General features: G+C 41.9%; 4 protein-coding genes across 11 annotated transcripts in view; all 4 read right to left on the bottom strand.

The window, feature by feature from the left end:
• The window catches only part of LOC129854529 (sesquipedalian-1-like), a 12,330-nt gene extending 3,057 nt beyond the window's left edge, over nt 1-9,273 (bottom strand). Inside the window, exons 1-2 of one of the 3 annotated variants that reach the window (XM_055921720.1) lie at nt 8,749-9,273; nt 5,966-6,086 (exon numbers count right to left, since the gene is read on the bottom strand). In XM_055921720.1, the coding sequence (XP_055777695.1) occupies nt 5,966-6,046 (81 nt within the window). In that variant the 5' untranslated portion in view covers nt 6,047-6,086; nt 8,749-9,273. Of the gene's footprint in view, nt 1-5,965; nt 6,087-6,269; nt 6,325-6,590; nt 6,882-8,748 lie in introns of those variants that run through there. The other 2 variants (XM_055921704.1, XM_055921712.1) reach the window with 2 other exon arrangements.
• Nucleotides 9,274-9,361: 88 nt separating this feature from the next.
• Nucleotides 9,362-13,240, bottom strand: LOC129854525 (zinc finger protein 250-like). Of its 2 annotated transcripts, XM_055921686.1 has the most exons (3): nt 12,820-13,239; nt 10,861-11,051; nt 9,362-10,748 (listed from the first exon to the last, which is right to left on the bottom strand). In XM_055921686.1, the coding sequence occupies exons 2-3, from the start codon at nt 11,048-11,050 to the stop codon at nt 9,805-9,807; spliced, it is 1,134 nt and encodes a 377-aa protein (XP_055777661.1). In that variant the 5' UTR covers nt 11,051; nt 12,820-13,239; the 3' UTR covers nt 9,362-9,804. The 2 variants fall into 2 exon arrangements, with proteins under 2 accessions (XP_055777661.1, XP_055777672.1); XM_055921697.1 differs by having other exon boundaries at nt 10,861-13,240.
• A 12,911-nt stretch (nt 13,241-26,151) lies between these two features.
• On the bottom strand, nt 26,152-36,568 carry LOC129854516 (zinc finger protein 90-like). 4 transcript variants are annotated; one of them, XM_055921659.1, is made up of 4 exons: nt 36,295-36,568; nt 35,115-35,321; nt 28,367-30,485; nt 26,152-28,056 (listed from the first exon to the last, which is right to left on the bottom strand). In XM_055921659.1, the coding sequence occupies exons 3-4, from the start codon at nt 28,554-28,556 to the stop codon at nt 27,098-27,100; spliced, it is 1,149 nt and encodes a 382-aa protein (XP_055777634.1). In that variant the 5' UTR covers nt 28,557-30,485; nt 35,115-35,321; nt 36,295-36,568; the 3' UTR covers nt 26,152-27,097. The 4 variants fall into 4 exon arrangements, with proteins under 4 accessions (XP_055777634.1, XP_055777645.1, XP_055777615.1 ...); XM_055921670.1 differs by having other exon boundaries at nt 26,152-28,029; XM_055921640.1 differs by lacking the exon at nt 26,152-28,056 and having other exon boundaries at nt 29,008-30,485; nt 35,115-35,324; nt 36,295-36,515.
• Nucleotides 36,569-59,384: 22,816 nt separating this feature from the next.
• Nucleotides 59,385-71,712, bottom strand: pkmyt1 (protein kinase, membrane associated tyrosine/threonine 1). Of its 2 annotated transcripts, XR_008759308.1 has the most exons (9): nt 71,442-71,712; nt 70,596-71,078; nt 70,208-70,445; nt 69,626-69,911; nt 69,372-69,478; nt 68,082-68,254; nt 65,969-66,189; nt 63,302-63,503; nt 60,086-60,174 (listed from the first exon to the last, which is right to left on the bottom strand). XR_008759308.1 is itself a non-coding variant. In XM_055921625.1 (8 exons), the coding sequence occupies exons 2-8, from the start codon at nt 70,965-70,967 to the stop codon at nt 59,769-59,771; spliced, it is 1,803 nt and encodes a 600-aa protein (XP_055777600.1). In that variant the 5' UTR covers nt 70,968-71,078; nt 71,442-71,712; the 3' UTR covers nt 59,385-59,768. The 2 variants fall into 2 exon arrangements, 1 of the variants encoding a protein (XP_055777600.1); XM_055921625.1 differs by lacking the exon at nt 63,302-63,503 and having other exon boundaries at nt 59,385-60,174.
• Nucleotides 71,713-71,917: the final 205 nt, after the last annotated feature.

The raw sequence follows: 71,917 nt of genomic DNA, 5'->3' as shown, positions 1-71,917 counted from the left end.
TTGGAATATGTTCCGGGATTCATCCAATTGAAATTCATCCAATGGAAACCAATGGAATATGTTCCGGGATTCATCCAATGGCATATACACCATATCAGTCACTGGCTTCAACGACGTCGTCCCCACAATGACCGTAGGTACAGATCCAAACCAGAAGCCATGGATTACAGGAAAAATCTTAGCTAAAGTCAAAGAGCTGCCGCTTTCAAGAAGCGGGACACTAATCCGGACACTTATAAGAAATCCTGCTATTCCCTCAGATGAACCATCAAACAGTCAATGCGTCAATACATGACTAAGATTGAAACCTACTACACCGGCTCTGACACTCGTCAGATATGACAAACTATTACGGACTACAAAGGGAAACCCAGCCATGAGCTGCCCAGGGACGCGAGCCTACTAGACGAGCTAAATGCCTTTAATGCTCACTTTGAGGCAAGCAAGACTGAAGCATGCATGAGAGCACCAGCTGTGCCGGACGACTGTGTGATCACGCTGTCCATAGCCGTTGTGAGCAAGACCTTTAAACAGGTCAACATTCACAAGACCGATGGGCCAGACAGCTTACCAGGACATGTACTCAGAGCATGTGCGGACCAACTGGCATATGTCTTCACTGACATTTTCAACCTCTCCCTGACCGAATCTGTAATACCTACATGTTTCAAGCAGACCACCATAGTCCCTGTGCCCAAGAAAGCGAAGGTAACCTGACTAAATGACTACGCCCCGTAGCACTCACGTCGGTGACCATAATGTGCTCTGAAAGGTTGGTCATGGCTCACATTACCATCATCCCAGAAACCCTATACCCACTCCAATTCGCATACCACCCCAACAGATGATGCAATCTCAATCACATTCCACACTGCCCTTTCCCACCTGGACAAAAGGAGCAACTATGTGAGAATGCTGTTCATTGACTACAGCTCAGAATTCAACACCATAATGCCCTCAAAGCTCATCACTAAGCTAAGAACCCTGAGATTAAATAACTCCCTCTGCAACTGGATCCTGGACTTGATGACTGGCCTCCCCCAGGTGGTATGGGTAGGCAACAACACATCTGCCACACTGATCCTCAACACGGGGGCCCCTCGGGGGTGCGTACTTAGTCCCCTCCTGTACTCCCTGTTCACCCACGACTGCGTGTCCAAACACGACTCCAACACTATCATTACGTTTGCTGACGACACAACAGTGGTAGGCCTGATCACCGACAACGATGAGACAGCCTATAGGGAGGTGGTCAGAGAACTGGCAGTGTGATGCCAGGACAACAACCCCTCCCTCAATGTGTGCAAGACAAAGGAGCTGATCGTGGACTACAGGAAAAGGAGGACCAAACACACCCCCATTCACATCGACAGGGCTGTAGTGGAACGAGACGAGAGTTTCAAGTTCCTTGGTGTCCACATCACCAACAAACTATTATGGTCCAAACACACCAAGAGAGTCGTGAAGAGGGCACAACACCTTGTCCCCCTCAGTAGACTGAAAAGATTTAGCATGGGTCCCCAGATCCTCAAAAAGTTCTACAGCTGCACCATCGAGAGCATCCTGACCGGTTGCATCACTGCCTGGTATGGGAACTGCTCGGCATCAGACTGTAAGGCGCTACAGAGGGTAGTGCGTATGGTGCGTATATCACCAACTACTTCTCAGATAGAGATCAGTGTGTCAAATCGGAGGGCCTGTTGTCCGGACCTCTGGCAGTCTCTATGGGGGAGCCACAGGGCTCAATTCTCGGGCCGACTCTTTTCTCTGTATATATCAATGATGTCGCTCTTGCTGCTGGTGATTCTCTAATCTACCTCTACGCAGACGACACCATTCTGTATACATCTGGCCCTTCTTTGGACACTGTGCTAACAAACCTCCAAACGAGCTTCAATGCCATACAACACTCCTTCCGAGGCCTCCAACTGCTTTAAAATGCAAGTAAAACTAAGTGCATGCTCTTCAACCGATTGCTGCCCGCACCCTCCCGCCTGACAAGTATCACTACTCTGGACGGTTCTGACTTAGAATATGTGGACAACTACAAATACCTAGGTGTCTGGTTAGACTGTAAACACTCCTTCCAGACTCACATTAAGCATCACCAATCCAAAATTAAATCTAGAATCGGCTTCCTATTTCACAACAAAGCCTCCTTCACTCATGCTGCCAAACATACCCTCCGTAAAACTGACTATCCTACCAATCCTTGACTTTGGCTGGTCCTCACTACATACTCGTCGCCAAACCCACCGGCTCCAGGTCATCTATAAGTCTATGCTAAGTAAAGCCCCACCTTACCTCAGCTCACTGGTACAAATAGCAACACCCACACGTAGCACACGGTCCAGCAGGTATATTTCACTGGTCATCCCCAAAGCCAACACTGCCTTTCCTTCCAGTTCTCTGCTGCCAATGACTGGAACGGATTGCAAAAATCACTGAAGCTGGAGTCTTATATCTCCCTCTCTAACTTTAAGCATCAGCTGTCAAAGCAGCTTACCGATCACTGCACTTGTACACAGCCAATCTGTAAATAGCACACCCAACTACGTCATCCCCATATTGTTATCTATACTCTTGCTCTTTGGCACCCCAGTATCTCTACTTGCACATCATCATCTGCACATTGATCACTCAATTGTAATTATTTCGCCTCTATGGCCTATTTATTGGCTTACCTCCCTACTCTTCTACATCTGCACACACTGTACATAGATTTTTCTATTGTGTTATTGACTGTGCATTTGTTTATGTGTAACTCTGTGTTGTTGTCGCACTGCTTTGCTTTATCTTAGCCAGGTCGCAGTTGTAAATGAGAACTTGTTCTCAACTGGCCTACCTGGTTAAATAAAGGTGAATAAAGGCCACTAACAATGAAAAGAAATGTCTTTAAAAATGGAAGGCAGTTGAGAGGAGGCAAGATCAGGTGGGACCATTCTAGCCAATGAGAGGGCAGACACGCATGTGAACAACAGGCACAACGGTTTCCACTAGTTACCACAGCCACAAAGTCAAATTGGCTATTTCGTTTAAAAAAATTATATAAACAAAAATGTGCTTTTTGGTTTCAATTTAAGGTTAGGGTTTGGCATAACACATTTTAAGATGTTAAGTTGTAGAAATAGGTGGACTTTATGACTGTGGCAACTAGTGACGACCAGGCACAACTCCAGTATAAAGTAATTTTTCTCAAAGTTACCAGGATGTCACGTGTCCGACTTACATCAATAGACTCTTAACAACCTAATCATTACGAAACTTCTATTCGATCAAATAAGCCATATATAATTCGACAATCTGACAAAAATTCCTCGCTTTATGAAAAAAAGCCACCTGCTGGAGAAGACAGATTTTGGGCACAGTTATCACCTCTCGCTTCGCATCTTCCTCTCTGGCATCACTGCTTGTGACTGCGTCTCATGTAACTCCTTCCCTGATAAATATTTTAGTCCCAGGAACCAATCTGCCGCATCCACAATAATGACCATCTTCTTGGACTTTCCCTCCACTTTAGCCGTCCCAATGATCACTGTTACCATTAAAAAAAAAAATCACAAAGTCCCCCTTTACATGTAACATCCTTGGATCCTGCTGGTAGAAGCCAACTCTGCAGTCTGCATTGAAGGCTTACCCAACACCATGGAGTCCTTAGGAGTACCTTTAGTTCCCTCCACCCCTTTGACAGCCTCTGCATATGAAATGCTCTGGACGACCCTGACAACTTCCTTATTTTTCGACCTCGTCAGGCACTCCAAAAATTTGCTACATGCTTTCCACCACAGTTGCAACACTTTACAGCTTCTTCAACAAAAAAAAAAAAATCACCATGAGCTTCTTTTCCACAACTTCTACATCTTGGATTCCTCCACCTGCAGACACTCTCTACATGTCCAAACATTCTACACAGTTTACACTGCAACTGCCTCAAAATAAAAGCTCTTACAGTAAAGTGCACATAGCCCAGCTTCATTCGGGTCAGGAGGGACTCCACATCAAAAAACAAGAATAGACCAGCTCTTCTCTTTCTTGCCATTGAGCCAACAATTCATCCTCCATGCATCAACCACTCCAAGAACACTCATCAGCTCCTCAATGCCCACTCCCTCCGAGACTCCAGCAATTACTCCCTTGACAGTTTATCTTCTCCTTAGCTCTGCATGGCCATCAATTCACCCGATACCCAATACACGCTTCCTCTGTTCAGCAGAAACACAAAAAAGCAAGACCAGCCCACTCCTCGTGACCCCTACCCCCACCGACTCCACACCTCTCTCTACCATCTTAAATACTTCTAACGGATTTGACAATTCAGTCCCCAATTCTCCTAGGATCCAGACTCACAACAGATATGAGGTATTCTCAACATTAGGAGTCTTCTTTCCAACCCTAACTTTGCTTCTTTTCCCATTATTTTGGACAGAGGTCCATTCTTCCTTATTTCCACTGCTATCCGATTCATATTCCACATCCCCCTCTGCCATCCTTCCTTAATCAGTGTGCCCTCATCTTCTCCTGATGTGCTATCATATTCCATTGTTTCCCATCTCTGAGCACACCTGCCCTAATATTTCATCATGCTTAGGGTCATGTATAGAAATGCAGGGCAGGCCATTATTTTGGCTACCATGGCTATGCTCCCATAGGATGAAAATGCACCTATCCACAGGGCTTGAGTGGTCACTGAAAGGTTTGATGATCATGAAAGCGATGTAAACCATATGCCATGGTCGTCTCTGTCACCAGATCTCAACCCAATTGAACACTTATGGGAGATCCTAGAGTGGCGCCTGAGACGCGGTTTCCACCACCATCAACAAAACACCAAATGTAAGAGTAAGAGTTGGAGACACTTGTGGAATCTATACCAAGGTGCATTGAAGATTTTCTGGCTCGTGCTGGCCCAATGCCCTATTAAGTCATGTTGGTGTTTCCTTTATTTTTGGCAGCTGCCTAAAGTTAAATCTAGACTTGGTTTCCTCTATCACCCCAGCTGCCAAACTAACATGATCATCCTACCCATGCTAGATTACGGAGACATCATTTATAGATGGGCAGGTAAGGGTGCTCTCGAGCAGCTAGATGTTCTTTACCATTCGGCCATCAGATTTGCCACCAATGCTCCTTATAGGACACATCACTGCACTCTATACTCCTCTGTAAACTGGTCATCTCTGTATACCCGTCGCAAGAACCACTGGTTGATGCTTATTTATAAAACCGTCTTATGCATCACTCCCCCCTATTTGAGATAGCTACTGCAGTCCTCATCCTCTACATACACCCGTTCTGCCAGTCACATTCTGTTAAAAGTCCCCAAAACACACAGATCCCTGGGTCGCTCCTCTTTTCAGTTTGCTGCAGCTGCGACTGGAACTGGAGTTTTATCTCAATCTCTTCATTCAAAGACTCAATCATGGACACTTTTACTGACAGTTGTGGCTGCTTTGTGTGATGTATTGTTGTCTCTACCTTCTTGGTCTTTGTGCTGTTGTCTGTGCCCAGTAATGTTTGTACCATGTTATGTTGCTACCATGTTGTTGTTTTGTGTTGCTGCCTTGCTATGTTGTTGTCTTAGGTCTCTCTTTATGTAGTGTTGTCTCTCTTGTTGTAATGTGTGTTTTGTCCTATATTTATATTGTATTTATTTATTTTTTCTAATCCCAGGCCCCGTCGCTGCAGGAGGCCTTTTGCCTTTTGGTAGGCAGTCATTGTAAATAAGAATTTGTTCTTAACTGACTTGCCTAGTTAAATAAAGGTCAAATAAAATTAAATTAAATTTAAAAAGTCACTTCGTTTTGCCCTGACTTCACCATTGGCTTTGAATGGGCATTTGATACACCTAATTTAGTCAATCTGCAATTAAAAAGCAAGGTTAACAAGCAAAGGATTGTGTTAGCTGAAATGATAGAATATACAAGTTAGTCTGTAAGACATGCAGAAAGGCGTGTTATCGGGTTACCTTTTTATACAGGTATCCTTCTTTGTCGACGGGTGAGCTGCACGACTGAAAGTGAGTGAGGATCTTCCCAGTAATCTTCATCTCAACACCATACTTTTACCATAGGAGTAGCTGAGTTGGGCTACATAAAAACAAGGAAGTTAGTAGGGCACCCACCACATCACTGCAGCACATTCTCTCACTGCGGACTTTAACTTGGCAAAAAAATATTCAAATGTTTTTGAATTATCGATTTTTTTTGTTGTCTAATGATTTAACGCCATTTGCGTTTGAACTTTGAGATTGTATTACAAAGTTCGCATACTTCATTGCTGTGATGGTGAATTGACGCATCTTTACGAATATTAGTCTTATTCAATATGCACAATCCGTAATTATTATATACAATTATAATGCTTTGTTGCAGCTATGGGGATGCGTAAAACAAAAACGCATAGGCTACTGTAGCGTTCATCATGAGAAATCCCCTTTACGTATTCTGCTTCCGCATTTTTAAAATAAAGGCAAATGGAAGTTTTGTAATATTATTGGGCTAAGAAGTCGAAGGCTACTTCTCTTCATCGAGAGGAACTCAGATGAGTATGCCTAGTAAAAGAGCATAGGGTAAATGGGGTTGCTTACTCACCTCTCTGTAGAATAACGTGTAAAGGCTCACCAGGTATTGGCTAGATGGGATACAGTTGTTGTCAAATTGACGTAAAAATAAAATGTTGCATTTTAGCTAACCCTAACCCTTTTCATAACCTTAACCTAATTCTCATAATCTGTTATGTTAATTATCCTAACCTGCTACAAAAAGTCCATTGTGACATAAACTGTATCCATTCTAGACAAAACCGTCCTACCAGCTCCTTGGGTGTTGTCAAACACTTCCTGGTAACTAAGGTGAGCGCTCAACTGAGCACATCGTCCAGGTCAGCGCCTCATAGGTAACATGGGCCACGCCCCTCAACTGTATGCTGATAAAGCCAGGGGTGTAAAGTCTTTAATAAGTAAAAATACTTTGAAGTACTTCTTAAGTCGTTTTTTGGGGTACCTATACTTTACTATATATATTTTTTACAACTTTTACTCCACTACATTGCTAAAGAAAATATATACTTTTTACTCCCATATTATTTTCCCCGACACCCAAAAGTACCTCTTACATTTGGAATGCTCTGGCAGGACAGCAATATGGACCAATTCACACACCTATCAATATAATGCGTTGTCATCTCTACTGCCCCAGATCTGGCTCAATCACTAAACACAAATATTGGGCTTGTAAATTATGTGTGTTGGAAGTGTGTCCTTGTCTGTCTGTAAAAAATAAAATGTTGCAATCTGGTTTGCTTAAATTTGATGTATTACTTTTACTCAAGTGTGACAATTGAGTACTTTTTCCACCACCATACATAAGTACATTTTAAAACCAGATACGTTTACTCAAGTAGTATTTTACTGGGTGACTCACTTTTACTTGAGTCATTTTCTTTTAAGGCATCTTTACTTTCACTCAAGTATGACCATTGGGTAATTTTTTTCACCACTGAAGCCAGCATTGGATTGAATGAACTCTATTCACAATGTCAGGTCACACTAGATCTGAGGTCATGTTGATAAGGGACTCCTTTGTCATGGGGATGTATACCCCATTGTCTTCTCTGTTGGTTTATGCAAATCTCATCAACCCCCATACAATATTGTTGTAGCCTATGAAATCATACTAGGTGTTTATCCTTTGAACTGTACAATTAGTTAATGATTTGTGATAGTTTCTGAATGTGTTGCAATTGCCTCAAATGCACACATAATGGAAATTACTTAGATGAAACTGCTTATGTTAATGTTGATTGCGGAAACAGTCATGGGAATGAATTCCATAGTGTTAAATGCCATGTACTATCCTCATGGGTTTGTAATAAAGTAAAGGCACATGCTTATCATGTGTCCATGTCATTGTCTGAGTAGTGACTGACCACCAAACACTATAAGGCTGTGTTTACACAGGCAGTCCAATGCTGATTTTTTTTTCTCACTATTTGAGCAAAAGCTGCCTGTGTAAACACAGCCTAAGAGTTGCACAATTCCCCACTCTAAAACTAGTGCTATTTTGTAACATGAGGTAGGCCTATCTTTATGCCGATTATAACGTTAGAGCATGACATTCTGAGATGAACACTAAAATAACCCTGTTCCTGTTTTGTCCCAACTAGCCACCAGACCAACTAAGCTAATTGATCAGTTCAATGATTGACTAAACTCAACACACCTGAGCCCTATACTAGCCTGCTCCGGGTCAGGCGAACGCCATTTATCCTGAAAGGTTGCGTCATCATCCGCTTCATTTGAGGAAAATGACGGATTAAATATTTTAATCCAATGTTTGTGTTAAATGGTAATGTTAATACCTATCAAATTTAGTAATGACAGAAAGCATTTGAAATTTCACGAGGTAAAACATTTTGTATGAATTAATACAATTATTGTATTGATAGGAGGGGGAAAAGGTGCTCATGCATTAATACGCACACCAAAACCGGCATTAACGATAATAAAATAAAGACCGCACTTCTAAAATACTTTTCACACCACAGCCTGCTGAATTTGCAAGCTGACCTTCATTTAATTTTGAAAATGAACAAATGAAAATGTGTCTGTTTCAGCATTCTCAACGAAGATTTCGACATGCACACGCAGTTATAAACCGTCTAGTAGGCAGGCGATCAATATCCACCGTCATTACGGAAACCATCTAGCGTAAGAACCAAACAGAAGCAAACAAACGGGGCGGGACCTACCTGAATTTGTCCAATAGAAAGTCTTGAGTTTTCCGTTTTCAAAACAGAAACAGCGTAATGATTACAGCCCTGGCTAGCTTTAGAAAACCATGAGTAGATCCAGCTTCATTCGTAGTATATCCGAAGAGGAAGAGAGGCCGAACTCGGAGGAAAATCTGTCTCTCTCTAGCAGGAGTTGGTTTTTCATTGTTTTGCCTACCAAGCAAGAAGTTTCATAATAATGACATTTTTTTATCATGCATATTCATGTCATGAGGCTAGTAGCATAGCATCTCTCTCCATTTAATACTGGCCGTTGATGTCAACAAACCACATCGAATATTAAGAAATAGATTACAATAATGAGCTGTATCCACCAAATCAAAGAAAGGATAGGCAGGAGCTAGACAGACCGTGCTGCTTCGTGAACGACGACTTCCATTGTTAGGGTAGAAAGACATGTCAGTATCTCCATACTCTTTGGTATACCAGGTAGGTTAAAAGAAAAATATTACATGCCTGAGTCACTACAGGACCTAGGTTGCCTACTCCTCTGCATTAGAGGTTGCAAGCCTGTTCAATTCATTCTATTTCTATGTTCTGACAGGTAGAAAGAGAGTCTTGCCCCAAGTCCTCAGTTTGCTCACTTCTCTCTTTAATCATCATGAACACAATGTTGTAATGCTAGATATTTGTCACACAACATCCAAGCCTTTCCTGTATGTGTACAGAGGAGATAAATGTTTCAGTGTACAAAACATTATTTTGTTGCTCACACCGTACTCTCTTATTCAAAAGCCAGTGATAAGAGGTTTGCCTATTGAATAATGAACACTCCAGTGGATCAAAGGTATGCCATCCACTAATGGTCAAAATACATGTTACCCATTGACTAAATCGATAACTTGAATAAACCAGCCAATCCACCCACGAGTATGACCCAATCACTTTACTTTTTCAGCACTGCAGATCTTATGTTAATTTCAGTACCACGCACTGCATGTGCATTCATATAGTCATTCATATGCACTGTATGTGCATTTATATAGTTTTTTCTCAAAAGATTGCTTTGAACGCCTAGTTCGACTGTTGATCTCTCCATGCCTGCTGCAGGTGTAAGGTCTCTCCGATGTGGATCTTCTGATGCCTCTTTAGGTTCTCCCCACGGCTGAAGCTCTTGCCGCACTGGCCGCAATAGTATGGCTTCTCCCCTGTGTGGACCCTTTTGTGCTTTTTGAGGTCCCCGGCCTGACTGAAACACCGACCGCACTGAAGGCAGCAGTAGGGTTTCTCGCCCGTGTGACAGCGCTGGTGGATACGCAGGTTCCCCACCCGGCTGAACGTCTTGCCGCACACAAAGCAGCTGTGCGGCTCATCCCTCCTGAAGTGTTGCCTATGGTGTTTCCTCCCGTCCCTGCTGTTTTTCCCAAACCCAAACCTCCTCCCGACGCTGTTGTGACTCGAGTGGACGAATACGAGTTCGTTATATGGTCCAGTGCTCACATGAGACTTGTGAGCATTCGTTGTTGGGTCGTAGCGTGTGGAATTGCAGCTTAAATCGACACAATCAAAGGTCTCCGGGATAGTCAACGGTTCGGGTGCTGAGCACTCGGTGGGCTCGGGTTCCGTCTTGATAACAGTCAGATTGATGCCAAGCTGGGTGTTTCCCTGTGAAGTGCTATCAAAGTCTGAGTGCGAGTCATTTTTCACACCCTGAGGCACGTGGACCAAAATGGCTTCATCTGATTGCTGTGCCACCCCCTCGTGATGCCCGGGTAAGGTTAAGGTAAAGTTACACTCTGTCTCATAGTGTGCTGTTTGATCCAGCTCCAGTGCATTGTACTCCTCCTCCTCCTGCCTTAGTCTCACAGTCTGTTCGAAGGTGAGCGCTGGTTTCTCATCTACCTGTGTGGGCTCTGGGCTGTCCTGCCCTAGACTAGGGCTCCAACCCTGCTCTGACAGTTTCTCGATGGCCGCTCTTCCATGGCCACCAGTTGCAGGAAATGTTGCAAGTTTAGCAGCTGCAAAACAAAACGATGAAAGGGTGAACTTGAGCAAGCAGCAGAAAATGCCATCTTGTTGATGTGATTATGTTGGCCAGCCACCCACCACCGAGACACTATCCTGACTCACCTGTGTTCTCTCTCTTCATCTTGTCCTGCATTTCCTGCAGTCTTCTCCTCAGACTCTCATTCTCTCTCTGAGTTCTGGCTGTTTTCTCTTGGTACTCTGACACAGTCTCTTTCACCACCTCCAGAACTTCATGCACTGCCACCGTCAGCAGCTTCGCCACACGGGCATTCAGACGCTCAATTTTGGACATCCTGAAAGGAACATAAACAGAGGAGTCTGCTGGTCTGGACCAAAAACTATTGCATTACTTTCATTTGATGATAAGCAAACAGTGCAGTGTCAATTCACCTGCCACTAGATATTGATAGGAGGGATTGACTGTTATTGAATGACATATTGAACAGCTTATTCAATTTGAACAGAAAGCTCAACCAATGAGAATGCTCATTGGTTGGTCACCCTCTTTGGTTGTACCTCTGTAGTGTAGTGTTGCACGGTATACTGAAACTTCGATACTAGAACATGAAAAATGGTTCGGTACTAGAATTTGTTGCTTTCTGTACTTCTGTCAAATGTGTCTCACGTCGTATAATGATTGAGAGGATGAAGTCTATCAGCGCAGCCGATGTCCCCTTCTGCAGTGAACGCACCGTTCATGCCTCTTACCTGCTCCATTTACTCATTGCTAGCTCCCCACTCATGTTGCACAGAAGTTACCACACTTGAATAATGCAACACGGCATGTAGAAACTGTTCACAAAACAATGTCCATACAGGCTAGAAACCTTCTACAATGCAAGAAAATACCGGTAGTTACCAGTTGTAATTGTAGGTTAACTTTCATTGCTAGCTTACAGCTGAAGCTAACATCAAACAATTCACAACCCTAGTACTTTGTGATATAATGCAAATCATTATGCAAAATATGCTGAATTCAAAGCGGTGTCACCAAAAACTTTATTAATCCACTTAATCGTCTCTGCATCACATCCAAAGATACTTTCCCACCATCTGTAACGTCTTCCTCAACTGACTATATGGGCATATTTTTTATTTAATTTCACCTTTATTTAACCAGGTAGGCCAGTTGAGAACAAGTTCTCATTTACAACTGCGACCTGGCCAAGATAAAGCAAAGCAGTGCGACACAAACAGAGTTACACATGGAATAAACAAACGTACAGTCAATAACAATAGAAAAAAAACTCTATATACAGTGTGTGCAAATGAGGTAAGATTAGGGAGGTAAGCAATAAATAGGCCATAGTGGCGAAGTAATTACAATTTACAGATTACCTATATGTCTCGTCATGAATGACTTCATTAATGGTTTTGATAAAATAAGAGATTGTAAATGTTTATCAGTACAATAAAATAAGTCACAAATGGGAGGGAAACAGATTGTCATCTGTAGCCACATTAAATAATTGTAAAAGTATTTTCTTAAAACTGCATTATTGGTTAAGGGCTTGTAAGTAAGCATTTCACTGTAAGGTCTACACCTGTTGTATTCGGCACATGTGACAAATACAATTGGATTTGAATAGTGAAAACAAGCACAATAACTCAATGTATGCACTTACTCATTGAATATGCTTTCACCTGTATTGTGAATAGGCCCTAGGCCATCTTGATTTACCATGTTTACCAATAGAGATTTACCATTCAAATACATGATTACCGTTATGTAGTTACATTGGTAAAAACAGTCAAATTAATTATGATTGTACAATTTATTAATTGATGCATACATGGCTGTCTCTGAAAAATGTTGACATCAAATTTAAAATGTAATGATATTGAACTCAAAAAGATATCCAACGATAAAACAGAGCAGTAACGTTAGCAGAGTTATCCGTCTGGATCAAGTGCCATGGTATCGAGTTACTAAACCTGGAATCGAAAGAAATTCTGGTATCGTGACAACACACTCTAGTGGTGGAAACCCAGTCAGTGAGTAGGATACACTTTGTGTATGACACTCAAGTTTACACAAAAAAAAATTCAAACAATAGATACCTCTCTTTGTTGACCCTTATCCGCCGACTAGGTGTCCAAAACAACAGACAAGTTTGTATGGGGAATGGGCTAGCCAGCTAACGTTAACGCGTTAGTTAGCACAATATAACACAGTCGCCAGGAAAACAACGTGTCCAACCTTTGGCTTACAACTTTTTAAAGTAATATTGATAAAATGTACATTGTAAACGAAATAATCTTCGTATGAATACAGGTTAACTAATTGAACTAAGGTTCATGTTTTGATAGAAAAAAAACACGCAGCAGCAGCCTCCAAGTATGACGCCCGCTATGAAGCAGGTAGGAATAAGGAAGTACTTCCAGGTCACGGATATTTTTCGATGAGGTTTATAAGCGGTTGGCATCCCAAAAAGGTTGCATTACCACCACCTACTAGACTGGAGTACAACTTCCTTAAACTTTGTTTAAAAATGTTTTTAAATAATAAAATAAACAAATAGTCTACACTTACTAAAACCCACTCCACTATTTAAAACCTGAAAGGATGGAAGCCTGAAAGGATGGAACACTACCACACAACACACCCTGTAACTCTTCTGACATCAAGTTTCGCACACCCAAATACCTCTCTGCAGCTGCCACCACCATTTTTCTGTGACTTACATTCCATTCCTGCAGTACAGTTGATAACCATTGCTATAAATGAAAAAAATGGAATCTTACTGAAACATATAACTCTTTTGGCCTATCACTTTGTACTGGTACAGCTCTACTACTCACACCACCCCTCTCAGGATCTCTCCCCTTGACTCATCTTCCTCTACTTTCTTCACTGGCTCAGCATACGACAACTTCTGCAGTACTCTAACCCTGGAAACCTCAACCTGCCTCTCTCGCACCGGACATTTCTGATCCCCAGCCCCATGGGCACCCCTACAATTAAAATATACCACTACTTTCCCCAATGCTACACATTCTTTTGTCTCATGCCCTTCTGCACACTTCTCACACCTAGGAACCTCCCTCCTACAGACTGCTGCCACATGCCTATGAGCTTAACACCTGTAACAACGTAATGTATTCGGCACAAAAGCTTGTACGAGATAACTTATATATCCTAACATCACTTTGTTGGTCAAAGACTCAACATCAAAACTCAAAAGGACAGACAATGACTCTTTTGTTTCACCACTCACACCACCCTGTCTGCGTCGCACCAAATGATGAGTGTCACAAAAACAGGTCACAGATTTTCTTCTTCTTTAAATTTGTATTGGTGGATCGCAACTAACTGAAAGGTGCATACACCACCACCTACTGTACGGGAGTGTGAGGATGATCACAGACTCCCAATGTAACAGGGTTGGTTATGTTTCCACTTGCCTCTAAAGAAATGTGTATTTAATGTTCAAGCATTCTTATTGGTTAGTTCAACTCTGATGACAATAAGGTGTGTTGTGATTGGCCCCGCTTGCAGATAGGGGGAGATCGCGAACGTCAGGTCTTCCCAGTAGGAAATGTGATGCAAGGGGTAGGTCACGTTCTGAATACTGTTTTCTATTTTCTATTTTACAATGTGTACAAGTTTGCTGTACGTTACTGATTTATACATGTGTGGGTATATGGTACCTGTTAGGGATTGAGGGGCTTTCTGGGATGTGCATTGGCATATGATTGCTGTAAATAAGTGTGTTAGCTAGCATACACCGATGTCATTGTCACATAAGCCACTGCTAACACAGTTGTCTTCATGCTACAGATTTTGCCATCGACATCCATCAATACTGTTAAGCCCTGCACAACTAACGTGCTGTTTCCTATTTAACAACAGGTATTTACACGTTATATTTTGTATTGTATTTTTGTATTTTGTTCGCCCAGTAGGAAAATGTGATGCAAGGGATTTTGCCATCGACAGCCATCAATACTGTTAAGCCCTGCACAACTAACGTGCTGTTTCCCATTTAACAACAGAAATAAATGATGCTCAACTGGGACCACTGGCCGAAGTGATCTATTTTGAGAAAACACAACGCATGGAGAGTACATTATACATCTGTTACACTGCTGCCGTGACTCGTCTTCTTGTCTTCGCCGGACGTCACGTGGAGGGATCGGAGACCCGGCTTCAAGAAGTAATGTGGTTGCTGATGCACGCCAGAGGCCTAGGTTTTGCATTCTGCAATTCATCTGTTTCGTCTACTGTTCTGGAAAGTGAATTCATTACACTTTGTGACACAAAAAGGGAAGGGAAGAAAAATTACCCTACCATCTAACCTTACAACCAATAAAACCTCACCACTATTCCACTACCTGACCCTATCTGATCCTACACCAGGCTGGCATACTGGGAGGACGGGACATTATCGTTCAACACACCTTGTAACTCCTCTGCAGTAAAATATCATACACCCAAGTACTTCTCTGCTGCTGCCACAACAACATCTATTTCTGTTATTTACATGCCATTTCTGCGGTACAGTTGATAACCATGGCTATGAACGCTAAGAAGCCAACCATACTGAAGCACATGTTATTTCGATCATTCCCCATTGGCCTCAGCCTACTCACAGAGAACCTCTTACATGCTGCCCAGACCGGACGTGTCGCGTGCGCGAGCATAGCAAAATAAGTGTACACATACATGTTATTCAATCATTGCACCCACGCTGCTCGCACGCGTGGTCAGGCGCTAAAATAGAACTTGGTTCTATTTGTGACGCTCAGCAAGTCCTGCCTCTCCCATCTCCTCATTGGTTTTTAGGAGCAAATACCCACGTGCCATCTTCTCATTGGTTTTTAGGAGCATATACCCACGTGGGTGATTGAAAGATGAACTGAGGTCCACACTCCAGTCGGTTGTGGTAATGCACCTTTTAAAGTTGGTTGCCAACCGCCACATAAATTCCAAAGAAGAAGAAGCCTGAAGGAGGAAAGATGACTAGAAACAAACGTTTACCCTTTTATCTGTGGATTAATTGTTGGAGTAGAGGACTTTGAGCATTTCAGGTAAAATAACAACCCAATGTTTATATCCCAGGTTAAATTAGCTAGCAACAGCTAGCTAGCTAAATGCCCATAAATGTTTAATGCTTTTCAACCTGTCCCCAAATTAATATAATTGGTTCAGAGTTTCTTTAGATATTTCAACCTGCGTGTCCTGATCGGTTTTGGTGTGGGGGGACAAAATCAACATGCGTGCGATGGAGCGTGTGTTCTACTTCTTCACTGTTTCCAGAAGGGTTTAACATTTAAAAAAAAATCTAAACATACACATACAAACGACAACATTACTAAATAAACTAAAGTTTAAAAAAAGTAACACAATAAAATAACAATAACGAGGCTATATACAGGGGCTACCAGTACCGAGTCAATGTGCAGGGGTACAGGCTAGTCGAGGTAATGGAAATAATTTGTACATGTAGGTAGGGGTAAAGTGACTATACATATATAATAAACAGCGAGTAGCAGCAGTGTAAAAACAAAGGGGGGTGGGGGGGCTAGAAGCTGTTGTTCAGCAGTCTTATGGCTTGGGGTTAGAAGCGGCTAAGGAGCCTTTTGGGACTAGACTTGGCGCTCCGGAACCGCTTGCCATGCGGTAGCAGAGAGAACAGTCTATGACTTGGGTGACTGGAGTCATTAACAATTTTTGTGGCCTTCCTCCGACACCGCCTAATATAGAGGTCCTGGATGGCAGGAAGATTGCCCCCATTGATGTACTGGGCCGTACGCACTACCCTCTGTAGCACTTTACGGTCAGATGCCGAAAAGTTACCATACCAGGTGGTGATGCAACCGGTCAGGATGCTCTGACGGTGTAACTGTAGAACTTTTTGAGGATCTAGGGACCCATGACAAATCTTTTCAGTCTCCTGAGGGGGAATAGGCTTTGTCGTGACTTCTTCGCAACTGCATTGTTGTGTTTGGACCATGATAGTTTGTTGGTGATGTGGACACTAATGAACATGAAGCTCTCAACCCGCTCCACTGCAGCCCCGTCGATTTGAATGGGGGTGTGTTTGTCCCTCATTTTCCTATAGTCCAAGATCAGCTCCTTTGTCTTGCTCACGTTGATGGAGAGGTTATTGTCCTGGCACCACACTGCCAGGTCTCTGACCTCCTCCTTATAGGCTGTCTCATCGTTGTCGATGATCAGGCCAACCACTGTTGTGTCGTCAGCAAACTTAATGATGGTGTTGGAGTCGTGCTTGACCATACAGTCATGGGTGAACAGGGAGTACAGGAGGGGAATAAGCACTCACACCTGAGGGGCCCCCGTTTTGAGGATCAGCATGGCAGATGTGTTGTTGCCTACCCTTACCATCTGGGGGGCAGCCAATCAGGAAGTCCAGGATCCAGTTGCAGAGGGTGGGGTTTAGTCCCAGGGTCCTTAGCTTAGTGATGAGCTTTGTGTTTACTATGGTGTTGGACGCTGACTACAGTCAATTAATTTTATTTATTTTCTTAACCTTTATTTCACTAGGCAAGTCAGTTAAGAATAAATTCTTATTTACAATGACAGTCTACAGCGAGCACACCCAGACAATGCTGGGCCAATTGTGCGCTGCCCTATGGGACTCCCAATCACAGCTGCTTGTGATACAGCCTGGATTCGAACCAGGGTGTCTGTAGTGACGCCTCTAGCACTGAGATGCAGTGCCTTAGACTGCTACGCCACTCGGGAGCCCAACCATATAGGTGTTCCTTTTGTCCAGGTGGGAAAGGGCAGTGTGGAGTGCAATTGAGATTCTGTCATCTGTGGATCTGTTCAGGCGGTATGCGAATTGGAGTGGGTCTAGGGTTTCCGGGATGTTGTTGATGTGAGCCATGACCAGCCTTTCAAAGCACTTCATGGCTACTGACGTGACTGCTACGGGTCGGTAGTCATTTAGGCAGGTTACCTTCAGATTCTTGAGCATAGGGACTATGGTGGTCTGCCTGAAACATGTAGGTATTACAGACTCGGGCAGATAAAGGTTGAAAATGTCAGTGAAGACACTTGCCAGTTGGTTCGCGCATGCTTCGAGTACATGTCTTGGTAATCCGTCTGGCCCAGCGGCCTTGTGAATTTTGACCTGTTTAAAGCTCTTGCTCACATCGGCTACGGAGAACGTGATCACACAGTTATCTGGAACAGCTGGTGCTCTCATGTATGCTTCAGTGTTGCTTGCCTCGCAGCGAGCATTAAAGGCATTTAGCCCATCTGGTAGGCTTGCGTCACTGGGCAGATCACGGCTGGGTTTCCCTTTGTAGTCCATAATAGTTTGCAAGCCCTGCCACATCCGACGAGCGTCAGAGCCAGTGTAGTAGGATTCAACCTTAGTCCTGTATTGATGCTTGCCTGTTTGATGGTTCGTCTGAGGGCATAGCAGAATTTAAGTGTCCGGGGTAGTGTCCCGCTCCTTGAAAGTGGCAGCTCTAGCCTTTAGCTCGGTGTGGATGTTGCCTGTAATCCATGGCTTCTGGTTTGGATCTGTACGTACGGTCACTTTGGGGACTTGAGGAAGCTGGTGACTGAGGTGGTATACTCCACAATGCCATTGGATGAATCCTGGAACACACTTGTTTTCTCAATCTAAGTAATATCGATGTATGTATAAGCATACAGTATATTTCCATTCACAAGGATACATTGTGTAGTGATGAACATTTTAGGCAAAACAATGCACCAGAGTTACTGCAGGAGCTAGAATGCTTTTTAGACCACCACTACCATGCCCCGTTGGACATGAAACATGTCAAAGGCAGCAACTGCGCTTGCTCTGTCATATGCCCACCGCGCAAAAAGTAACAACCGTGGCCTTTGTCATCCAAAACCACTGGCGAAGGAGAGTCTTTCAGCACGGAGGCTATGGACGTGCCAGGGACTGATGGAGCATATCAACAAAATCCTGGCTTAACTGGAGATGCTAGAGACAACCCAACAGAGAATCGCAGAACTGACACCTCGTTTGGAGTTCAGCCAAAAGGAAATAGACTGAAGAAGGAGAACGAATCTTTGAAAGGTGCTGTACATAACATTCAGAATGCAGTTGAGACAATTCATTGGGTGAATAGAACACTGAAGGAGTCACTGCTTGATGTACAATCTCAAGGAATGTTTCGTGGATTCCTGAGACAGACAATATCTAACCAGATGATAATGTGAAGGAATTTATGACTGAAAAGCTGAAACTGCCCTCCAGTGTCGTGGAGAAAATCACCTTCTCCAGGGTGCATAGAATGGGGAAACCATTCAGAGCCATACCTCACGCAATTATTGTGCTCTTTAAACATATCAAACAGAAGGGAATGGTCCAAACCAGGGGCAGAGAATTAAAAGGAACTAACTATGGGATGAATGACCACTTTCCCCATGACATAAACCAGAGACGCAATGTACTCTATCCTGTCATGCGAAAACACAGGGGGCCGGAGTGACAGAGTTGCAATGGTTGTGGATAAACTGTACATACAGTTGAAGTCAGAAGTTTATATACACCTTAGCCAAATACATTTAAACTCAGTTTTTCACAATTCCTGACATTTAATCCTAGTAAAACTTCCGTCTTAGGTCAGTTAGGATCACCACTTTATTTTAAGAATGTGAAATGTCAGAATAATAGTAGAGAGAATGATTAATTTCAGCTTTTATTTATTTCATCACATACCTAGTGGATCAGAAGTTTACATACACTGAATTAGTATTTGGTAGCATTGCCTTTAAATTGTTTAATTTGGGTCAAACATTTTGGGTAGCCTTCCACAAGCTTCCCACAATAAGTTGGGTGAATTTTGGCCCATTCCTCCTGACAGAGCTGGTGTAACTGAGTCAGGTTTGTAGGCCTCCTTGCTCGCACACACCTTTTCAGTTCTGCACACATAGGCTTGAGGTCAGGGCTTTGTGATGGCCACTCCAATAGCTTGACTTTGCTGTCCTTAAGCCATTTTGCCACAACTTTGGAAGTATGCTTGGGGTCATTGTCCATTTGGAAGACCCATTTGCGACCAAACTTTAACTTCCTGACTGATGTCTTGAGATGTTGCTTCAATATATCCACATAATTTTCTTGCCTCATGATGCCATCTATTTTGTGAAGTGTACCAGTCCCTCCTGCAGCAAAGCACCCCCACAACATGATGCTGCCACCCCCGTACTTCACGGTTGGGATGGTGATCTTTAGCTTGCAAGCCTCCCCCTTTTTCCTCCAAACATAACGATGGTCATTATGGCCAAACAGTTGTTTTTATAAATCATCAGACCAGAGGACATTTCTCCTAAAAGTACGATCTTTGTCCCCATGTGCAGTTTCAAACCGTAGTCTGGCTTTTTTATGGCGGTTTTGGAGCAGCGGCTTCTTCCTTGCTGAGCGGCCTATTAGGTTATGTCGATATAGGACATGTTTTACTGTGGATATAGCTACTTTTGTACCTGTTTTCTCTTCATCTTCACAAGGTCCTTTGCTGTTCTGGGATTGATTTGCACTTTTCACACCAAAGTACGTTCATCTCTAGGAGACAGAACGTTTCTCCTTCCTGAACAGTATGACGGCTGTGTGGTCCCATGGTGTTTATACTTGCATACTATTGTTTGTACAGATGAACGTGGTATCTTCAGGCGTTTGGAAATTGCTCCCAATGATGAGCCAGACTTGTGGAGGTCTACAATTGCTTTTCTGTGGTCTTGGCTGATTTCTTTTGATTTTCCCATGATGTCAAGCAAAGAGGCACTGAGTTTGAAGGTAGGCCTTGAAATACATTCACAGGTACACCTCCAATTGACTCAAATGGTGTCCAATAGCCAATTAGAAGCTTCTAAAGCCATGACATCATTTTCTGGAATTTTCCAAGCTGTTTAAAAGGCACAGTCAACTTAGTGCACGTAAACTTCTGACCTACGGGAATTGTGATACAGTGAATATTAAGTGAAATAATCTGTCTGTAAACAATTGTTGGAAAAATTACTTTTGTTATGCATAAAGTAGTAGATATCCTAACTGACTTGCCAAAACTATAGTTTGTTAACAAGAAATTGTGGAGTGGTTGAAAAACGAGTTTTAATGACTCCAACCTAAGTGTATGTAAACTTCCGACTTCAACTGTATGCACGCACCACTTTTCCGTTTATTATTTTTTTGTTTTTTGAAACAAGTAATTTTTTCCATTTCACTTCACCAATTTAAACTATTTTGTGTATGTCCAGTACATTAAATCCAAATAAAAATATATTTAAATTACAGGTTGTAATGCAACAAAATAGGAAAAAATGCCAAGGGGGATGAATACTTTTGCAACATGTGCCACAATAGTAATAATTTTACTTGTATTTTTTTTTAGACGAGCACCTTATAAACTGCATATGCCCCCAAAAAACTGTTGTTTTGACAAAAACAAAATCACTCATAATGGGGAAAATCAGGTTGTATGCGCTGTTGAAACTAACACAATTAAAAAATCACATGGAAACTGGAGGACAACCTACTTTAGACAACTAGCTACATTTTGGACTGATGCATTTTGATTTGGGGGTTTGCTAAAACGAAAAGAGAAACACAACACTTATTTGTCAATCACTCATATTGATATCACGTTGGAATCAATAACATTAGGGGGGGTCGGGTTACACATCCTGTTAAAACTAACCTTATAAAAAAAAAACACAGAATCTGGGAATAATTTGTATATCACTGGTTAGAGGACAACCTGTAGAAGACAGCCAGCTACAGTTTGGATTGTTGCATTTTGTTTCAAGTGGGTCACCAATGTGGAAAGGTCAACGCAACACTATTTTGTTAATCACTCATATCGATATCAATTTGAAATCAGTAGCGCACGGGCAAACGTTAAGAGGTGTATGCACTGTTTAAACAAACACTATTCAAAGGCTACAATGAATCTGAGAATAATTTACATATCAGTGGTTAGAAGAGAATTTGCTAGAAGACAGTCATCAAAATTCTAGAACAGTGGTTTCAAACTCATTCCAAGGAGGGCCAAGTGTCTGCGGGTTTTTGGTTTTTCCTTTCAATTAAGACCAAGACAACCAGGTGAGAGGAGTTCCTTAATAATTAGTTCTTTACTAACCCGCAGACTCTCGGCCTTAAGTGGAATGAGCTTGACACGTGTTCTAGAATGTCGGATGGAAGTTTTGGAAGGCTGCCAAAACAGGGAAAGAAACAAATCAGTTGCTTTGTTATTTAACTTCAACAAATCACGACCCGCCATAGGATATCAACAGTGACAAGGGTTGGTTGTTATTTGAGTGATAGTTTAACTCTCAAATCCATGAATTGGTGTGAGGCCAGCGTCTTTTATACAGGGAGCTTTCAAATTTTCCACGACATTTGAGTTAGAAAATAAAAGTAGACCACCAGTGCATACCATAAAATCAACAGTGCAAAACCAATGATATTGCTCTGTTTTAAGCAATCGATTTTGTGTCATTGTGTTGACTTTAAATGTGTATACTAACATCACTAATGAGGTAAAAAGGATGTGCAAATACCCTCAAATCAATGTGGTCAAAACGTGAGGTTGTGTAATGTAGTAAAACATTCTGTCAAAGTACAGGAAATTAGAGTAACAGGGTTGGTTATGTTTTCACTTGACACTGCAGAAATATGTATTAGATGTTTATGTATTCCCATTGGTTGGTTGAATTTACATATTCATATTATGACATTGGTCATACTTGCAGATAGGGGGGAGATCGCAAACTTAAATTCTTCCCAGTCTGATATTGACATTCAAGCGGTAGGTCAGGTACTTCCTGACCTACAGTACTTCCTGAAATACTGTATTCTACTTTTCATATTTACAATGTGTGCGAGTTCACTATGTACATGTCCTGATATACACTACTGTTCAAAAGTTTGGGGTCACTTAGAAATTTCCTTTTTTTCCATGAAAACATACATGAAATGAGTTGCAAAATGAATAGGAAATATAGTCAAGACGTTGACAAGGTTATCAATAATGATTTTTAATGGAAATAATAATTGTGTCCTTCAAACTTTGCTTTTGTCAAAGAATACTCCATTTGCAGCAATTACAGCCTTGCAGACCTTTGGCATTCTAGTTGTCAATTTGTTAAGGTAATCTGAAGAGATTTTACCCCAATGCTTCCTGAAGCACCTCCCACAAATTGAATTGGCTTGATGGGCACTTCTTAAGTACCATACGGTCAAGCTGCTCCCACAACAGCTCAATAGGGTTGAGATCCGGTGACTGTGCTGGCCACTCCATTAGACAGAATACCAGCTGACTGCTTCTTCCCTAATTAGTTCTTGCACAGTTTGGAGCTGTGCTTTGGGTCATTGTCCTGTTATAGGAGGAAATTGGCTCCAGTTAAGCGCCGTCCACAGGGTATGGCATGACGTGGCAAAATGGAGTGATAGCCTTCCTTCCTCAAGATCCCTTTTACCCTGTACAAATCTCCCACTTTACCACCACCAAAGCACCAGCAGACCATCACATTGCCTCCACCATGCTTGACAGATGGTGTCAAGCACTCCACTTATTTGTTTCTGCGTCTCACAAATGTTCTTCTTTATGATCCGAACACCTCAAACTTAGATTTGTCTGTCCATAACACTTTTTCCCAACCTTCCTCTGTCCAGTGTCTGTGTTCTTTTGCCCATCTTGATCTTTTCTTTTTTATTGGCCAATCTGAGACATGGCTTTTTCTTTGCAACTCTGCCTAGAAGGCCAGCATCCTGGAGTCGCCTCCACTATTGACGTTGAGACTGGTGTTTTGCAGGTACTGTTTAATAAAGCTGCCAGTTGAGGACTTGTGAGGCGTCTGTTTCTCAAACTAGACACTAATGTACTTGTTCTCTTGCTCAGTTGTACAACAGGGCCTCCCACTCCTCTTCTATTCTGGTTAGAGCCAGTTTGCGCTGTTCTTTGAAGGGAGTAGTACACAGTTTTGTAAGAGATTTTCCATTTCTTGGCAATTTCTCGCATGGAAGAGCCTTCATTTCTCAGAACAAGAATAGACTGACGAGTTTCAGAAGAAAGTTCTTTGTTACTGGCCATTTTGAGCCTGTAATTGAACCCACAAATGCTGATGCTTCAGACACTCAACTAGTCTAAAGAAGGACAGTTTTATTGCTTCTTTAATCAACACAACAGTTTTCAGCTGCGCTAACATAATCGCAAAAGGGTTTTCTAATGATCAATTAGCCTTTCAAAATTACAAACTTGGATTAGCTAACACAATGTGCCATTGGAACACAGGAGTGATGGATGATGATAATGGGCCTCTGTACACCTATGTAGATATTCAATTTTTATTTTATTTTTATCTGCAGTTTCCAGCACAATGTCATTTACAACATTAACAATTCTGATCAATTTTATGTTATTTTAAAAATGGACAAATAATGTGCTTTTCTTTCAAAAACAAGGACATTTCTAAGTGACCACAAACTTTTGAACAGTACCTGTTAGATATTTGATGCATCCTGGGATGTGTTTTGTATGTTATTGCTGTAAGAGCGCGTTAGCGAGCATGCTCTAATTGTAATGGTCACATTAGCTCCCAGTTATTCCCATGTTAAAACAGACGAATCACGAACCTACAGCCATCAACATACTGCACATCTATTGTGCTTCCTTGTGTCTATCGTCAGGTACTTACATTTATTGTACTATTTTTTGTCATTGTTATAAACATTTAAATTTAGGCTGATAGTGTTCATACACTGAGCATACAAAACATTAAGAACACTTGCTCTTTCCACGACAGACTAACCAGGTGAAAGCTATGATCACAATATTTACATTCAGCTTTTTGATACCTTCTAATCTGGGAGCATGTAGCCCTTCACACTCATACCTGTATATATGGGTTGAAAATGGCATATTGGACACCAATAAGCACCGAAATTGGAACGTAGTGTACAGCAACATGCTATACATGATGGCAATTCACAGCATTGTGTGTTTTGACAGACAGACGTTCTGAACTTGAGCACCGCACGCAACAAGAAGTTGCCCCCATCCCTCCCGATAATTGGGTAACTTCTGCAATTTTTTGGTTGTCTGTTATGTCATCATACACTGGGTTGTTCTGAACACAATGAGCCTGTTCGTTTATTGGGAAGAAGATTTGCTGTGGCACACGCACCTGAATGTACTCATGACTCCTTTCTATGTGAACAAAAATTACAATCGGTTTCTCTGAATTGCCTTGTGAAAGCCTAACACTGTCAGATCATATAGGTAAAAAAAAAAATCATAAAAGTGCATTGAAATTGATTAGGATCTGTATACACTTGAGAGGTGTGTGGTCACTGACCTGGAGACCAGTTAGTCCTCTCACCCTTGTCATTTTTGTCTTCCACAATTTTCCAGCAATAGTCTTATGTTACTGAATGCATCCAGAGTAGTTTCTGATTTCGTTATCAACAAATGCGGTGAAAAGTACAGTAAATGTAAAATACACATTTAAAATCAGTGTAATGTTTGGATTAAGACTTGTGTCTGGTGAACTGTTGTGTACTCACCTTTGGTCTAATAATATCCCCATTAACTCCAAAATCCTGGTTATGCATCTGCTTTTCGTATTTTTCTGTAACAAACATGTACATTTAGCCCTATCCATGTAGACCATTTCCCACATGTGAAGGGTTTGCATGAATTAAGATGGGCTTCAATGCATTCTTACTTTAGCTGCTTCAATGATAACTATTTTTAAACTGTAAGCATTTAAAGATATTGTTTTTTAAATTATTATTAACCTTTATTTAACTAGGCAAGTCAGTTAAGAACAAATTCTTATTTTCAATGACAGCCTAATGGGTTAACTGCCTTGTTCAGAGGCAGAACAACAGATTTTTACCTTGTCAGCTCGGGGATTCGATCTTGCAACCTTTTGGTTACTAGTCCAACGCTCTAACCACTAGGCTACCTGCCACCCACATCTTTTCTTGGAAGATATCTCACTATGTTAACCTCTTCCACTACTATTAATAATAATACTTTCAGCCAGCTGAGCAAGCGCACAAAGTTTCTACTAAAACGTCCTTTTCTAGTTGACATTAGCTGTGTCCAATCAATCAATGTCTGGTTGTGTGGGGAGTGTTTGGCTGTGGGATCGCCTAAGCCAGTGGAAGCATAGCTCTACAAAACTTAATTGTACAAAGCCTATTATTTGGTAGGGAATACTATGATCTACTATGTAGATCAGTGATTCTACACCTCACTTTGGTCAAGCTGATCCACTCCAATGGACTCAGAATTTGTCAAACTTTTTAAAATTAGGGGCATTTTAAGGGGAGAATCAATTAAACAAACCACAGGACATTATGCTTACAGGGTAAGGAAACCAATCTGTGATTTTGTAATTTGGGTGAACTATCCAATGAAAGTAAGTATCAAATGCTGTCACACAACCAATTATACATTTATTTGAACAGCTTATCTATGAAACACATGCTGCATACACACTGTCAGTCCATATAGCGTGTATTGATCCATGCTTGATTATGTCAATTAAGATAACTCACATTGTAATGATCTAACCTTACCCTTGGTAAGCGTTTTACAAACACTTCCATGAGTTGACTATTGGGAATGCAGTTAGTGTAGTCACGTTGTTGGCTCTACAGGCCAGTTGCTGGTTTGATCCCAGTGTAACCGATGTGAAATGGCTAGCTAGTTAGCGGTGCGCGCTAGTAGACATCACCCGCTCGGAGACTTTGAAGTAGATGTTTCCCTTGCTCTGCAAAAGCTGGAGCTTTTATGGAGTGACCAGCGGTAACAATGCTTTGTGGGTGACAGTTGTTGGTGTGTTCAGAGGGTCCCTGGTTCAAGCAAGGAGAGGGACGGAAGCAACACTGTTACATTAATGCTGTTGACCCGGATCACTCAGTTGGGCTTTGTCCGGAGGAGGTCAAAGTGGGTTGAGTACAGCCAATGTAAAATTTGGCTAGCTAGTTAGCGGCGTGCACCAGTAGCGTTCAAATCGGTGAGGTCAGCTGCTCTGAGACCTTGAAGTAGTTGTTTCCCATGCTTTGCAAGGTCTGCAGCTTTTGTGGAACAATAGTTAATGATACTTTGGAGGCAGTTGTTGATGTGTTCAGAGGGTCCCTGGTTTGAGCCCAAGTTTGGGCATGGAGAGGGACAGACAACACTGTTACACAAACTAGTCCCAATTTCACTCACAAAAAGTGTGGTCTACATTATACCTTGTGACCATGTAGTAAGTAAGTGCCACACTACGCTTTGGTGGTGCAGCACAAATCACCCCAACATCCATACAAACAGGCCAAAGTTCAACAATTGCACTTCACTTTTGATTCAAGGACAATTAATCTGAAAGTCTGAAACTTTATTCAACACTAAGATGCCTAACAACGTGAATTCTCTGATGCTTCTTAAGGTGACTGGACTGACTGAAAGTCTTGCCGCACTGTTGGCAGCCATACGGTCTTTCCCCAGTGTGGACCCTCTTGTGTTTCTGCAGGTTCCCAGCGTGACTGAAGCGTCTCCCACAGTGCAGGCAGCAGTAGGGTTTCTCCCCTGTGTGACAACGCTGGTGGATTCGAAGATTCCCGATCCGGCTGAACGTCTTCCCGCACAGGATGCAGCTGTGGCTCTCCTCACGCCTAAGCAGAGGCCTGTTTTGTCGCCTGGCGTCCTGGACCAACTCTGGGTGACATGTGAAGGGAAACGTGTCCACAAAGGTATTTAGACCTTCTGCGTTGATGTAGTGCACTATGCCGTGCATTTCCGGGTTGTTCTGCATGGGTTCCGGGGCACTGTGATTATGTGTTGCGCTACTATTCGAGTCATCGCACTCAAAAAATGGGTTCTGGTCTGGGGTCTCTTGGGGGGCAGAGGAATAATCCAAGTGCTCAGGTTCAGTTTTGATTTCACCCGAGAACAGACCTGGGTGAGGAGGAGAGCTGGGATGGCTTAGGGGTAATATGTTGGAGGACATATGTCCTGTGTGCATGGAGTCTAGGTCGGCGTCACACAGAGAATGAGGCATGTATACAGTCAGGGCTGCCTCTGTCACCTGTGACAACCTCTCGGGAGGCGCTCCGCTACGCTCAGCTAACGTTAGTGTGACATTACACTCAGTCTCGGAGTCCTCCAAGTGGTCTAGCTCCAGTGAGTTGTTGTACTCTATCTCCAGTCTCCTCCACGGTTTCTGGGCGAGCAATGGTTTGTCCTCGTGCTGTGTAGACTCTGGGTCCTGCTGCCTCGGCCAGGGGCTGCCCTCGCCTCCCTCATCCTGCTCGGCTTTACCTGAAATGGCTGTGGGAGCAGTGGCAGACTGTTGAGCTGCCAAAGACAAAGATGGTATCATAAAACCACAACAAACTCCACAGAGGGTAACAATTGTTGATTGTGTTCATTTGATCAGGCATATCTCAACAATGTTTCTCATCTGTCCCCACAGGACAAAGGACTATCTAAACATCAGAATTAGACCTAGTTTCTGCTGCATGTGCTTGAGGAAAACTACCCCCAACAACTTGATAGCAGTCTCATCTGAGCAACCCAACAAAATAGACTCAGAGCAGAAAGAGTCAGGCCCTCGTTTTTACAGTCAACTAGGTCTACTACTTCAACAACAAGCATTGAATCTCACCTGTGTTCTCTCTCTTCATCTTGTCCTGGAGTTCCTGTAGTCTCCTCCTCAGACTCAAGTTCTCTCTCTGAGTTCTGGCTGTTTTCTCCTGGTACTCAGACACAGTCTCTTTCACCACCTCCAAAACCTCATGCACCGCAACCGTCAGCAGCTTCGCCACACGGGCGTTCAGACGCTCAATTTTCGACATGATTTACAAATTAGGTTACAGGACTACAAAGTACAGTGAATGATTCTGAGAACGTCCAAGTTTGTCATGTAAAAAGGCAGGGCAGGGCTTACTTTGAAGCCATCGATGACCGTCCAATGGTGGCTGTTGTAAGCTAACTAGCTGCTAAGGTTACAGATCTTAACACGCAGATGCTCTGACATGCTAACGTTAGCTTCCAACTACATCAATGCCTGTTTTGGCTCCGATGTTTCTTCTTCGTCGTCGTCTGAGCGATCAACATGCAAGTTCGACATAAAATGTCTCACCTGTCTCCATTTGTGGATAACTGCTGAACTGTTTTGATGTAGCACAGGGCTCGTCACTTCCGCAAGTCACGTAAAGGGGCGGTTGCCAGAACGGACGCGCCCTCAAGTTCGTATTTCACTTTGACAGTCATTTTCATTTACATTTACATTACATGTAGCCCCAACAGTGGAATATATTTTATTAACACATACATGTAATAGTACGTACATTTTGTTTTGGAGAAAAATATTTGTTTATTCAAAATGACAAGAATTACACACATTCTAATCAAATGTAGAGGTTTACTTGTAGTAAATACCAAATAGGAAGATTCCCAGACCCACACCACCATTGTCAGGAATAATACAGTCATTTGTGGTCTTGGGCATTAATTCTACCAGTGAGATTTGACATTTTCAGCACCAATACCAGCTTTTCACAATATTGTCCACATCAGAAAACCCTAACAAAGATTATGAATTATTTCATAAACATAGTAAGCAATTCTCTCCTGTTAGATATTATCCTTTCACTTTCCTGAACATTTTCCCCATACACTTAATCTGACCAACTCTAAATGAACAGAATGTCATAGTTCTCAGTCAAAGATCCCTTATATTCTCATACATTATGGCACTGATCCTAGGTGAGTGAGCTGGTGCTTCTTGAAATTACTAGAATGACTGAAGCGTTTCCCACACTGGGTACAGCCATACGGTCGCTCTCCAGTGTGGTACCGTTGGTGTATTTTTAGGTAGCCTGACTGACTGAAACGCTTTCCGCACACAGAACAACAGTATGGCTTCTCACCAGTGTGGACCCTCTTGTGTTTTTTAAAATCACCAGCGTGACTGAAGCACCGGCCACACAGAGGACAGCAGTAGCGCTTTTCACTACCGAGATGTCGCTGGAGTATTCTCAACCCTCCTGCTCCACCAAAAGATTTCCTAAACGGGAGGGTATTGTGCTGTTCCTCAAATCGGTCCAATGCCGATTCAGCATTGTTTCCCAATGCAAATGGTTCCCCTGAGCAATTTTGGTTTGGCTGGAAGTACACAAGTTCATAAGACTCTGAGTTAGGTTGAAGAGGGTCACGATTGAGTTGGGTCTGGGGTAAAATGTGGCTTGAGCCTGCACAGTCATAAAAATGCTTTGGTGTTGAATATGTGACATACGCTTCCACTTCAGGTTCTGGTTTGATCTCCTCAAAAGTCAGCAGTGGTTGAGAGGCCTGAGGGGAATCGTTTGGGAAAAGTGAGTTTGAAACGGTGTGAGTAGAGTTCATGGGACTCAATAGTGTTTCTGACAGCGCAGTATCAGTCACCAGAGTGTGGTGTTCCTTTACATGTGTATCATGTCCTATCTCAGATTTAAGATCCAACTCTCTGATCTGTGTGGTCGCTTCTGGTCGTTCCTCGGGCAGCAAGCTCCTTGGGCCACACGCTGAGTGGAACGACCTGTTCTTCTTTTTCAAACTGATAGGAGGAAAGCCAAATGTTTGGGCTCCAAAGGGTTTTTCGCTGGTAAGTTCATCATGTGGCTCTGGAGAGAGAATCTCTGTCAACTCCTCTTCAGACGGGAAGAGTTCAGTGTCCTCCCCCAGGGAAAGTTCCTGCTTACAATTCTGCAGCTCAAGTTGGACAGTCACAGTCTGCACAGCACCTGTGAACATGAACAAGATGCATATTGGCTTATAGCAAGGTAATAGACAATTGACTGGGGGAGGGTAGCTGATGGTCATAAGCAATACCATTTTATTTGTCCATTGTGAAATGTAAACGTGTCTTTCTGTATTTAGTTTGTTCTCAATCTCCTGGAGACCAAACAAGAGGCTAGCCCCTGGAGCTTGTTAGGGTTGGGTCATTCCATGCCATTTCAGCAAGAGATTGTAATAACTGGCCTGCACAAAATACCCCATAATGTCAAAGTGTAATTATGTTTTTAGACATTTTTACAAATTCATAAAAAATGAAAAGCTGAAATCTTGAGTCAATTAGTATTCAACCCCTTTGTTATGGCAAGCCTAAATACATTCAGGAATATACAATTTGCTTAACAAGTAACATAAGTTGCTTGGACTCACTGTGTGCAATAATAGTCTTTAACATGATTTTTGAAAGACTACCTCATCTCTGTACCCCACACATACAGATAATTGTAAGGTCCCTTAGTCAATCAGTGAATTTCTAACACAGATTCAACCACAAAGAGCTGGGAGTTTTTCCAATGCCTCACAAAGAAAGGTACCTATTGGTAGATGGTTAAAAATAAAAAAAAGTAGACATTGAATATCCCTTTGAACATGGTGAAGTTATTAATCACACTTTGGGATGGGCGTATCAATACAACCAGTTACTACAAAGACACAGGCGTCCTTCATAATTCAGATGCCGGAGAGGAATGAAACCGCTGAGTGATATCACCATGAGGCCAATGGTGATTTTAAAACAGTTACAGAGACTAATGGCTATGATGGGACAAAATTGAGGATGGTTCAACAACATTGTAGTCACTCCACAATACTAACCTAAATGACAGAGTGAAAAGAAGGAAGCCTGTTCAGATTTTTTTATTCTTATTCCAAAACATGCATCCTGTTTGCAATAAGGCACTAAAGTAGTACTACAAAACAAAAGTGTGCAAAAAAATACCCAGAATACAAAAAGTGTTATGTTTCGGGCAAATCCAACACAAAACATCACAGAGTACCACTCTTCATATTTTCAAGCATGGTGGTGGCTAAATCATCAAATCAAATCCCAAATCAAATCATGTTATTTGTATGCTTGTCATTGGCAAGGACTAGGGAGTTTTTTGGGGGATAAAAAGAAACGGAATAAAAGCTAAGCACAGGCAAAATCCTAGAGGAAAACCTGGTTCAGTCTGCTTTCCAACAGACACTGGGAGACAAATTCAAACTTCAGCAGGACAATAACCTAAACACATGGCCAAATATATACTGGAGTTGCTTAACAAGACGACATTGAATGTTCCTGAGTGGCCTAGTTAATTTTTAAAAGAACAATGTGCAAATATTGTGCAATCCAGGTGTGCAAAGCTCTTAGACTTACACAGAAAGACTTAGAATCACCTTTGGCAGCAATTACAGCTCTAACATGTATTCACTCAGGGGTGTGAACACTTATCTAAATGAAATATTTCTGTATTTAATTTTGAAATAAATGTGCAAAATTTTTCTGAAAACATGCTTTCAAAAAAAGCATTTAATCCATTTTGAATTCAAGCTGTAACACAATGACTAGGTATCCCCCTTTTCCCAATGTGTAATAAGTCAAGGAGTGTGTGAATTCTTTCTGAAGGCACTGTAAAAAGTCAATAAATATAGTACCTAACATCCTATTTGGACCCAACTTTCTTCTAACAATGAGTAAGACATGAGGAATGCAAAGAAATGGTCAAAAGCCACCCACGGTCACACCACACTAATCACACCCCAAAAACAGATCTACAGTATCAGTTCTCTATGGCTGACAAATAGTATGGAGCTGCAGCTCGGAGTATTGTTTCTTCATTCTATGTAATGTATTCTCAGTGAAGTTGGTGATGTTTTTTCCCCAATTCAGATAAATTAGTAATTGAAATTGTTAGGTTTATGTCCCATCCTACGTCCTGATATTTCCAGATTCTAACCACTAGATAGTGCTGTTTCTGCTATTATGTGATTTTTGTTAAATGGATAGTTTACCCAAATTACATATTGGTTTTATAACAGTATGACAGCAACCCTTGCTTTGGTTGTTTACCTGGCCACCATTTCAAATGCTAACTTGTTTGCATTTGTGGCACAAATCCAATGCAAGTAAATGGTACCAAAAGTTGAAGTCGGACATTTACATACACCTTAGCCAAATACATTTAAACTCAGTTTTTCACAATTCCTGACATTTAAGCCTAGTAAAAATTCCCTGTCTTAGGTCAGTTAGGATCACCACCTTATTTTAAGAATGTGAAATGTCAGAATAATAGTAGAGAGAATGATTTACTTCAGCTTTTATTTATTTCATCACATTCCCAGTGGGTCAGAAGTTTACATACACTCAATTAGTATTTGGTAGCATTGCCTATAAATTGTTTAACTGGGTCAAACGTTTCAGGTATCCTTCCACAAGCTTCCCATAATAAGTTGGGTGAATTTTGGCCCATTCCTCCCGACAGAGCTGGTGTAACTGAGTCAGGTTTGGAGGCCTCCTTGCTCACACACGCTTTATCAGTTCTGCCCACAAATTTTCTAAAGGGTTGAGGTCAGGGCTTTGTGATGGCCACTCCAATACCTTGCCTTTGTTGTCCTTAAGCCATTTTGCAACATCTTTTGAAGTATGCTTGGGGTCATTGTTTATTTGGAAGACCCATTTGCGACCAAGCTTTAACTTCCTGACTGATGTCTTGAGATGTTGCTTCAATGTATCCACATAATTTTCCTACCTTATGATACCATCTATTTTGTTAAGTGCACCAGTCCCTCTTGCAGCAAAGCACCCCCACAACATGATGCTGCCAGCTCCGTGCTTCACGGTTGGGATGGTGTTCTTCGGCTTGCAAGCATCCCCCTTTTTCCTCCAAACATAACGATGGTCATTATGGCCAAACAGTTACATTTTTGTTACATCAGACCAAAAAGTACAATAAAAAAAAAAGTACAATCTTTGTCCCCATGTGCAGTTGCAAACCGTAGTCTGGCTTTTTTAATGGTGGTTTTGGAGCAGTGGCTTCTTCCTTGCTGAGCGGCCTTTCAGGTTATGTCGATATAGGACTCGTTTTACTGTGGATATAGATACTTTTGTACCAGTTTCCTCCAGCATCTTCACAAGGTCTTTTGCTGTTGTTCTGGGATTGATTTGCACTTTCCGCACCAAAGTACGTTCATTTCTAGGAGACAAAACGTGTCTCCTTCCTGAGCGGTATGACGGCTGTGTGGTCCCATGGTGTTTATACTTGCGTACTATTGCTTGTACAGATGAACGTGGTACCTTCAGGCGTTTGGAAATTGCTCCCAATGATGAGCCAGACTTGTGGAGGTCTACAATTGCTTTTCTGAAGTCTTGGCTGATTTCTTTTGATTTTCCCATGATGTCAAGCAAAGAGGCACTGAGTTTGAAGGTAGGCCTTGAAATACATCCACAGGTACACCTCTAATTGACTCAAATGATGTCAAATAGCCAATTAGAAGCTTCTAAAGCCATGACATCATTTTCTGGAATTTTCCAAGCTGTTTAAAAGGCACAGTCAACTTAGTGCACGTAAACTTCTGACCTACGGGAATTGTGATACAGTGAATATTAAGTGAAATAATCTGTCTGTAAACAATTGTTGGAAAAATTACTTTTGTTATGCACAAAGTAGTAATGTCCTAACTGACTTGCCAAAACGATAGTTTGTTAACAAGAAATTGTGGAGTGGTTGAAAAACGAGTTTTAATGACTCCAACATAAGCGTATGTAAACTTCCGACTTCAACTGTATATTCGCATTTTCACACTTCATATCCAAATCATCTATAACTAACATCATTGAGTTACACAATCAAATTGTAGATACTTTTTTATAATGATTAGGGTGTTAAGCGTAAAAATGCTAATATTAGGTACCATTGACTTGCATTAGATGAGCCACAAATGCTAAAAAGTTAGCATTTGAAACGTTTGACAACAAAACCAAAGCATGGATTTCTGTCACACATTGTCCATAGACTGCTTACAGGTTAAGGAAACCAACATCATTTTGAAATTTGGTGTAACTATCCCTTTAACATTGGGGGGGGGGGGGGGGGGGGGTCACAGCTATCACCTAATTGCACCTAGTGGTCAGAACCTTGTAATATCAGGATGTAGGACATGACATAAACCTAACAACTTCATACTATGTCAGACAGAGAGAACTGATACAATATACTAGTTCTTGGGGTGGGATTGGTGTGAGGTGTTGAGGGTCCGTGGGTGACTTTTGACAATTTCTTTGGATTCTTACTCATTGTAAAATAAAAAAGTCAAAATCAGATGCTAGGTATTATATTTATTGAATATTATATGAATCCTATAAATTTAAATTAACAATTTGGGTGCCATCAATTTGCTTAATTTCTAAGAGCTCAAAAGTATATTTAAACAAAATAATGTTGCAGGAATGCTAATATCTGTTTAACAACAGAAACTATTTCATAATCTGAGATGGTGGGTGTCAAAATCCTCTTGTGGCTTTGAGGTGGAAGACCTAGTTTAGAGTACAGTGCGCAAGGGAACATCGCCTAGCATAGACTTTTACTACTCGGACTCACCTGTGTTCTCTCTCTTCATTTTATCCTGGAGTTCCTGCAGAATTTTCCTCAGACTCTCATTCTCTCTTTGAGTTCTGGCCGTGTTCTCCTGGTACTCTGACACAGTCTCTTTAACCACCTGCAGAACCTCATGCACCGCCACCGTCAGTAGCTTCGCCACACGGGCATTCAGACGCTCAATTTTAGACATCTTTCGAAGGCTTCCATCTGCTTAATAGATGAGGTGCAAAACTCTTACAAATCAGCACTAGAAATACACAGTTAAAACGTGGTGTAAAATGTATCACATGAATGAAACAATGCAACTGCTACATATGTTCTGTTCAAGCAACAATGTTGCAATAAATGGAGTGCAAGACTTCCAAGGCTAGGTTTTCATGCGAATATTCTAGAACGCGCATAAAGAAAATATGCCCATTTTCCCACCAAATGGATTTATTGCGGATTTTTTAAAATCAGTGCGTGATGACGTATTACACACAACATTTACATGTACCGAATAAATATCTAAAGTTCAATGTGTTTCAATCGCATTTTCAACTCTACCGATAGTTTTGTCACAATAGCAAATGTGCCTACTCTGGTCTTGGCACTTGCGCTCTATAGCCAACAGCTCGCAAATACAATGTGGGTAGGCTGTGCGGATTGTCTAGTCTACATGATGAGTTATTATGGATAAGAGCGATACTATTTGTATTTGTCAAGCATCGATCATCATGTCCCCAGACTAATAACCTCTTTATTAATTGAAAAGCAGCATCAAGCTCAACACCGTGCACTTTCACCACCATGTGAAGTTCATCGTAACTTATTTCATATGTATCTTAATAAACTGTATGGTTTCCCGAGTCGTACTAGTGCGAGGACCACACACCATATCATCGCGTGACTCCAAATGTACTTCGATATCATGGTTATATCAACATTTGCGCATAAAGGCGTTTCCACCGCCATTTCCATCATAATGAATTTTACCGACACAAAAAGATACAATGTCAAAAAAACAAAATATCTGTCGGCATTTATAACATTACACGAAAACTTCCACAGCGTTTTTTTTATACTAAGGGACTTTCCTCGCATAAAAACTGTGGATCGAAACGTGGTTAATGACAGATATTTACATTACATTTTCACGACGGATAACGTACAAGGATAAATACGATTCATGGAACCTTACCCATTTGATTTCTCCTCTCACTCCTTCGAGCATGGAATCCGCCTGAAATGCAAGTTAATCAGAAACCGACTATTGTGCTAGGGTGTCCGCCAGATTCTTGATTCGATATCTCTAGACGGGGACATTTAACAACATATTAGAGAAAGATTGGATATAAACAACATTTGTCAGATCATCGTCTCGTCAGCAGCACAAATGAAATACTTCCGGGTCATAAAATATAAAAATAAAAGTCCCTTTCGACATTCAAATCAAAATGTATTTCTCAAACGCGCCGAATACAACATTTCACCTGACAGTGAAATGCTTACTTTACAGGCCCTTAACCAACAATGCAGTTAAGAAAAAGTAAAAAATAACAAATAATTAAATAGCAGCAGTAAAATAACAGTAGCGAACAGAGTCAATGTGTGGGGGCACAGGTTAGTCAAGGTAATTGAGGTAACATGTACATGTAGGTAGAGTTAAAAAGACTACAGTATGCATAGATAATAAACAGAGAGTAGCAGCAGAGTAAAGGGGGGGGGGGTGGGGGACAATGCAAATAGTATGGGTAGCCATCTGATTAGATGTTCAGGAGTCTTATGGCTTGTGGGTAGAAACTGTTAAGAAGCCTTTTGGACCTAGACTTGGCGCTCCAGTACCACTTGCCGTGCAAGAGCAGATAGAACAGTCTATGACTAGGGTGGCTGGAGTCTTTAACAATTGACAATCTGACAATCTGACACCGCTTGGTATAGAGGTCCTGGATGACAGGAAGCTTGGCCCCAGTGATGTACTGGGCCGTACGCACCACCCTCTGTAGTGCCTTGTGGTCGGAGGCCGAGCAGTTGCCAAACCAGGCAGTGATGCAACCAGTTAGGCAGCTGTAGAACCTTTTGAGGATCTGAGGACCCATGCCAAATATTTTCAGTCTCCTGCACTCTTCACGACTGTCTTGGTGTGTTTGGACCATGATAGTTTGTTGGTGATGTAGACACCAAGGAATTTAACGCTCTAAACCTGCTCCACTACAGCCCCGTCGATGAGAATGGTGCTCGGGCCTGTAGTCCACAATCATCTCCTTTGTCTTGATCATGTTGAGGGAGAGGTTGTTGTCCTGGCACCACACAGACAGGTCTCTGACCTCCTCCCTATAGGCTGTCTCATCGTTGTCGGTGATCAGGCCTGCCACTGTTGTGTCATCTGCAAACTTAATGATGGTGTTGGAGTCGTGCCTGACCATGCAGTCATGAGTGCACAGGGAGTACAGGAGGGGACAGGGCACGCACCCGAGGGGCCCCCGTGTCGAGGATCAGCGTGGCGGATGTGTTGTTACCTACCCTTACCACCTGGGGGCGGCCCGTCAGGAAGTCCAGGATCCAGTTGCAGAGGGAGGTGTTTAGTCCCAGGGTCCTTAGCTTTGTGATGAGTTTTGAGGGCACTATGGTGTTGAACGCTGAGCTGTAGCATTCTCACTTAGGTGTTCCTTCTGTCCAGGTGGGAAATGGCAGTGTGGAGTGCAACAGAGATTGCAGCATCTGTGGATCTGTTAGGGCGGTATGCAAATTGGAATGGGTCTAGGGTTTCTTTCAAAGCACTTCATGGCTACAGACGTGAGTGCTACGGGTTGCTAGTAATTTAGGCAGGTTACCTTAGTGTTCTTTGGCACAGGGACTATGGTGGTCTGCTTGAAACATGTTGGTATTACAGACTCAGTCAGGGACAGATTGAAAATGTCAGTGAAGACACTTGCCAGTTGATCAGCGCATGCTCGGAGTACACGTCCTGGTAATCCGTCTGGCCCTGCGGCCTTGTGAATGTTGACCTGTTTAAAGGTCTTACATCGGCTACGGAGAGCGTGATCACACAATCGTCCGGAACGGCTGATGCTTTCATGCATGCTTCAGTGTTGCTTGGCTCGAAGCGAGCATAGAGGTAATTTAGCTCGTCTGGTAGGTTTGTGTCACTGGGCAGCTTGCGGCTATGCTTCCCTTTGTAGTCTGCAATAGTTTGCAAGCCCTGCCACATCCGACGAGCGTCGGAGCCGGTGTAGTACGATTCAAAAGTGGAGTAAAAGGCCAGCAACACTGTATTATTCAGAGCCACATGAAATGACACCATATATACATTCTACAGACACTACTGAGCACAGGAGGTTGGTGGCATCTTAATTGGGGAGGACAGGCTCGTGGTAATGGCTGGAGCAGAATAGTATAAAATACAGCAAACACTTGGTTTCCATTTGTTTGATGACATTCCATTCGCTCCGTTACAGACATTATTATGAGCCGTCCTCCCCTGAGCACCCTCCACTGCTACTGAGTATTCCTTACAATGCTTTTACTGTGGCACCCAGAATACTTTTCGCTCTATAAACCAATAAGTATTCCATATAGTGATTCACATTGTGACCAATAGAATGACTGGAGTAAAAGGCCAACAACACTCAGTATTATTCAGAGCCCCATAAAATAACACAATATACAGTACCAGTCAAAAGATTGGACACAGCTACTCCTTCCGGGGTTTTTCTTTATTTGTACTATTTTCTACATTGTAGAATAGTGAAGACTTCAAAACTATGACATAACACATATGGAATCATGTAGTAACCAAAAAAGTGTTAAAGAATTCAAAATATATTTTATATTTGAGATTCTTCAAAGTAGCCACCCTTTGCCTTGATGACAGCTTTGCACACTCTTAGCATTCTCTCAACCAGCTTCATGAGGTAGTCACCTGGAATGCATTTCAATTAACAGGTGTGCCTTGTTAACCTTTTCACAGGTACCAACACACGAGTCTGTTCATTCTACAGTGGTCCCTGTAGAGTATGACCAAACCGGTGTGATTAGAACGGGTATTTAGAACGTCCAGTTTCGAATGACGCCACAATCAGCATTTGAGCTGGCCACACTGTTTTTTCAGAAACATTTTGCACAAACACAGTCCTTACAAAGTTATGTCCAGAATGTGAGCAGTTCATTTTTGGATGCAATGTTTACACATTCACAGCAGTAGCTACATCATAACACAATCATCCAAACCCGAGTAATGTAGGCTACATTTGTCCTAGCACTAACTGAGGAAAGATTGGCATAACACAAGCGGTCATATTTTTATAACTCTCGGCTGACAGAAACTACAATATGAATTATCTAATAGCAATTGCTATTTAAATTAATGACATCATGGGTGAGCTCACCATTGATCGAAATAATTGAGTAAAACACTAGAAATCGAAAGTAATCAGATGGGTAGTTTGTGCGCGCCGCCATGCTTGTTTTTGTCCCATCAACCAAAGATAATAAGAGGAGACAAGATGAGTTTGGTCTGGTTGTAGTATGCATGTTGAAGGGGGTGTGTCATATACGATCATCCACTTCCCTTCATTCACTTCCGAAAGTTTACCCGAAAGATGAGTGAACCATTCCTTCACCTCATTATAACATCTTTGGTCTGGCATATTACGTAACACCCAGGATGCATTGTATAATGTCAACAAACATGGCACCACACATAGCTGGCAAATAGCTTAGCTCATTGTAATCAGTACAACCTTCAAAAAAGTATTTTACACACATCATAGGTGTCCATTACAATATATGCAATAATCGGAATGCATCATTTGTCACCAGTAATTGAAAACATAGGAATAAAACTGTAATACATTATTCGCCATACATACATACTGTATGCGCCTACAGTGGAAACGACAACATAATATAGAGAAAATAAGGAACTTACTTTGATAGGAACGCACACATGTCCAAAGTTATTATGTGTAAGGAAAACAACAAGGAAGGCAAAGCGAGCACCAGCAAGAAAATTTTCAAATTCTTGCAAGACTGCGCAAATATTTGCCTACTTGATCTGCGCAAACATGAGTGAAGTGTGGTGGCTTCTCCTGGAAGAGAGAAGTTCACTGGCTTGGTAAGGCTTCAAACATACATTGTCCGCAACGCTGAAATGGACTACTTCTATATGAATTATTGAGGAGGCAGAACACACCTCAATTCAAACTGTTGTTAGAAAATACAACTTGATAGAAAATAATTAGAAATTGACAAGTTGAAACATAGCCTATAGATAATTAGCAGGTAGTGTGTGTTAACTGTCCTGTTGCGTAATCATCACATTTTGGAACAGTGAGTGCATTCTGACATCACGTGCATAAAACAACTCACGCTGGGGCGACCATTAGAAATATTTGGAACTCACGTGTGAAAAGGTTAAAAGTTTATTTGTGAAATGTCTTTCCTTCTTAATGCGTTTGAGTCAATCAATTGTGTTGTGACAAGGTAGGGGTAGGGGACCAAGTCCATATTATGGCAAGAACAGCTCAAATAAGCAAAGAGTAATGACAGTAACATGAAGGTCAGTCAATACGGAAAATTTCAAGAACTTTGACATTTTCTTCAAGTGCAGTCGCAAAAACCATCAAGTGCTATGATGAAACTGGCTCTCATGAGGACCGCCACAGCAAAGGAAGACCCAGAGTTACCTCTGCTGCAGAGGATACGTTCATTAGAGTTAAACTGCACCTCAGATTGCAGCCCAAATAAATGCTTCACAGTGTTCAAGTAACAGACACATGTCAACATCAACTGTTCAGAGGAGACAGCGTGAATCAGGCCTTCATAGTCGCGTTGCTGCAAAGAAACCACTACTAATGGACACCAATAACAAGAAGAGACTGTCTTGGGCCAAGAAACACAAGCAATGGACATTAGACTGGTGGAAATCTGTCCTCTAGGCAGAGGTCCTCTGTCCAGTGTCTGTGTTCTTTTGCCCATCTTAATCTTTTAATCTCCAGCATCCTGGAGTCGCCTCTTCACTATTGACGTTGAGACTGGTGTTTTGCATGTACTATTTAATGAATCTGCCAGTTGAGGACTTGTGAGGCGTCTTTCTCAAACTAGACACTCTAATGTACTTGTCCTCTTGCTCACTTGTGCACCGGGGCCTCCCACTCTTTCTATTCTGGTTAGAGACAGTTTAAGCTGTTTTGTGAAGGGAGTAGTACACGTCGTTGTACGAGATCTTCAGTTTCTTGGCAATTTCTCGCACTGAATAGTTTTAATTTCTCAGAATAAGAATAGACTGACGAGTTTCTTGAAAGAAAGTCTTTGTTTCTGACCATTTTGAGCCTGTAATGGAACCCACAAATGCTGATTCTCCAGATACTCAACTAGTCTAAAGAAGGCCAGTTTTATTGCTTCTTTAATCAGCACAAGTGTTTTCAGCTGTGCTAACATAATTGCAAAAGGGTTTTCTAATGATCAATTAGCCTTTTAAAATTATAAACTTGGATTAGCTAACACAACATGCCATTGGAAATCAGGAGTGATGCTGCTGATAATGGGCCTCTGTACGCCTGTGTAGAACTTCCATTAAAAAATCTGCTGTTTCCAGCTACAATAGTCATTTACAACATTAAGTGTTAACACTGTATTTCTGATCAATTTAATGTCATTTTAATGGACAAAAAATTTGCTTTTCTTTCAAAACAAGGACATTTCTAAGTGGCCCCAAACTTTTGAACGGTAGTGTATGTCCCCATTAACAGTAAAACATAATCAAAAGCTATTTCTTTCACATACTTGCTTTGCTGTTTCGTGTTAATTTGTTCAGTCTCAACCAGGATTTCATCATATATGTCAAGCAGTGAAGTTACAGCTCTGTCTGTCCGTGGCCTCTCTTCCTCGGTGCGCACTGTCACTGTGTCCATTTACATCTTATCCAGCTGTGTCTAACATTTCACGTAAACCCTGTTTGTCTGCATCGAAGTAGCAGTCCTTGTACCTAGCATTGAGCATGGTGGCGACACAGTAAAGAGGCTCAGAAAGAATACCACCGAATCGCTTGTTCACAGCCTCTTGTAGAGTACTTTTGCTTTAACCCCACGGTCTGTGTCGGCAGTTTTGTTGAGCAGGCGTTTCAATGCTACGACAGAGGATATCACGTCTGCTGCAGACGCAGTTGATTATCTTATTTCTCACGTCAGTTGTTCGAATGGAGCTAGGAGTGTGTTCATGTTTCCAAGTTTCAAACATGTTCTCAAATGCCATTGAAATGGCAGCAGCGGTATGAGAACCAGCAGATTCTAGAGCATACAATACGGCTTTCCTCAGTACGAAATCCTCGTCGACCCACTGTGCTGTCAGACTCAGCATGCTCATGGGGCTGACATCGTTGGTCCAAATGTCAGTCGTGAATCTAATAGCAGTGACGCCCATAGCAAGTAGCTCAGGGATGTGCGTTTCAACAATACTGTGTAACTCCGGTAGGGCAACATCTGAAAAATAGTGCCTACTTGGTAGTGTGTACCGGTGATCGACCAAACGGCGAAAGCTAACATCATCCATGACAGAGAACTGTTGACTGCCAAGGGCAATGAATTCCATTATCTTGGCGTTAAGGGATTTCACCTTTGAGTTGTCTGGCTGAAATTTTCTTACTCTTTCAAATGACTGCTCAACCTGAACTTGTTTCGTTTTTTTTATTATTATTATTATTATTATTTTTTTCACCTTTATTTAACCAGGTAGGCTAGTTGAGAACAAGTTCTCATTTTCAACTGCGACCTGGCCAAGATAAAGCATAGCAGTGTGAACAGACAACAACACAGTTACACATGGAGTAAACAATAAACAAGTCAATAACATAGTAGGGGGAAAAAAAAAAGAGAGAATCTATATACAATGTGTGCAAAAGGCATGAGGAGGTAGGCAATAAATAGGCCATAGGAGCGAATAATTACAATTTAGCAGATTAACACTGGGGTGATAAATCATCAGATGATCATGTGCAAGTAGAGATACTGGTGTGCAAAAGAGCAGAAAAGTAAATAAATAAAAACAGTATGGGGATGAGGTAGGTAAATTGGGTGGGCTATATACCGATGGACTATGTACAGCTGCAGCGATCAGTTAGCTGCTCAGATAGCAGATGTTTAAAGTTGTTGAGGGAGATAAAAGTCTCCAACTTCAGAGATTTTTGCAATTCGTTCCAGTCGCAGGCAGCAGAGAACTGGAAGGAAAGGCGGCCAAATTAGGTTTTGGCTTTAGGGATGATCAGTGAGATACACCTGCTGGAGCGCGTGCTACGGGTGGGTGTTGCCATCGTGAGCAGTGAATTGAGATAAGGCGGCGCTTTACCTAGCATAGCCTTGTAGATGACCTGGAGCCAGTGGGTCTGACGACGAACATGTAGCGAGGTCCAGCCGACTGGAGCATACAGATCGCAGTGGTGGGTGGTATAAGGTGCTTTAGTAACAAAACGGATGGCACTGTGATAAACTGCATCCAGTTTGCTGAGTAGAGTATTGGAAGCTATTTTGTAGATGACATCGCCGAAGTCGAGGATCGGTAGGATAGTCAGTTTTACTAGGGTAAGTTTGGCGGCGTGAGTGAAGGAGGCTTTGTTGCGAAATAGAAAGCAGACTCTAGATTTGATTTTGGATTGGAGATGTTTGATATGAGTCTGGAAGGAGAGTTTGCAGTCTAGCCAGACACCTAGGTACTTATAGATGTCCACATATTCTAGGTCGGAATCATCCAGGGTGGTGGTGCTAGTCGGGCGTGCGGGTACAGGCAGCGACCGGTTGAAAAGCATGCATTTGGTTTTACTAGAATTTAAGAGCAGTTGGAGGCCACGGAAGGAGTGTTGTATGGCATTGAAGCTCGTTTGGAGGTTAGATAGCACAGTGTCCAAGGAAGGGCCAGAAGTATACAGAATGGTGTTGTTGTTGGAAGTGTGCGCTTAGTATTTTTCTGTTTTTGTTCTCTGTAGCGCTGTACCTTTCGTGGTGTCATTACGTCGTCTACCTACATTATATAGGTATGCACGTCAGCTTTGACATCGGTTTTGCACATCAACATTAAACTAGACATCGGGCTGATGCCAATGTTAGCATTTTTAGCTAATATCGTCCAATTCCGATATGCTTACTTATATATCGTGCATCCCTAGTGTTATTTCATAGTTTTGATGTCTTTACTATTATTCTACAATATACACAATAGCAAAAATTAAGAAAAACCCTTGAATGAGTAGGTGTGTAAAAACATTTTAAATGGTACTGTATACATTCTACAGACCCTACTGAGTATTCCAAACCCAACTTTTACATTACATTGGCAAAAATAATCGTTTTTTCTCTATAAGCCACTATGCAATTTACAGGCCTAAAGTGTATTGCATTGGGACCAATGGAATGGGTGGGGTAGAAAGGGCTGCTGGGTATTTATACCACAGTCATCCAAGAAATAACACCATATTGTGACTGCGTTCCAGAAAAAGGACACACCCTCCTCCACTTACCCTTGCCTTATGCCCTTGGGGGAATCCCCGTCACCATCTTGGCCGTCGGTCCAAATGATTAGCCAAACAAAATAACTTCACAACGTAAACCCATCAGCCCTCGTTTTTGATCAAATATCGTATTACCATAGACTTTTATTTTTAAAGAAAAATTGGAAAACTGGAACACTTAATGTTGCTGTAGGGACATTAATGTTGCTGCCTTGACGCCAATCGTCTTTATGCTGCTACATTGTAGCAAAAAGCCAATGTTTTACTGCCACCTACTGAGTTGGAGATTTAGAGCAGGCCGCAATAGTAGTCAAAGGGCCAACCACCAAAAATGTGTTGTTCCGTGACCCAGGAAACAAAACTGCAAAATTTCAACATTACGTATATAATGTTATGAATATGAACACTGTGTTTTTCAAAACTTGCACATAATTTTCTTATTTTTAATAAAAGTTAGGACTTTTTGCATCGAAATCATATCGCATTTTCGGTAATTTCCTATACTTTCGTTGCACAATTGCACACATAACTATTTGTGCCCTCGGTGTTCGTCCTTGTATATTAATATTGTATTTATTTTATATAGCGCCTTTCATTTTACAGATAATCTCAAAGACACTTAAAAACAAAAGTACATGTAGTTCTTGGGCTGAACAATGGTCTTCAACAGAGGCTGGCGCGTCAAGGTCACGTGCTTCTCAGGTGGTCTGCACATAGTAGTGATGGGTCGTTCGCGAACGAACGGCTCTATTTGAACGGTTCTTTTCTAACATCGGGAGCCAAATAGCATCGGTGAAAGAGACGTACATTTGGCTTCTGATTTGCATAGTGCTACTACGTTTTTTTTTTTTTACAAAATAATTGCTGAAACAATAAATAGGCTAGTGGGGAGAGAGAGTGTGTCAATCTGGTCCATACTGCTTTTTTTCAGTGCGTAAATTCAAAACCTGACAATGGTAGCCTACTTTTGGGGCTTTACATTGGATATTTCCACTTTCCCCCCTCCCATGGTTCTAGAATCTAGATCGATGTTTAAGCATTTTGAAAGAAGAGACATTTGGGAGCCAAATGAGCCGGCTCTTTTACGTGAACAGAGCCAAATGAGCATGCTCACCGCAAAATACTCGGAATGCCCAACACTAGCACATAGGCCAAGCCTCCTTAAAGTCAGTCAAGAGCCTTCACTCTCCACCCTCAGCCACACTGTTCTCATGGGGGAGAAGTCAGAAAATATGGGTTCCAGAGAATTCGGAACCACATTCGTAATTCTTACATTTAAATTGAAGTAATTTAGCAGACATCCAGAGTGACTCACAGTAGTGAGTGCATACATTTTTGTATTTTAGTGTACTGGTCCCCGGTGTGAATTAAACCCACAACCCTGGCATTGCAAGTGCCATGCTCTACCAACTGAGCCACGCAGGTTTTTGTTTTTGACAAATATTTAATAAATGCTCAACAGTTCCTAATACCTGGTTTGTCAAGTCATTGTTATGTATTAGGATCCAATATAATCAGATATTAATTTTAATGGCATAAACATAGACATCATACATGTAACCTGTCAATATGCAATGGGACCAGGGAGGACAACAAGGTGCGCCTCCATGACACTAGAATTGTTGTAATCTACAGAATGAATATTGGTTTGTCAATATTATTACATGTGTACTATCAAAGTTAGTCTGCAGTCAGGGTTAGTAGAATTTCTTTATATTCATATTTGGTTCAGTAACATGAAAAATTCTCAGGACACTAAACTGCTACAATTTAGCAAAAAACAAACTTATTGCAATCATACTTCACTTGCATGTTACTGTTCAATTTTGAAATGTTGTTAGTTTGATTATTGTACAACTCTGACACAATTACGTCTACAGAAAACATTTAACTACATTACCTTATTTTAAACGTTGTCACGTTCGTCGTCAGGGAAATGACCGAACCAAGGTGCAGAGTGGTGAGCGTACATTACTTTTTATTATGAATTTTGCCAACAAAAATAAGAAACAACAAAAACGAACGTGAAGCTTACTAGGGCTATACAGGCCACTAACAAAGTCGACTACCCACAACTAAGGTGGAAAAACAGGCTGCCTTAGTATGATTCCCAATCAGAGACGATAGACAGCTGTCCCTGATTGAGAACCATACCCGGCCAAAACATAGAAACAGAAAACATTAAAATAAAGAAACTAGAATGCCCACCCTAGTCACACGTTGTGCCCTGCTGAACAGGTCCCGTATTATTGGCAACAGCGATGTACATTTTTGATCACCCCGGCTGGAAAGCTGAAAGACATTGGAGGATGATTTGAAGGTAATTTGTAATGGTGATAATTACGGAGAAGTTTTATATCTAACAGGACCACGAGAAGGATAGACCTGTCTCTAGTCTATTTTTACTATGAAGTTATGGGTACAATTTGTTTTTTTATTTTTGTTAAGGGTAGTAATTCGAATTTGATTTGCAGTGTTGTTTTTACACATTAGTCACTGTGTGAATTATGTGTCAAAATGGGGGAATTACCTTTTTTTTTTTTTTTTTGGATTGAAGTTTATACACTTTGAGTGATACATAGAAATGTATTGAGTGATGTATGAAGGAGTGCATTGTTGCATTGTTTGTTCTGTTTTGTTTTGATACATCTCACCAGATTGGGACTGCTGGATGATCGGGATAATTTCCTGATCCTATGACTGTGCGATGAGGTTGAGTGTGATAATTTGAAAAATTGTTTCAACAGAATGTGATGTTATTTTTTTCCTTTGACATGTGCTTTGGAGATTTGCAATAAGAATATTAGTAGTAGTAACAGTTTGTCATACAGTAGATCGTTTGTTTGGATTTCTTGAATGCTTGTCTGGATTTGCTGAATCAAAGATTCACTGAACTGAATTGTTGTTCTGATCTGTCCTTTCTCGAGATGATGGATTGTGACTACAGATGGCATCTAGATGTATGGAAGGGAATTTGACCAAATAGGGTATGGACTTTAAAACCACCTGAAGAAATGGCGTTCACTATGGCCATGTCTTGCACCACTTCTATCGAGAGACCAACAACCGGTGTACAGCATCCAGTTGAAATGATCAAATGCCTTTTCTCTCTGGAGTGAAAAAGAAGTCCACTTGGACTGATCATGGAGAGAGATCCGTTGCAAAACTTCTCTCATATTGCTGGCATACTGGTTGGCAAATGGACGAGACATAATGAGTTGTGGTGGGGTTCAGGTGAGACATTGAAATTGGGACATTATCATGGGCCATCCACGTTGAACTGTAAAGCTATCTGAAGACAATAAAGAAGACACCAGAAGATTGAGTGCCGGAGAAGGGAGGGGGTTGGTCAACTGTGCCAGTAATTCATTTAGAATTGTCTAAAATTGTTATTTGGGGTATCAGATTGATGGGGGAGGTCTACACTGCTGCATTTATAGTGATTTAGGCCAAGAATGCATTGCATCTGTAATTATAACCCTGATGAGAGAGTTAGTTGGGTTAATCATAAGGTGAATATATTGTATGTTTATATGGATGTACATTCTGCCAGTGTTGATGTATGTTAAATTGAGGGTTTTACATTTTGTGTGATAGAACCAATGTGAATCAGTGAGCAATGTCTTTCAAAATTTTGGTTGGATAATTAATTGGGTTTTGAATTATGATTTTTAAAACTGACTGATTGATTTGAGTATGTTTTAGTATCTTAAAAACTATTCATGTATTATGGATAGATTTTTTTGATTGTTGTTATGCTAATGATGACATGGGTAAAGAAGTTGTGTACTATGTTGAGACTATTCTCAGCATGCCTTGGTGAATGGAGGGGTGAACTCTGATCCTGAGAGTGAAACTGATCCTAATCCATTTGATTTATATCCATTACCAAATTGAATTGTTTAAAAAACATTTGTGGCCTGCCTGAGGTCATTTTGCAGGGCTCTGGCAGTGCTCCTTCTGCTCCTTCTTGCACAAAGGCGGAGGTAGCGGTCCTGCTGCTGGGTTGTTGCCCTCCTACGGCCTCCTCCACGTCTCCTGATGTACTGGCCTGTCTCCTGGTAGCGCCTCCATGCTCTGGACACTACGCTGACAGACACAGCAAACCTTCTTGCCACAGCTCGCATTGATGTGCCCTCCTGGATGAGCTGCACTACCTGAGCCACTTGTGTGGGTTGTAGACTCCGTCTCATGCTACCACTAGAGTGAAAGCACCGACAGCATTCAAAAGTGACCAAAACATCAGCCAGGAAGCATAGGAAACTGAGAAGTGGTCTGTGGTCACCACCTGCAGAACCACTCCTTTATTGGGGGTGTCTTGCTAATTGCCTATAATTTCCACCTTTTGTCTATTCCATTTGCACATTTACATTTACATTTAAGTCATTTAGCAGATGCTCTTATCCAGAGCGACTTACAAATTGGACAACAGCATGTGAAATTTATTGTCAATCAGTGTTGCTTCCTAAGTGGACAGTTTGATTTCATAGAAGTGTGATTGACTTGGAGTTACATTGTGTTGTTTAAGTGTTCCCTTTATTTTTTTGAGCAGTGTATATATATACATTGTAAAAATTTATGAAAACAAAAATGTGATCCTAATTTAAGGTTATGGTTAAACATGAGGTTAGAAGTGTGGTTAAGGGTAGGGTTAGGTTAAAAATCACATTTAAAAAAGATAAATTGTAGAAATCGGCAGGGTTTATGACTTTGTGGCTGTGGTAACTAGTGACCACAGTGGTGCTTCCAGAACAGTTATGTCGCGTGACGTGACATTGATACTTCCTGTAGGTATCACATGTTTCCTGTCACATTTGTATTATTACTTTTTGATACATTTGCTCATGCATTATTAGTTTAAAAAATAAATAATGTAGCCTATTTAAAAACAAAAAAAGACATCTGTTCCCTAAACCAGAAGTTGTGAACTACAAATATGGCGTATTTTGTAGTTTCCCCCCTAACCCTAGGGTTAGGAATATCAATTATATCTTCACCAATTTCATTCTAATTGACATGTAAAATTATATTTACCTTCATTAATACCTCAATAAAGGTGTACTGCATCACCACATGCCAATTCAATGTTTGAAGTTGTGCACTTTTTGAAATGTGTTTTTCAGTCCTTGATATTCAAGCTTGAATTGTGGGTCCGACATTATTTTAAAAGGGTCCCTTAAGGAACTTCATGGCAAATAATGTTTGGATATGTTAATCTATTCTTGATTTACAAATCATCAAAGTTTGGAGAAATTGCACCTGGGGGAGGGACGCTACTGAGCACCCCATGGCCACCAGGGGTAGGTTATTGAACAAGTATGTCTGATTCATCCCAAAGACAAAAAAAAAAATTGGGGAGATTCCATGACCAGACATGGCTTGTTACAATATGTTTTCTAGGGGTGTATTTAGCTTCATGGTGTGAAAACAAGTGTATGTACGTAAATGTTTATAAAACTACGTTAAATCAATATTGGAGCATTGATAATATCATATACTATTTAAACATTCTAAACATTTGATGTGGCAATTCAACCCCTATACCAATTATGGCCTAAAGACCATAACCGCACCTGAAATGCCATAGTGTCCGGCACAGCATGTTTCTGATAAGCAAGACAACGATGCACTGAATTTCTCCCCGCCTATCCAAATAGAGCAGCTGTGCCATGATTTGGCGTTTCACCTTCTGAAAATATATGCAGCCAAAAATATCTAGTAGCCAACAGAACCCATGCAGAAAAACACACCTGCTGTCTCCATACGCAAAACATTTTGGATGTCAATGATACAGAGGTAGCCTACAGAAAGAATGCAGGTAAGGTAATAAGCATAATTGCATGGTTTACATAGGCCGATAATTTCAATCTATACCTACTCCTAGCCTATTATGCCTGTAATAAAATCTCATATGAAGAGATTTGCATAGGCCTATATTGCGCAGGCCTAATTGAAGGTCAGTCGACCATATAATAAGCTCGACTGTTGTTCCCTGTTACAAATCGATTAAACTTTTTTGGCCTAAAGTAGACTGTTTTTGAAGAAGTAATAAAATGTTAAGTGGACAGTGGTTTGCTGTTGTGCAGCTCCATGATACTGTATCTTACTGTATCTTTCTCTGACTTCTTGTCTGTCTGCCATACCCATAAAATGTCATTTGGGTAAAGTAACAGGAGCCTTTAGGCCTAAATGGTGAACAACCCCTTCAAAACACCCTAATTCATCTGACCCCTCTCACGCAGGTCCACTGATGTGTCGGAATCACTCTTTCAATGTGCCTATACATTGAGTGTACAAAACATTAAGAACATCTTTCTATGACAGACTGACCAAATGAATCCAGGTGAAAGCTATGATCCCTTATTGATGTCCCTTGTTAAAACCACTTCAATCAGTGTACATGAAGGAGACAGGTTAAAGAAGGATTTGTAAGCCTTGAGACAATTGAGACATTGATTGTCTACGTGCACCATTCAGAGGGTGAATGGGCAAGACAAAAGATTTAATAAATCGAAACACACAGACCTGTTAGTGCTCAACGTCACAACCAAATATGACCCAATTGCTCACGTTGAAGTGACGTAGTATGCCCAGTGGGAAGAGTGTGCAGTCCAACAGGAACAGCACAGTCTTGGAGAGCTTCTGATAGGCTAATTGACATCCTTTGAGTCAATTGGAGGTGTACCTGTGGATGTATTTCAAGGCCTACCTTCAAACTCAGTGGCTCTTTGCTTGATATCATGGGAAAATCAAAAGAAATCAGCCAAGACCTCAGAAAAAACATTGTAGACCTCCACAAGTTTGGTTCATCTTTGGGAGCAATTTTCAAACGCCTGAAGGTATCATGTTTATCTGTACAAACAATAGTACGCAAGTATATCCTATATCAGTCCTATATCGACATAACCTGAAAGGCCGCTCAGCAAGGAATAAGCCACTGCTCCAAAACCGCCATAAAAAAGCCAGACTATGGTTTGCAACTGCACATGGGGACAAATATAGTACTTTTTGGAGAAATGTCCTCTGGTTTGATGAAACAAAAATAGAACTGCCATAATGACCATCGTTATGTTTGGATGAAAAAGGGGGAGGCTTGCAAGCCAAAGAACACCATCCCAACCGTGAAGCACGGTGGTGGCAGCATCATGATGTAGGGGTGCTTTGCTGCAGGAGGGACTGGTGCACTTCACAAAATAGATGGCATCATGAGGTAGAAAAATTATGTGGATATATTGAAGCAACATTTCAAGACATCAGTCAGGAAGTTAAAGCTTGGTCGCAAATGGGTCTTTCAAATGGACAATGACCCCAAGCATACTTCCAAAGTTGTGGCAAAATGGCTTAAGGACAACAAAGTCAAGCTATTGGAGTGGCCATCACAAAGCCCTGACCTCAATCCTATAGAAAATTTGTGAGCAGAACTGAAAAAGCGTGTGCGAGCAAGGAGGCCGACAAACCTGACTCAGTTACACCAGCTCTGTCAGGAGGAATGGGCCAAAATTCACCCAACTTATTGTGGGAAGCTTGTGGAAGGCTATCCGAAACATTTGACCCAAGTTAAACAATTTAAAGGCAATGCTACCAAATACTAATTGAGTGTATGTAAACTTCTGACCCACTGGGAATGTGATGAAAGAAATAAAAGCTGAAATAAATAATTCTCTCTACTATTATTCTGACATTTCACATTCTTAAAATAAAGTGGTGATCCTAACTGACCTAAAAAAGGAAAATTTTACTAGGCTTAAATGTCAGGAATTGTGAAAAACTGAGTTTAAATGTATTTGGCTAAGGTGTATGTAAACTTCCGACTTCAACTGTAAATGGATATATATATTTACCCGTAAAATATATGGGGGATTTGAAATGATGCAGAGAATTACATGGACCCAAATTGGTCTACACGGACAAGGTCTGGCCTGGTTTAGATCTTATCTGTCGGAAAGATATCAGTTTGTCTCTGTAGATTTCAGTGTTCCTCGAGGCTTCGTTTTAGGCCCACTATTGTTTTCACTATATATTTTACCTCTTGGTGATGTCATTCGGAAACATAATGTTAACTTTCACTGCTATGCGGACGACACACAGCTGTACATTTTGATAAAACATGGTGAAGCCCCAAAATTGCCGTGCCTGGAAGCCTGTGTTTCAGACATAAGGACGTGGATGGCGGAAAATGTTCTACTTTTAAACTCGAACAAAACAGAGATGCTAGTTCTAGGTCTGTCACGTTCTGACCATAGTTCTTTTGTATTTTCTTTGTTTTAGTGTGGTTAGGGCGTGAGTTGGGTGGGTATTATCTATGTTTTCTGTTTCTATGTGGGGTTTCTCGTTTGGCCTGATATGGTTCTCAATCAGAGGCAGCTGTTAGTCATTGTCTCTGATTGGGAACCATATTTAGGTAGCCTGTGTTCTATTGTGTTTTGTGGGTGGTTGCTTTCAGTCTTTGTGTGTCTGCACCAGACAGAACTGTTTCGGTTTTCACTTTGTTGTTTTTGTAATTTGAAGTGTTCAGTTTTGGATTATTATTAAATAAGATGAACACTAACCACGCTGCGCTTTGGTCCTCTCTTTCTCCCGACGACAACCGTTACAAGGTCCCAAGAAACAAAGATATCTTCTGTTAAATCTGACAATTAATCTTGATGGTTGTACAGTCATCTCAAATAAAACTGTGAAGGACCTTGGCGTTACTCTGGACCCTGATCTCTCTGTTGACGAACATATCATTTCCATCTACGTAACATTGCAAAAATCTGAAACTTTCTGTCCAAAAATGATGCAGAAAAATGAATCCATGCTTTTGTCACTTCTAGGTTTGAATACTGCAATTCTCTACTTTCTGGGTACCCGGATAAAGCACAAAATAAACTTCAGTTTGTGCTAAACACGGCTTTACTGCTAACGGTTTTACGGCTAACCTACAAAGCATTACATGGGCTTGCTCCTACCTATCTTTACGATTTAGTCCTGCCATACATACCTACACGTACACTACGGTCACAAGACGCAGGCTTCCTTACTGTCCCTAGAATTTCAAAGCAAACAGCTGGAGGCAGGGCTTTCTCCTATAGAGATCCATTTTTATGGAATGGTCTGCCTATCCATGTGAGAGACGCAGACTTGGTCTCGACCTTTAAGTCTTTATTGAAGACTCATCTCTTCAGTAGGTCCTATGATTGAGTGTAGTCTGGCCCAGGGCCACAGTGTCTCCCGAGCCCTCCTGTCTCAGCCTCCAGTATTTATGCTACAATAGGTGCTAGGGTCAGTCTGTTATATCTGGAGTTTTCTCCTGTCTTATCCGGTGTCCTGTGTGAATTTAAGAATGCTCTCTCTAATTCTCTCTCGCTTTTTCTTTCTTTCTTTCTCTCGTAGGAGGACCTGAGCCATAGGACCATGCCTCAGGACTACCTGGCATGATGACTCCTTACTGTCCCCAGTCCACCTGGCCGTGCTGCTGCTCCAGTTTTAACTGTTCTGCCTGCGGCTATGGAACCCTAACCTGTTCACTGGACGTGCTTCCTGTCCCAGACCTGCTGTTTTCAACTCTCCAGAGACAGCGGGAGCGGTAGAGATACTCTGAATGATCGGCTATAAAAAGCCAACTGACATTTACTCCTGAGGTGCTGACCTGTTTCACCCTCTACAACCACTGTGATTATTATTATTTGACCCTGCTGGTCATCTGTGAACATTTGAACATCTTGGCCATTTTCTGTTATAATCTCCACCCGGCACAACCAGAAGAGAACTAGCCATCCCTCATAGCCTGGTTCCTCTCTGGGTTTCTTCCTAGGTTCCGGCTTTTCTAGGGAGTTTTTCCTAGCCACCGTGCTTCTACACCAGCATTGCTAGCCGTTTGGGGTTTTATGCTGGGTTTCTGTACAGCACTTTCTGACATCAGCTGATGTAAGAAGGGCTTTATAAATACATTTGGTTGATTGATTGATGGAAGCAACAATCTATCCCCAATATTAAAGCTGATCCACCCCTTACATAAAAAAAAAAAAAAAAAAAAAGTATATAAATTATATTAATATATATGTTATACCTAGGGTTAGGTTTAGGGTTTTTATCGCAAAAAAACAGTATGGGTTTATAGCTATCTTGCTCCTCCTCCCTGTGGCCTTCAGCGGGTACTACATATATCATTCGCGACACTTAAATCAAATCAAATCAAATTTTATTGGTAACATACACATGGTTAGCAGATGTTATTGCTCGTGTAGTGAAATGCCTGTGCTTCTAGTTCCGACAGTGCAGCAATATCTAACAAGTAATCTAACAATTCCACAACAACTACCTAATACACACAAATCTAAGTAAAGGGATGGAATAAGAATATGTACAGTACATATAAACATATGGGTGCGCAATGACCGAGCGGCATAGGCAAGATGCAATAGATGGTATAAAATACAGTATATACATATGGGATGTAATGCAAGATATGTAAACATCATTATTCAAATGGCCTTAATAAAGTGACTAGTGATACATTTGTTAGAGTGGTCAATGATTTCAAGTCTGAATGTAGGCAGCAGCCTCTCTGTTAGTGATGGGCTGTTTAACAGTCTGATGGCCTTGAGATAGAAGCTATTTTTCAGTCTCTCGGTCCCAGCTTTGATGCACCTGTACTGACCTCGCCTTCTGGATGGTAGCGGGGTGAACAGGCAGTGGCTCGGGTGGTTGTTGTCCTTGATTATCTTTTTGGCCTTCCTGTGACATTGGGTGCTGTAGGGAAGGTAGTTTGCCCCCGGTGATGCGTTGTGTAGACCGCACAACCCTCTGTAGAGCCCTGCGGTTGAGGGCGGTGCAGTTGCCGTCCAAGGCGGTGATAACTCCCGACAGGATGATCTCAATTGTGCATCTGTAAAAGTTTGTGAGGGTTTTAGGTGACAAGCCACATTTCTTCAGCCTCCTGAGGTTGAAGAGGCGCTGTTGCGCAATCTTCACCACACACCACACCATTTCAGTTTGTCTGTGATGTGTATGCCGAAGAACTTAAAACTTTCCACCTTCTCCACTGCTGTCCCGTCGATGTGGATAGGGGGGTGCTCCCTCTGCTGTTTCCTGAAGTCCAAGATCATCTCCTTTGTTGACGTTGAGTAAAAGGTTGTTTTCCTGACACCACACTCTGAGTGCCCTCACCTCCTCCCTATAGGCTGTCTCGTCGTTGTTGGTGATCAAGCCTACTACTGTTGTGTCGTCTGTAAACTTGATGATCGAGTTGGAGGCGTGCATGGCCACCCAGTCATAGGTGAACAGGGAGTACAGGAGGGGGCTGAGCACGCACCCTTGTGGGGCCCCAGTGTTGAGGATCAGCGAAGTGGAGATGTTGTTTCCTACCTTCACCACCTAGGGGCAGCCCATCAGGAAGTCCAGGACCCAATTGCACAGGGCGGGGTTGAGACCCAGGGCCTCAGGCTTATTGATGAGCTTGGAGGGTACTATGGTGTTGAATGCTGAGCTGTAGTCAATGAACAGCATTCTTACATATGTATTCCTCTTGTCCAGATGGGATAGGGCAGTGTGCAGTGTGATAGCGATTGCTGTGGACCTATTGGGGCGGTATGCAAATTGTAGTGGGTCTAGGGTGACAGGTAAGGTGGAGGTGATATGATCCTTGACTAGTCTCTCAAAGCACTTCATGATGACAGAAGTGAGTGCTACGGGGCGATAGTCATTTAGTTCAGTTTCCTTTGCCTTCCTGGGTACAGGAACAATGGTGGCCATCTTGAAACATGTGGGGAGAGATTGAATATGTCCGTTAACACACCAGCCAGCTGGTCTGCGCATGCTCTGTGGACACTGCTAGGGATGCTGGCTGGGCCGGCAGCCCTGCGAGGGTTAACACGTTTAAACATCTTACTCATGTCGGCCACGGAGAAAGAGAGCCACAGTCCTTGGTAGTGGGCCACCATAGTCACAATGGGTACAACAAAATCTCCTATGCACTTCCTTATAAACTCACTCACGAATCAGCATATAAATCTATACTATTCTCTGAGGCTACTCGGAACATGTCCCAGTCCGGTGTGTTACTAGACTCATAATCTGAGGTAGCAACTGCATCAGATCTACAAATCAATGAGCTAGACCTATCAATTTCGTGAACTTGCGCAGCATTCGCTCAATTTGATGCCTACGAACGAACAGACGAATATCAAATTACCCAGCATCCATTTAGAAACAACAAATCGTCAAAAAAAAGGTTATTTTATATTTAGAAAAATGTCTTCTGGCTGTTTAAATCAGCCACATCTTGAAAAAGAGGACAGGGGCATGCGTTTTTTTTAGGTCTTACACCTTTTTCTGAAAAACGCAGGTCTCATTGAACAATAGCGAAGCTGGCATTGTGATGCAGAACAATGGGATGGTAATAGAACATTCAGAAGGTGAGTTAGTGCTACGGTGCGCAATAGAATTAATAGGAATTGGCAGGGTGAAAAATGCCCTAAAATAAGGCCAATTGTTTTCGCAAATACTTCAAGACTATGGAAAGCAGCTGGGACATATGGTAACATTATGAAACTGGGCTCCATTGCGGATACAATGAACTATCTTTGCATGTGTTGCTCCATGTGTGGCTCCTTATCACAATCAATCAGTATGGCAAAAATAATCTCTACACAGAAGGCCTTAGAAATAATTGTTGCAGAGAGAGAAGCTAGTGTGTAAGGAGAGTCTTCTACTATGGAAGATGAAGAATTTTCTCTGTCAATTCGGAGTATGACAGTGAGTTGGAAGAAGAGGAGGAGATTGACTTTCAGCCAGCCCCAGGACCAGTCCGTCAGCAGCCAGCCCCAGGACCAGTCCGTCAACAACCAGCTCATAAGCAGCCTGCAGGAGGAGTAACATGGATGTCACCATTTTTTAAAATTGAATGGTCTTCTTGCTCAAGGAATGAGCTACCTTGCATGGCTGCCAATGCGATAAAGATGCAACCAGGGCCGACGCGCATGGAGGTTACTCACGTGCAGGACACAGTCTTCTTTTGAACTGTTTATCTCAGACACCATCTAGAAAATAATTTTGGACTACACTAATTTGGATGGGAAGGCATGTTTTGGAGAGAGATGGAAGGAGATGGACCAAACTCATTTACATGCATATTTTGGAGTCCTTATCCTTGCTGGTGCTTTCAGATCCAATGGGGAATCCACAGAATCCCTGTGGGATGCAGAAACTGGCAGAGAACTTTTCCATGCAACAATGTCTCTGGAAAACTTCCACATTATTTCCAGGATCATCCGCTTCGATAACCGGGACACCAGACCAGCTCGGCGGCAGAGAGACAAGCTAGCTGCAATCAGGTCAAGTGGGTGGACCACCGTCCCCTGTTTTACAACCCTGGGCCCAACGTTACTGTTGATGAGCAGCTTATGCCATTTAGGGGCCGCTGCCCCTTCAGGCAGTACATACCGTCTAAACCTGCAAAATATGTAATCAGGATCCTGGCTGCCTGTGATGCTGCTTCATCATATGCATGGAACTTGCAAGTGTATACGGGGAAGCCAGATGGAGGAGCCCCTGAGAAGAACCAAGGGATGCGGGTTGTACTGAACTTGACAAAGGGACTCCGTGGCCACAATATCACGTGATAACTTTTTTACTTCGCACAAGCTGGTGACTGGCTACAGCTGCAAAAGAACCCTACGCTGGCCACTTGTGATATTCTTTAACATCTTGAACATCTCGGCATACAACGCGTTTGTCATCTGGATGGCGTTGAACACAGATTGGAACAGAGGGAATCTCCAGGGGAGACAGCTCTTTCTTGAGATGTGCAAGGCATTGATAAGACCTCAAATCCAGAAGAGGAAACATATCCCAAGGATCCCAGCCATCGTGGGGAGGATTCAGGAGGATGTTGGTTCCCCATCCGCCCAACCCACAGAACCAACAAGTAAGTGTGAGTGATGTTGTCGCATGTGTGTGTATCTGACTCTCCTACCTGGGCCTGCTGTAACTATTTACGTGAGTGAGATGTTAGACAAATTCCTGAACGAAGTGTTTTCATCATTCTAGATTGCTGCCGGTAGCAACAAAAAGCGCTGCGATGTGTGTGGACCCAAGGACAGGAAGACACAGTACACATGCATCAAGTGCAAGAAATACAGTTCCTCATGTGGTGTGTAGACTGGGCTTAATTTGTGTTCAACGGGGTTCATTTATCGTTTCCATTAAATACTGTTTGTAAAATTTGTCCTTCCAATTTGTTCAGTTCAAAGCAATAAACATCAATAGTGATGAAAACCTTGTTTCATTTATATTTGTTCAAGATAAATAATAATTCCACCCATGTCTTAATTGAAATTGATTTGTTTACAAAAATCACATTCTATTAAAAAAAAACAGAGTGATTTCATTGATAAATGTAATCTAGCAGAGGTAAATGGTAAAATTTTAACCATGTATGCTGTCAATATTTCTTGTAAATGATATGTCAACATCTAAGTATTTTTACGTAAATTGTTACGGCTGTACTGTTTCAAAAACCCAATAATGTTGTGGGTCCATCAGACCCACGAACATTGGGTGAATAACAAAAACATGAACACCAGACAAGGGTTAAGCTTACATGCAGGTGTTCGGAGCATGCTAATTAGCACAGGTGGCCGCCTACGTCTTCCGTAAACAAGTGCTGTGATATGGACGTGTGGAAACACTAACCTTATGCCTAGATGTGTGTGAATTGCAATTATATTATTTTCAGTAAATATTTGAGCTACATTTTTCCCCCCCCATCTATGGATCACATGTAATCAATTGAGTATGAAGACACAGGATAAGCTTCCAACGTCTCTTTAATTGGATTTGAGTCATGGATTATAGCAGTAAATATGAGCTATTAAACATTTTCTCACCTTCACCAAAATAGTTGATTGTGAATATACAAAGACATGAAAAGTTCATAACGGAATACTGCATCAAATCACTTGACCCATTCTTTTAATGCAAGCAATTACAAATTGAAGTAAGAACTCATTAACTCATAAAAGCAGAACAAAATTGACAAATTTCAAGCAAAACAATTGTTCGAAAGAGGCATTTTAAAAACAAACTGAGAACTATATAATACATATGGCAATTCATTCCAGTGGTTCTCCATCTATTACAATGTAAAGCCGGAGTTCGTATGTCGTCGTTCTACACAATTTACAGTCTCGTTCTCAGGATTGTCCTTCCAACGTAGAAGTCGTCTCATCGAACAGACTGAGCAGGTTCTTTGGTTCAAAGCTGGGTCGAGGGAGGGGCTCTGAGCGGACCCAGTTCCGGACGGGCCATTGGGAAGTGTGTGTGGATGTGTTGTGCTGATTGTGTGCGTCCATGGACCGGTCTATCAGGCTGAGTCTGTGAGAGCCTGTGTCTTTGGGGGACCCTGTGAGTGCTGTCATTGTGTGGTGGGATCTGTCTGAGTGGATGCTGGAGGGTGTGTTTGCGAGGTTGAGGCTACGTGAAGGTGTGTGGATGTGACCAGAGTGTGTAGGGGTGTGGGCAGGACTGAGTTGATGGAATACTGGAGGGGAGTTTGGCAAAGGGGTGGAGGTGCTTCCCATGGATAGCCGGGATTTGATTCTGTTGAATGAGAAATTGTGTGAATGTCAAAGGGAAATAATAAGTGAAATATAAGTTAAGCCTTTTTCTATTGAGTAACTGTGGCTGAAAGGATGGACAAAAGATTGATCTCACTATACCTTTTCAGCAGCAGTGCTAACATTGCATTTTATTTTAATAATTTTTTATTGTTGACTCTTTTAGCTTAATAGGTACAGTTGCGGCAAATATATTGCCACCCTTGCATTTAAGTAATTCCTGATTTCTCAAATAAATTGATATAAAAAAAGACTTTGTTACAAAACCTTCTGCCAAGATGTTCAAGGCCCCCAGTACCAGAGGCAGCAAAGCAACACCATATAGCATTATCAAATCTCCCCCATGTTTGTTTGTAGGGAGGATGTTCTTTTCATTTAATGCTTAATTTGGTCATCAGTAAACTGAGCTGATCTGTACTGGCAAATAGCTCTAACTTTCCCCAGGATTTAGGCTTGTTTAGGTGGGTTTTTGAGACATTTAAAATCAGGCCTTATGCCTCCTTCAGCTGTGGGTTCTTTCTATGTTGACCAACTACCAAATGAAGCATTCAAAGAAAACAACATCCTCCCTACAATAAAATATGGAGGAGATTCGATAATGCTGTGGGTTTTCTTAGCTGCCTTTGGTACTGGGGGCCTTGAACATGTGCAAGACATCATGAAATCAGCAGACTATCAAGGTGTTTTAGAGTGCAATGTTCAACCAAGTGTCCAAAAACAGTCTGTTGAATGTTGTGGGTTTTCCAGCAGGACAACCAGCAAACACATCAAAAGCACACTGGAATAGTTCAAGAAGAAAAGCTGAACTGTTCTGGAGTCATCAGCGAAGAGTCTATCCATAACGTATGGCGAAAGCTGAAAACAGCAGTCGGTGGAGGGCACCCCTCCAACATTGCAGAATTAGAACAGTTTGCTGCTGAAGAGTGCACATTTCTACTGGCAATTTGGCCCAGCAAGCTCATTGATGGCTACAAGAAGCCTTTTTTGTCAGTTAGCTTGGCCAAACTCTGTGCAACCAAGTCCGTGCAACCAAGTCCTAGCTCCAGGGTGCCAATAATTCTGTCCGTGCCATTTGTCTTTATCTTCTAAATAAAAATTGAATTGGTTCTGCAACATTGAAAACCCAACAAAATCCATTTAAAGTTATTTTTAGAAGATATTTGGGAATTATTTATTTTTTACATTGTAGAATAGTGAAGACATCAAAACTATGAAATAACACATATGGAATCATGCAGTAACCCAAAAAGTGTAAAAAAAAATCAAAATATATTTTAGATTCATGACAGCTTTGCACTCAGCATTCTCTCAACCAACTTCATGAGGAATGCTTTTCCAACAGTCGAAGTAATTCCCACATATGCAGAGCACTTGTTGGCTGCTTTTCCTTCACTCTGTGATCCAACTCATCCCAAACCATCTCAATTGGGTTGAGGTGAGGTGATTGTGGAGGCCAGGTCATCTGATGCAGCACTCCATCACACTCCTTCTTGGTCAAATAGAGCTTACACAGCCTGGAGGTGTTTTGGATCATTGTCCTGTTGAAAAACAAATGATAGCCCCACTAAGCGCAAACCAGCTGGGATGGTGTATCGCTGCAGAATGCTGTGATAGCCAAGCTGGTTAAAAGTGTGCCTTTTAACTGGCTCCAACGCATTAACCTTTCACGAGTACCTACCCCGGGTCCGGGAGCACCCCCCACACTGAGTAGCATCGCTAGCATAGCGTCACAATTAAATAGTAGCATCTAAATATCATTAAATCACAAGTCCAAGACACCTAATGAAAGATACAGATCTTGTGAATAAAGGCACCATTTCAGATTTTTAAAATGTTTTACAGGGAAGACAAAATATGTAAATCTATTAGCTAACCACGTTAGCAAAACACACCATTTTTCTTTGTCCACCATTTTCTCTCCACCAGTAGCTATTCACCAATTCGGCTAAACTAAGATATTGATAGCCACTAACCAAGAAAAAAACTCATCAGATGACAGTCTGATAACATATTTATGGTATAGGATAGGTTTTGTTAGAAAAATGTGCATATTTTAGGTATAAATCATAGTGTACAATTGCACCCAACATCACAACTGACTAGAATAAATACACAGAGCAACGCGTATTACCTAATTACTAATCATAAAACATTTCGTAAAAATACACAGCATACACTAATTGAAAGACACAGATCCTGTGAATACAGACAATATTTCAGATTTTCTAAGTGTCTTACAGCGAAAACACAATAAATCGTTATATTAGCATACCACATGTGCAAACATTACCAGAGCATTGATTCTAGCCAAAGAGAGCGATAACGTAAATATCGCTAAAATATATTCATTTTTTCACTAACCTTCTCAGAATTCTTCCGATGACACTCCTGTAACATCATATTACACAATCCATATAGAGTTTGATCGAAAATGTGCATATTTTAGCGGCACAAATCGTACTTACACAATGGAAATACTGTCCAACTACTCAAGCAATCTGCCCAGCGCCATCTTTAAAATACAACTATTTTTATCAAAAACTATTCATAAACTTGACTAAAAAAATACAGGTTGGACATGAAATGAAAGATGCATTAGTTATTAATGCATAGTTAGATTTAGATTTTTAAAATTAACGTTACTAGACATACAGTGTGCGTTACAGCCAGACTAGTGCCGCAATAACGGCGTCACTATTCACCATTATTGAGTTTACATTTTTCCACATAAAAATGGAATAACATCATAAATAGCTCTTACTTTTCGACAAGCTTCCATCAGAATCTTGGCATGGTGGTCCTTTGTCCAAAATAATCGTTGCTTGGTTGTAAAACGTTGCATTCAACTTCTGATATAGCAGCTAACAATAGCTATTTTGCCCCAACGTGTCCAAATCCTCAAGACGCAATACTGAGGAAATTCCGAAAAATAGCAATATACTCGCATAATCTGATATAACTCGGTTTAAAATAGCTTTGTTATGATGTTTCTAACACCTATATCAAATTAAATTACAGACGGATACATCTAACGTTGGTAAATGAGCGTTTGAAAATGGCATCCTGAGGTCCCTCTCTGCGTAATGCTCAGCTTCGAAAGGAAGGCGTACCTCACTCCTTAGCCTTTTATAACCTCTGAGAGCTACCTAGGAAGCCCATTCCACTTCTCATTGGTTACTGACATCCAGGGGAAGGCGGGTGCAGTTCATGTCGTTCCATAGGATACACACAGACCTTTAAACTGATCTCAGACCAGAGCTTCGCTCTCAGACCTTCGCTCTCAGACCTTCGCAGTACCTGTCATGGATTTCGCTGTAGAAAGAGTTCTGGGTCACCCACAGACAAAATTCCAACGGCTATAGAAACTAGAGAGTGTTTTCTATCCAATAATTATAATAATATGCATATTGTACGAGCAAGAATTGAGTAGGAAGCCGTTTAATGTGTAGTGCAAATTATGCTAATGCGAAACAGCACCCCCTATAGTTGCAAGAAGTTAAGGAAAGAAATTCAACAAATGAACTTAACAAGGCACACCTGTTAATTGAAACGCACCTTCAGTGCTCGGTTGTCTCCACCAAGTCTGTCCCTAAACAATTTGATTTGCTGGTTTTACATATTAAAAACTTTCAAATAACTCTTTGTTGACTGTGTCTGGGTGTTATCAGCCACCACCAGCACTGGCCTGTGCTCTAAATGCCCTAAGCTCTCTTCTGGCCCCTTCCACCAGCTGACAAACTAACCCTGATTCAAATGACCATCCTACCCATGCAAGACTACAGAGATTACATTTATAGATGGGCAGGTAAGGGTGCTCTCGAGCGGCTAGATGTTCTTTACCATTCGGCCATCAGATTTGCCACCAATGCTCCTTATAGGACAGATCACTGCACTCTATACTCCTCTGTAAACTGGTCATCTCTGTATACCCGTTGCAAGACCCACTGGTTGATGCTTATTTATAAAACTCTTAGGCCACACTCCCCCCATCTGAGATATCTACTGCAGCCCTCATCCTCCACATACAACACCCTTTCTGCCAGTCACATTCTGTTAAAGGTCACCAAAGCACACATCCCTGGGTCACTCCTCTTTTCAGTTCGCTACAGCTAGCGACTGGAACGAGCTGCAACAAACACTCAAACTGGACAGTTTTATCTCAATCTCTTCAAAGACTCAATCATAGACACTCTTATTGACAGTTGTGGCTGCTTCGCGTGATGTATTGTTGTCTATACCGTCTTGCCCTTTGTGCTGTTGTCTGTGCCCAATAATGTTTGTACCATGTTTTGTGCTGCTACCATGTTGTGTTGCTGCCATGTCTTAGGTCTCTCTTTATGTAGTGTTGTCTCTCGTCGTGATGTGTGTTTTGTCCTAAATATATGTATACATTTTTTTTTTCAGCCCCCGTAGCCGCAGGAGGCCTTTTGGTAGGCCGTCATTGTAAATAAGAATTTGTTCTTAACTGACTTGCCTAATAAAATGTATATATTTTTTAAAGCTGGTTGAGAGAGTGCCAAGTGTGCAAAGCTGTCATCAAGGCAAAGGGTGGCTACTTTGAATAATCTCAGAAATAAAATAAATGTTGATTTGAAGAACACTTTTTTGGTTACTATGAGTCCATATGTGTTATTTGATGTCTTCACTATTATTCTACAATGTAGAAAATAGTAAAAATAAAGAAAAACCATTGAATGAATAGGTGTGTCCAAACTTTTGACTGGTACTGTATATTATCCATTGACAGTGAAGTAGTCTGAGTGTACAAAACATTAGGAACACCTTATAATATTGACTTGCACCGACTTTTGCCTCAGAACAGCCTCACTTCATTGGGCATGGATCCTAAACGGTGTCGAAAGCGTTCCCCACGGGTGCTGGCCAATGTTGACTCCAATGCTTCCCACAGTTGTGTCAAGTTAGCTGGTAGTGGGTCTCTACTCTGAATAGCTCATTCCATCACATCCCACAGATGCTCAACTGGATTGAGATCTGGTGACTGGGCAGGCCACTGCAGTAAGCTGACTTCACAGTCATGTTCATGGAACCATTCCTGGACAATCCTAGCCTTGTGGCATAATCCTGCTGAAAAAAACTGATTTGCAGATGGATATACTACTGCCATTAAGGGATGCACCTGATTGGCAATGATGTTCAGATATCCTGTGGCATTCAAACGTTGCTCCACTTCCATCAAGGGGCCCACTTGAGTAAAAGCGTTTCTCCATACCCTAGTTCTCCCATCAGCAGGAACCCGGATTCCGACCAGGCAATGTTTTTCCAATTCTCCAGGGTCTACTGTTTTCATTCCTTAGCCCACTGCAATCGCAGTTAGTTTTTCTGATGAAAGAAGTGGAACTCTAAGGTCGTCGGCTGGAACCAGCAGCGTTGAGTCATGACAGACTCAAACCGGTGCGCCTTGCATCTACTACCATACCCCATTCAAAGACAGTTAAATCTTTTGTCTTGCCCATTCACTCTGAATGGCAAACATACACAATCCATTCCTCAAATATACTTATTGAACCGGTCTCCTCCCCTTCATCTACACTGATTGAAGAGTATTTAACAATAAGGGATCATAGCTTTCACCTGGTCAGTCTCATGGAAAAAGCAGGTGTTCCTAATGTCTTGTACACTCAGTGTATATGAATATGCAGGAAAAAAAGACAATGAGGTTGCATTAAATGGAGAACTCCCTCCCAATCATTATCTCAAATGCTCAATCTCATTTGGATGTTATCTGGTCTCGTGTCAGTTCAGAGTTTGTCATTTACCTGTGAGAGAAGGTGGGGGAGTGCTCCGGGCCTAGGGCGTCGGGCAAAAACACCACGTCCTCTAGGCTGCCTGAGTCAGTGTGCATCATGGTACTGGGGGGCAGCATGAACTCCAGCTCCGAACTCTCCTTTGGAGGGGTGCACGGGGAAGGGGGCGTCCAGCGTGGAAGGAACGGGAGGTTGAGAGAGGAGAAGAGCCCCCAACCAGAGTATAAAATAGACTAAAAGAGAAAGGTAGAAGATACACAAGTTTATTTGAATAGAAGTACTAATCAAACAAGTCCATCTTGAACAACATTGAGAGTCTATCCACAGGGATGCAAACTGGTGAGGGCCCAAAAAGGAGACACTTATTTTGTGCACTGAAACATGGAAGAAAAATCCCTGCTAGGGGGAAATGCAGGTTTTAAGTAATTAAATTACAAATAATATGATTTACATGATCAGTCTATGTGTAAAATAAAAAGGGGTTAATGTGAACCTAACTCTCACCTAAAAAACTACTTAAAGAAAGCAATCCAATGTTATTTGTTGCCTAGACTTTACAGCAAACGACACAAGTCTTGAGAAAAAAACAATACATTAATATTGCAGTTAGCCATGACGGCCTTTATAGAACGTTTGTGACCACACATCTAAAATATTGCATTTGGGGGAAAAAAAGACCTTAAAGTAGAAATAGAATGAAACTAACTGGCACTCTTTTTGCTCTATTATAGTGGCCACTATGGTAGACATCGATCAAGTGCACAAGGCTACATGTGCAAAAATAATGTTCACTGAGTAAAAAAAAAACATAATCCCCCTCACTCACACACAAGTGATAGTGTCAAGTTCAACAACAAAAGCAATATCTTTGGACTACACTGCACATTATATACTTTCTGCCTGTGGACATCTGTTCTACAATGTGCCAGCAGAACATGATACCCTTTGTTGGCATAATTGATCTCTTTCAGGCAGCGAGTACACCTGGCATACCCCTTTTTATCCACTGTATTGAAAAAGTGAGAAAGTGTGTGGTGTTCCTTTCACCTCCATAGTGGCATCACGCTTAAGCCAGGCCCAGCTACACTTGATCCCTGAATCCACTTGTTTAACAAGCAATGCCTCATTTTCAACTAATTCTCTCATTATGAAAATTAACCACATACTGTAGAGGGAAAACATTAGTTCACAGATAGTAGTTAGTTAGCTAGTTAATATTTCACACAGATTGCCAGGGTCCTGGTAAGCAACTAAACCGTTGTAAATTGAGGAACAGCAAGGAGTCATATACCAGTTAATACTATAGCGAATTGGTTAGGTTACTAACGTTAGCTCATCTGATGTAATATTAGAAGCTAATGTTGGCTGTCTGACTTTATTAACCAACTAATTTTCACACCATAAACTCAATTATTTGATCAGTTAAGTTGGCTAATGTTGCTCAACATTTCTCTGGCTAGCTAAACGGAGAATTCGATCCAGCTAGCAAGATACTTAACAATGCTAACAATACTTGTTCCACCACCTCAAACTTTCCAAATGCCAGTTGTTTTTCCAGTTACAGCTCATGAAGTACGCTCCATCACCTTCTCACCCCTGTCCCCGTGGTCAGGCTTCTCCCCTACCTCTTCGTTATCGTTCAGGGGACGTGCTGCTGTAACCGGCAAACTGCATTTCTACTCTCTGCTGTCTTTCCAGAGCGCACGCTGATGCTGTAACTAGCAAATTGGTTGTCCCTTCTCTCTTCAGTCGCGTGCTGTATTCTGTTGTTATGTGAACAATTAGCTGAACATTGGATACAGCCAGTATTGCTCCAAACGCACATCACTCGTTCGCTTACAGCCAGTAGTGATCCAAAGCCGCCCCACACCCAACTTTTCTCAATGGATCTACACGAATCACGTAGGTCACCTATTTTGGATTCAAAACGGCAAATTTTGCCGAAAGGTGACTAGTTTGCATCCCTGTATCCAACATGTGTATCATAGCTACTTTAAAATATATTTTCTTATGCTGGTTAGCAGTTGAGTTTGAACAAAATGCTTTATAAATGAAAAGTAATATTATTATAGTTAAATCGCAGTTTAGAGGGAGGCGGAAAGTTATGGCGGCTGGGTTTACCAACCTGGCAGAAGGTGACTAGTGTGAGCAGGGTTTCGCGGAGGAGGAGGGAGACATGGCGCCTCCACATGTGTCTCCTGACCACTGTCAGGGTGAGGAGCTCGGGCACGGTGGCCCTCACAGACAGCTCTGGGGCCAGCATCATCCGCAGCACAGTCTGCAGCTCCACTGACAAGCCTGGAAGTACACAGACAATAACGGGAAACAGAAAATTAGGATAAAAAGGATGACCCTAATAGGCATTACGCATAAAATGTGACTGTCCAGACTTGAGACAAACTTGTCAGGTGCAAACCATATGAACAAAATTATTCCTTTACACTGATGCTCCCGATTGCTTTTCTATATTAGACAAACACATGGAAGGACATGACAGTGTGCAGGTGAATTTCACTGCTAAAAAGGAGGAGTACAAATCAAACGGGCAAATCTTGTATAACATTGAAAGTCAATCCAACATGCGTATCGTATATATTTTCTTAAGACCTGGGGTCGTAGCCACAAAGCATTTCAGAGTAGAAAATTGGTTGTAAGTGCTAAGAGACATTTTACCCTACCCTATTTGGTTTAAAAAATAAATAAATTTAAAAAATAAGTTGTCCATGAGCTGTCCTAACCAGTTAAAAGTTACCAGCAGGTGTCTTGATAATAAAAAAAAGGCAGTGAGTCAGTGGTTCCTGTGTCACATGCAATTGCTTTGGATTTGTTGAACGAATTGGATATTTCTAGGATATGATCAATCCATAAATAATCTAAACCTACACGCAACTCTTGGGCTTTTGACAATGATTTCACGAGGCCTATTTCACTAGGCAGAGATTGTGTCAGGCAAAAACTATATGAAGCATTTTATCATTGCAACATTTGATGTACAGTTACATTCAACGTGGTTGTCCGAAGCGTGTTCACAGCTGTGGCGATGTCTTACCGCAACTGGGTTTTCCCCATAATTTGTAAGAATATCAATGAGCGTCATCACCATCTTTCCTTTGCGGTACCTCAAACTGTCGTGATTAGCACCTGAGAAACTTTTATGAGGAGTTTTACTCCTGGCTCAGAGTTTGAGCAGTGTCTGAACATCATCCTAAAACCTACTCTGAGTTGAGTTTTTTTTGTCTTAAAAACAGGTTAACAGGATTCCTAGTACCTTCTCTGAGATGCTTTGTGGATACGGCCCCAGATGTGTAAAATCTGCCATTACCCATTATCTGTGTCATATTTTGATGATTGTTAAATTGTAAAAAAAAAATGCCAATAAATATATTGTAAAAAAAAAAAGAAAAGCTGCCATTACCATTGGTAAACTCTGCGGGTAGACGGCCTTGTCTGAGCTGCTGCCATCCCTCTCCCCCTTTCGGCACCTCCATATTGCAAGCCAGCTCCAAGATGGACACGCCAAGACTGAGAGAAACAGTAAAGTCTCATTATTACTAATTGATTAGATATAAATCGTGTTTTTTCCTCACCAGGTGCTCAAAGCACTTCACATCATAAAGGGGAATCACATCCTCCATTATTAGGGAGTATAGGGAGCACCGGCATCATCACCTGAAAACATCAGCAGCAGGGCCATACTCGCCCCTCAGCAGCTCTGGGGCCATGTATCGGGGATCACCCTCCTGGACATCCTCCTCCTCCCTCCCCTTCGGCAGGCCAGCGGCGACACTCTCCCCTCGGAGCTCCAGTGCCAGCCCAAAGTCTCCCAGTTTGAGGCGGCCAGAGCGCGTCAGGAACACGTTGGCTGGCTTGAGGTCCAGGTGGGCGAAGCCGCGGGTGTGAAGATGGTGCAGGGCCGAGAGGAGGTCGCACAGGTATGCCCACGCAGCAGGCTCATCTGTAGAGTAATGGGAGAAAAATGTGTCATTATGGACACATACAGGGTTACATTCCTCAGGTATTGTTAGCACAGCCGTATTGTGCATCAGTGGCGGTCAAACAAAGTGTATCAACAGAAATCATCACACCCCAAATATGTCATAGAAATAGGTAACAAGAACTATAAAGAAATACAAAGAAATTCACATCAACTACATTTAATTTCACCGCCATTCACATATCACATCCATAGAACAGTAGTATGCAACATATGATGTGTCACACAGTGCACCTTTCCAATTTTTACTGACTGACCTGGGCTGGAAGGTTGGGCCTCGGCGTGCAGCAGCAGGCTGGTGCAGCACAGTTCCATCTGGATGTACAAGCGGCACCCCTCCTCCCAGGCTGCCACAAAGCCCAGGATGTGTGGGTGGGGGCACAGGCGCTCGTGGTTCTGAGCTTCCCGCATACTCCTTTTGCGCTCACTGTTGCCCCTGAAGCGCTGGACTGAACGCTTGACAGCGTAGTGGTGCCCGTCCTGGAGGCTCAGCACCTGGGAAGTGGTCAAGTGGAGCTCTGAGATCTTGTCCTCGTGTTATTTAGGCTCTCCACATTGAAGATGTTGATTGACATGATAAAAAAAAAGTTTTAAACAATGATATTTTCATTTCCTGTGCTTCCGTTTTGGACAGTTCCCACTCACCTTGTACACCTCACCGAAGGACCCTCTTCCCAGCAGGCCCAGGTTGGTGAAGCACTGGTTGAAGTAGGACTGCTGTCTGCCGGGGTCGTACAGCAACAGCGGAGGGGGAGATTTGATGAGGGAGTGGGAGAGGGGAGACCAGGGGGACGGGGGGCGCTGGGGGAAGACCCGGCTCAGAGGGGGGCAGCCCTTGGACGGGGGGCGCGGGGGTAGTGAGTGTGAGATATGGGCGGGAGGCGATTGAGATGAGGCGGAGGATGAAGAGAAGGGAAGGCGGCGTTTCTTAAGGGAGAAGGACTGCTCGGCCTTGGAGAAGTGGGTGGGGAGGGGGAGAGGTGTGGTGGCCACTTTCGTTTCCAAGTACACAGACATGGCTTGGAGATGTCGAGGGATCAAAAAAGGGTCAATGGCCTGGGAAGTGACAGGGAAGGTATGGTGACCATAGGATCCTGAGTTTCTGAGCACACGTTTTGAGATTCAGAGCTGAGAAAATAGAAAGGTCAACATTAGTGTGATTTCAACATAGTCAAGACAAGGTGATGTTGACATTGTGTGCAAAACAGATACCATATCTGTGAAAGACAACCTAATCAATACCACTTTAGGTAGCTAATAATAATAGCCTGAACTATATAGGTGACGTGTCAGTCAAATAGCCATTTTATACTGACCAACTAAGCTGGCACAAACGTCATTGATTTTATTTCTGGTAAATAAATTTACGTTGTCAGCAAATAACTGTAGCCTTGCCATCTATTTGGGTAATCTTAACATTAACATTACAGGGAAATTGCATTATTCAATGTAAAAAATAGCTAGCCAGCCCTCCAAAAGAAGTTTACTTACCAAACTGGAAGAAATCTATCAAATGAACAGCTTAATTCCAAGTGACAGTCATCAACGTAGCATTCTTATGACCAGAGAAACACGAAAGTCATCGTTAGATTAAAATATACTGGTTAATGTTCGATAGTTAGCAAATAGAGCTGGCTAGCTCCTATCCAAGTCAAGCAGACTGTATTTCATGCAAAAGAGATGTATGTTTCTGAACCAGAGGAGAACGACTTTCCCCGCCTCAATCAAGTACGGTTAGCTGCAGCCAATATGGCGGCCGGAGGACTTCTTCTTCGATGAGGTTTAACTGCGGTTGGCATCCAATATATGTTGCATTACTGCCACCTACGAGACTGGAGTACAACTCCCTTATGCTTTGCTTGAAAAAAACAAAAAAACAATTACCCTACCATCTAACACTACACTCACAATAAAATAAAAAATACATTTTGAAAACACACCTTTACTCCACTATTTAGTCCTACCTC

This window comes from Salvelinus fontinalis, chromosome 1 (assembly GCF_029448725.1).
Source record: "Salvelinus fontinalis isolate EN_2023a chromosome 1, ASM2944872v1, whole genome shotgun sequence".
NCBI lineage: Eukaryota > Metazoa > Chordata > Actinopteri > Salmoniformes > Salmonidae > Salvelinus > Salvelinus fontinalis.
This window is presented reverse-complemented; position numbering and strand designations above follow the sequence as displayed.

Bases quoted from the DNA above. Each gene is read 5' to 3' on its own strand.
- LOC129854525 (XM_055921697.1), bottom strand. From the start codon at position 11,050: ATGTCCAAAATTGAGCGTCTGAATGCCCGTGTGGCGAAGCTGCTGACG. The intron at 10,749-10,860 runs GTGAGTCAGGAT...TTTGTTTTGCAG, and splicing joins GATGAAGAGAGAGAACACAG to CTGCTAAACTTGCAACATTT.
- LOC129854516 (XM_055921640.1), bottom strand. The intron at 30,486-35,114 runs GTGAGTCCGAGT...TCATGTTCACAG, and splicing joins AATGAAGAGAGAGAACACAG to GTGCTGTGCAGACTGTGACT.
- pkmyt1 (XM_055921625.1), bottom strand. From the start codon at position 70,967: ATGTCTGTGTACTTGGAAACGAAAGTGGCCACCACACCTCTCCCCCTC. The intron at 69,912-70,207 runs GTCAGTCAGTAA...ATTACTCTACAG, and splicing joins GGCCCAACCTTCCAGCCCAG to ATGAGCCTGCTGCGTGGGCA. The intron at 69,479-69,625 runs GTGATGATGCCG...TGTTTCTCTCAG, and splicing joins CCTGCTGCTGATGTTTTCAG to TCTTGGCGTGTCCATCTTGG.